The sequence below is a fragment of the Mesocricetus auratus genome, unplaced genomic scaffold (genome assembly GCF_017639785.1).
Source record: "Mesocricetus auratus isolate SY011 unplaced genomic scaffold, BCM_Maur_2.0 Super-Scaffold_100009, whole genome shotgun sequence".
Taxonomy (NCBI): Eukaryota; Metazoa; Chordata; class Mammalia; order Rodentia; family Cricetidae; genus Mesocricetus; species Mesocricetus auratus.
Genome location: NW_024429193.1, coordinates 54,636,464 through 54,708,552, shown reverse-complemented (window position 1 = coordinate 54,708,552; position 72,089 = coordinate 54,636,464). Strand labels below are relative to the sequence as shown.

General features: G+C 43.1%; 1 protein-coding gene across 3 annotated transcripts; it reads right to left on the bottom strand.

Annotated features, from left to right (window-relative positions):
• Positions 1-16,442: 16,442 nt before the first annotated feature.
• Positions 16,443-71,647, bottom strand: Slc22a15 (solute carrier family 22 member 15). 3 transcript variants are annotated; one of them, XR_001196857.3, is made up of 12 exons: positions 71,168-71,647; positions 59,776-59,988; positions 50,528-50,660; positions 49,725-49,889; positions 43,494-43,623; positions 39,614-39,829; positions 37,596-37,736; positions 35,272-35,357; positions 22,385-22,505; positions 20,618-20,694; positions 18,552-18,740; positions 16,443-18,034 (listed from the first exon to the last, which is right to left on the bottom strand). XR_001196857.3 is itself a non-coding variant. In XM_040752143.1 (12 exons), exons 1-12 carry the CDS (start codon positions 71,252-71,254, stop codon positions 17,945-17,947), a joined length of 1,641 nt encoding a protein of 546 aa, XP_040608077.1. In that variant the 5' UTR covers positions 71,255-71,641; the 3' UTR covers positions 16,443-17,944. The 3 variants fall into 3 exon arrangements, 2 of the variants coding, with proteins under 2 accessions (XP_040608077.1, XP_005076581.1); XM_040752143.1 differs by having other exon boundaries at positions 18,552-18,737; positions 20,622-20,694; positions 71,168-71,641; XM_005076524.4 differs by having other exon boundaries at positions 20,622-20,694; positions 71,168-71,639.
• Positions 71,648-72,089: the final 442 nt, after the last annotated feature.

Below are 72,089 nucleotides of genomic sequence, written 5' to 3'. Positions count from 1 at the left end.
CAGTGAGACCTTATCTTAAAAAACAAAACAACAACAAAAAAGCCACCTAGCAAACAAATTCAACAAATGATGGTGACTATTAAAAACCCCAGCTAAGAAGTTTGTTAATGAAAAGCTGGAACCTCCGGGGGCAGAACTGGTGTGTCCACTTTCACCACTTCTACTCCAAATTATTCTCCAGTCTATGCGTGGTAATTGGGTAATTAGTCTATCTATGGTAACTAAGTAATTAGTCTATTCATGGTAACTAGGCAACGTAAAGAAATGAATGACACCTGGATTGTGAAGGAAGGGTAACACTTTTATTTGCACAACCTGCATACAGACAATCTTAAGGAATATACACACACACACACACACACACACACACACACACACAAACCCTATTAGTGGCCGGGCTTTGGTGGCACAGGCCTTTAATCCCAGCACTTGGGAGGCAGAGGCAGGGGGATCTCTGTGAGTTCGAGACCAGTATGGTCTACAAGAGCTAGTTCTAGGACAGCCTCCAAAGCCACAGAGAAACCCTGTCTCGAAAAACCAAAACAACAACAACAAAACAAAAAAAAATCCAAAAAACAACAACAAAAAAACTATCACTTTCAATAGACACATCCAGCAGCTAAATTGAGCAATATAGCTATCAAAAGAAAGTCAAGTCAGTTTTGTTAGTGTCTGCTAACAATGAGCAATCTGAAAATGGAATTCAGGAAACAATTCCATTTGTGATAGTGTCAAAGATAATAAAATAGATAGGAAAGGTTCAATTACAAAACATATTCAATTAAAACATAAAAAAATACAAATGTATCCCATGCTTTTTATGGACTGTAAGATTGACTTTATATTGTTATGCTTTACATTGTTATCCACATATATACATATATAACAATACTCCCCACACAGTATTTCTTTAAAGCTGGAAGACAAAATTATTAACATGTGTGTCTAGAAAGAAATTCATCTGATGGCAGGAAAAAAAAATCAGAACAGAGACACGAAGGTGAGAGGCCAGAGAATGACCACAGGCTTTCAATTAAAAGGACATGTAGGCATTAGAATCTTCCTTTTCCTGCCCCCAGGCCATCTGAAATGACCAATGGGAAAATAAGTACATTTTGGGTTTTATTCATGTGGAAACCAAGGGGTGATGTCACCAAATGCCTAAGTGCCTTCCCGTCATCAAAAGTGAGTGTGGGAAGCTAGTGACTCAGTAAGTGTGACTTCTGCCAGAGCCAACAAAAAGACAGGGAGGGACCCAGTGGGGGACTCCACGCATCTCCACTCACGGTTGTGGCAGGGGTCTCAGAAGCAGCAGCTAAGGGGGCAGAACCCAGACAGCAGTCATAACTTGTTGAGAATAAACTAGTAAGAATCTGACATTGTCCACCAAACCCTGGCAGAGCAGTCAGACCAAATAAGAAAGTAAACGTGGCAAACTGCACTTGGTTCCGATGATTCTCCAAGCCCAAAGGCAACAAACAGCCTCGTGGACAGGGTCCCCTTTTAGAGCACCGGCTTGGTGGAGAACATTTTTATTAGCTGCCTCCCTGAGTTAAAGAGCAGGGAGTAAAATTCTAAACTTCCAGGTAAGGCAAGCATTTGGAAAGCATTAGGACCAAACCTATCTTTTTTAGATTATAGATGAGTGGAAAATGAACATATGACTCAAAACATTGAGGAAAACCTTGACTCAAGAGGTAAAATAGACTCCTTTTGTATGTGTGTGTTGCGGGGGGGGGCAGTTTGCAGGGTGGTCCCTGCTGCGTCCTTAGGGAAAGGGAGGGTCTCAGCTCTCCAGAGCTGACTCTGACTTTGCAAAGAAAACTGCTTGAAAACTAAAGACAATGAGTAAACCCGCCCCGTCGTCGTGCCCCTCCCCCACCCCCACATCCCCACATGGCAAGAAGTGGGCCTGAGGATGTTTCTGAAGGATTTTCTCTGTGGACATGTAGGAGCGTCTGTTTCGTGGAGCGTATATAATGATGAAAACAGAACTGATTACATAAAAGGTGGATGACAACATTCTATGAGAATGCTAGAAAGTGAATTAGAATTAAAAACAAGAAGAGAATGTGTACAGCTAGAGTCGTGTGGAAATCAAAGGAGCAAGGCCCGAATAGTAACATCTTGGTAATGGGGACTATACAGCACGAACGGATGTAATCAATGGAACCAATGAGGAAAAGGCCCTGGCTCTACGGAATGAAGCAGTGTGCACCAACTACATAAGCAGGGAGACGATGTCCTTAATATCATCTCTTTACGTGATAAGCAAAGATCTACGAGAACCTTAAAAAAATAAGCGAACACACTGATGTAAACAAGTAAAAGAAGAAAACGACAGTACGCACACAGGAGTGAGAACAAGAAACAGTTGTGGAGGGCTTCGTCTCTTCAGAAAGTGGTGGGCTGATTCTTTTTGCTGACGGTTCTTTTAAACTTTCAGGAAGTGTATAATTTGTAAGTATGTATAATTCATGTGCACATGTATGTATTCTTTAACAAAGCACCAGAGAAACACAGGAAATACGCCCAGGCTATATCATGCCAGAGTCTATACATGGAAGCATCTATAATTTTTGCTGTTGACTTTTTTTTCCTAGAAAGTATGACAGACAAACTGGTCCTCATGGGGCTGAAGTCTCCTGCCTCCTCTCTCTTGCAATCCATTTCCTTTTACCCCTACCCTTCTGTCCAAGTTGCTACAAGCATCCAAGAGTTCTGCATCCCTAAGGCCTGAGTTTGGGGTGTTTTTCTCTATTGTGACCAAACACAGGACCTAGATATCTCTAGGTGAACTCTGCCTACTGAGCTCTAAGCCCTGTGTAGCTTATTTAATTGATGGAGGCAAAATGAATGATGAGCAACCGGGAGAAAGAAAAATGCTCAACACATTCAGAAAAAATGTTATTCCAGACCATCATATCTCCCTGCTCCATATATAAAAATAAACTCCAATAAACCAAGAAGTTAAACATAACACTGGAACTAAAGAAAAACTGAACTCACATACATGAAGAACTATTGTGGAAGACACTGGAAACTTTTGTTAAAAACTTAACACTTCAAAATTAGAAACCATAAACATGAAGAAGCAATCCTCAAAGGAAGAAATAGAAATGCTTGCCAGGCATTGGTGGCGCACGCCTTTAATCCCAGCCCTCGGGAGGCAGAGGCAGGCGGATCTTTGTGAGTTTGAGGCCAGCCTGGTCTACAGAGCAAGCTCCAGGACAGCCTCCAAAACAATACAAAGAAACCCTGTCTTGAAAAAAAAAGAAAGAAAAATGCTTAATAAACATAGAGAGGGCCATATCTCTAGCTACCAATAATGTGCGGAGTAAGCCCTGACAATAAGACAGCCCCTTGTCCACCCAACAGACACCCCCATCGCAGTTGATAATTTGACAAAAACAGGGAAAAGGTCCCAGTGATCAAGGGATTGTGAGAATCCAGCCTTCATGTATTACGAATAGCAGTATAATCTATAAATGTTTTCACTAAAACTTTTTAAATTGTGCCCATTGACCCATTAAGCTATCAGAAGGAAAAACAGGAAGGGTGCTCTCTGCGTGCCTCATTTATGTAGAGGGCAATTAGACAGGAGCCGAGTAAGCAGCAACTGGATGCTGGCTAAGTAAACTACACAACAACGTAAAACTCTGCAGCCTAAGAAAAAGACAACACAGCATCAGAAGGTGTTCGTGAGAAACATCGCAAACGTGACCCACACACGCACAAAAGCTTGCAAGTGGTATCTCTAGCTGGTAAGGTTGTACTTAATTGTTCTGTTGTTTTGGGATGGGGTCTCCCTTTAAGCTGAATGGTGAATGGTCTTAAATCGGCGGTTTTCAACCTGTGGGTCACAACCCCCACAGAAGTCACATATCAGATATACTGTATATCAGATGTGTATATTACAATTCATAACAGTAGCAAAATTAGTCATAAAGTAGCAACAAAATAATTTTATGATTGGGGGTCGCCACAACATGAGAAACTATACTAAAGGGTCACAGCTTTATAGGACGGTTGAGAACCTCTGTCTTAAACTTTAAGTATCCCAGGCTGGGCTTGAACTTGCCACCTGCCTGCCTCGTCTCTTTGGAGGTAGGATTAGTGGTTTATATCACCATGCCTCACTAGTGTTTTCAATGTTAGCTTTTCTTGTATTACCCAACATATTCGTATAACCAATAATTAATCACTTTAAGAAAAAAAGAATATTACAAATCACAGAACTCAATAGTCCAAGATGAGAGTATATAAAGTAGAGAGAAAAGAGCACATAAGAGAGATAGCATATATGAACTAGCTGTAGCAACCTGCCAATAAACTTTGACGTGGTCTGCCCATCCACCCTAAAAGTGATATCCGTAGCATGCAAGAACATTTGTCTCCTGCTCATCTCCTAAGGCTCTCTTGGGCTCCCAAAATTTGAACAAGGACAGCACTCTTCCTGGCCGCATGTGGGCAGAAAGAACCTTTGCCACCTTTCCCTCTGCAGAGCAGGCCTCAGCCAGTGTGCCCAGTTTCCTCCTCTACTGAACATGTGCTCACATGCATCCATGGGTGCACAGATGAATGAGTACACGAACGTTCACACACACACACACACACACACACACACACACACACACACACACACACACACACAGGAACCCTCTGTCACCCACACTTACCCCTTCAATCAGCTTCTGAAGACACAGAGAGATCTACTGTCCATTGCCTCAGGAAGTGTTTTTTGTGTTACCTCCACTCCTCCCACAGGGAGGCTGCTGCCTCCTCCCTAGGCCCAGGATTCCTCAGAAAAGTGGGAGGAGAAGTCATCTCGCCCCAGGGGAAGGTGGTTTTACAGACATTCCTCCACAGAAAATGACAGGTCTTCTAGGACCATAAAGAAAATGGAAATGGCCTCGTAAATACCAGTTTTTTCAGTTACATTATTAGTTGGCAAACGAAGGGGTTCCAATCACAGTAAGAGGCCACTTTAGGAAGAAATCCTTATAAAACCACAGAAGCTTTCTTTTAGGAGTTCTGGGACGGACTCCAGGGCCTCTCCCATATGCTAAGCACAGAATCTGTCACCCAGCCACACCCTAAGTCTTTTTAATTTTGTTCTATTTTATTTTATTGAGGATGGCTTACAGCTGCTAGATACAACTGACATCAGGTTTCAGCTTTTCCAATTAACTGCCATTGTAGGCATGAACTGCTGGTCAAAATGAAAAAAAAAAATGTACTCAAAAGCTATCGCTTAAGAAACTGTATGCCAAACCCTCTTGAAAAGCTCTTTGAAGCTGGACGCAGTGGCACTTACCTTTGATCCCAGCACTTGGGAGGCAAAGGCAGGTAGATCTCTGTGAGTTCGAGACTAGTCTGGTCTACGAGAGTGAATTCCAGGACAGCCTCCAAAGCCACAGAGAAACACAGTCTCAAAACCCACCCCAAAATAAAAGAAAAGCTCTTTGACCTGCCCAAGCCACAAACCTTATTGTAAGCTGTACTATGTGAGGTTTTAATTAGCAATTAGTAACCATCAAAGCAAATTTGCAACATAGGCTACTAACATTTTATGCTGCAGATGAGGAAAGGGAGGTGCCATTGTTTATACCAGACCAGTTACAAAGGCTTCAGGAGACACTAAAGTGTCCCTAGAAAATATTTCAACTATTCCAAGGCTAAAAGATACTGACCACAAAATAAATGGATTTCCTGTAGAATATGAAAGAAAATGTGATGGTATTTGGCAGGCCCGATTGTCTGCCCTGGGTGACTAAGGGTGCTGGGGAGAGGAGAGACCTTTCTAGAGGAACTGTTTCTACCCTTTTACTCATGTTTCTTCTCCACAGGACAGCATTTTTACTTATGATTAATATTCTAAGGGATGGGTGATTAGAAGTTAGATTTTTTTCAGAATTCTAGCCAAAATTTCCAAGATCTCATTTCTCAAGACATTCATCCTCCTTAGAAAGCAAATACCGGTGTTATGCGTTACTAGCCCATTGTCCAGACTCAACTATCTGAGCTCTCCCCAAAATTTCACCTTAGCCTTTCCCTCTTGAAATACTACAGATCCTTCTGCAGTCTTCCCCACCCCCTTACCACACAGTCAGGTCAAAACTGGGAAGGCTCACAGGTTGACACACCTGCCTCACTGATCTTTGACCATCCCGAGCCCACTACAATGGCCTAGTCCTCAGATTTCTCGAGTGGACTCTAATGCAATGCAAGTTAAGTGTCCCCAAAGCAACCCTTAGAGACCCGAAAGTCTGCCATTAAAATTGCGATGTCTCACCTGCCATGAAAACACAGGTTCTGATGGCCCGAATCATTGAATGACAAATGTCTCCCTCCACTGATTTAATACTGGAGAGGAAAAACTCCGCATGTTTTCCACAAACACGGGAATCCTTAACTGATCTGAATCCTATGTGCCTGCTCTGCTCAGCTGCCTCCCCATCTAAGAGCCTGGGACAAGGTGGGGATGGTGCTAACAGTCTTTCAAACAGCATGGCTCCCTCTTTAAATCTCTCCCTTCCCCGGGAGGCAGGAGAGGCACTAGGGTCACTGTCCCTGTTCTCCATGTTTCCATCCACTTAATAGTTCTGAGAATAATATGGCAGAACCTGAATATTCTTGACATGGTGGCATGGAGCTCAGGACCCTCTGAACAGAAGTGACAGTGTGTCAGAACTCTTAGCTAAACAAAGTCCAAGGAAAAATGAGTTCAAGGGAAACACAAATACATATTACCTGGCAAATCCAGCACCTTCTAAGGAGACCTGGGATACAGCGGCTGCTCCCTAAGTCACTGAGTAAATGTAACTCCTCCTGAAAGTGCTTGTGTTCTAGAAGCAACTTGGATCTTCTGAACATGTACACACGTTCACACAGGAATAAGATTCCAGCTCCACGAGGCAGGCTGGAATGTTTTGGAAGGAGATATACAACCCCTGGATTGCTCCCTTACTGCTCACAGGAGAGCATCATGGGATGCCTGTGCCAGCTGAATTTACTAACCAGTCCCTTAGCCGAGGAACCTGCTCTACTTATTCTATGTGACCCAAACAGTGACCCTTGCCCTCCCTCCCTAGTTTTGTCCTCCCGCATGCCTGAGGGTGGCTGCTGCCTCAGGCCCCACCTTGCCCTCCAGCTGACTCTGGGTCCAGCCCCTCCCTGCCCTGTAGAATGGCTGAGATAATAAATTCCTTCCCTGTGAAAGTGAGTCTGAGGAGCTGTGTGTCTCTGCTAGGAAATGGCCATGTCAGCAGTGTAGAATTCCACAGCACAGCAGAATATGGACGTGATTTTTTGTCTCTGAGAAGTTCTGGGGCCCCTGGGTCTATCTAGATGGAGAAATAAATGCCAGCTGTCCTCCCAGGCCTCAATTCCAGCTGTTTTCAGAGATTATCTGTATTTAACTTTTAACCTGTGAAAGCCAGCATTTGAGACCTAACAAAGAAATCTGAAGACTGATTTAAGGTGATTGTTTTTTTAATGTATTGATCTTCAAATGTCTGCAGCCAAACTGACAGCTTTCTTGAGTTTCTGATGTGCTGTTTCTATTTAAGAGACATGAACATTTCAACATTGATGGTGAGACCCAAAATTCCTCCAAAGAACACTTTCACAGTGCAGTGATGGCCTCTGAGGACAGAAGATGATCAGTTTACTACACATACGTGTACACGCACACACACACACATATCACATACACACAACCATACATACTTCCCAACCTCCCAAACATCATACATAGACCACATATACATATATCACACACACACATTCACACACACACTACACCTCCACACCACACATATACAAACATATGCACTACACACATCCCATACACATATAACATACATACATATACTACAGGCCCATGCAACCTCCATACACCATACATACACAGACACATGTAGACAAACATACATATAATACAAATCCCTGTACACACATCATATACACCATACTCTTATACTCACATATATACCACATTCCCACACCCCCCACATCACACATTGACCACAGACACACCATATAACACACACAGAGACATAACATACACACACCACATACAGAAACACACATACATCACATAGATCACATATAGACACACAAACACACCCCACCCACCACAAATTCATTCAATCTGCACTCAGTAGGCCACATGGTTTCTTGGTAATAAGTTTGAGACCACATACACAAAATAATTGAGCGACCGATCTTTCACTCACTTTTGTTCTCAAGGTCCTACTCCCTTGCACAAAATTCCAGGCAAGGTCAAGGTGGAGTGGGTGCCTTTGCAGTTACCTATGAGTAGCATCTCCAGAGACAAATTATCCACAGACACGCCCTCAAATTGATTTAGGTGAAGAGTATCCCTCTTCAGTACTGACTCGATAAACCACTTAACCAGCTGACATCTCTACATCCATTCACCCCCAAATCAAGAAAATGTCTGCAGCGTTACTAAGGTAACTAAAATAGTTCATTCTTGCCCTTGAATTCAGTGTGATATTAGTTAGAGTTTTAGGAAAGAGTGTCAAGAGACTGGTTCATTCCTTCAAAAATATTTGCAAATCTATCCAACACTGGGCTGGATTCTCTGGACTAGACTGTGGTGAGAAAGAGGAAGATATGGACTCCATCTCCACAGAGTGTGTGGCTTAGTAATGCAGACATCGTCTTTTATTAAATTGTCAAGTTAGTGCTAGCATGGAAAGGTATATGCTGCTTTGAGAGAACCTAAGAAAACACAGCAAACAACAGAACTGACCCTGCTATGGCAACTGCTGGGCGTTAAGAGACAAGCAGAGCAGCTGGGGGCTGGGATGGGGGTGTTCATTCAGTGGTAGAACATATGCTTGGCATGCCAGAGGCACCGAGTTTAAGTCCCTGCACAGACACAAAAAAGTAAGGTAAATGAAACTCCGTAGTCCAGACTTTTTAGCTACAAAGGTTTCTGTAAGCAAGTCGGCTTATTCTCTCAAACAATGGCCACAGTAGTTCTCAGAGGGGACCCTGGCTTAGGGATGTCACCCAGGGTCTGTGTCTGTGTCTGTCTTCCCTGGCCAATTAATAATTCCATTGAATTTGCGATATATTGAGCTACGAGATTGATATTAGTTGATCCACAGATTCTGTCTGCTTAATGTCTTAATGACACCTCAAGAGCTGATAGGCTGGATGAATGGCTTAGTCATTCACATTCCAATCTCCAGAACCCCAGAACGTTATCATTGAAGCTGATACTCCTGGGGTGTGATTAGGGTTAAGACCTTCAGATGGGCCGATTAGATTGAATTCCCTGGTGGACTGATGGTGATATGCAGATTAGATTGAATTCCCTGGTGGACTGATGGTGATATGCAGATTAGATTGAATTCCCTGGTGGACTGATGGTGATATGCAGATTAGATTGAATTCCCTGGTGGACTGATGGTGATATGCAGATTAGATTGAATTCCCTGGTGGACTGATGGTGATTTGCAGATTAGATTGAATTCCCTGGTGGACTGATGGTGATATGCAGGAGCCCATCTTTGAGGGAGGCAGGAGATCTAAGAAGAAAGGGGCACTTCATTGAACAGGAGTGATGACATCAGGCCAAGGAATGCTGCCACCTCGGGAAGCAGCCAGAGCACAGGGAAGGAATGGATTTTTCTCTGGAGAATCTGACCAGCAGTTCTGGGAACAGACACCTTCATTTTGAAGGAGTTTTAAGACTCATTTTGCATTTTTACCTCTAAAACCCTCATGTCCAAACTCAGTGTGTGTGTGTGGTAATTAGTTCCAGTAGCAATGGGAAATGAACACTACCACACCACCTCCTGCCCCCCTCCCCCCCAACCCCCACACACCTTCACATCCCTCCTGAACCTTTGGATGCAATCTTCGTGAAGAAGCTGGCTTGATGGGCACTTCCTAACCATTGGGTCTTTTCTGCACCATGGCCTCTCCTTGACCATAGTCTCCACCCCAGTAAACTATAGTGGCAGTGCTGATTTCCTGAGTAATAAGAACACCATTGGGAGGCAAACTGCTGCTGTTCTTCTCCGGGAAGACCAGAATTAAAGTTTCTGTTCTAACTGCTGCATCAGAACAAGCATATTGTAGACATACCAATCCATTTCAGGGCACTTTCTTGCTATTTTGTATTCTCAAGGAAGTGGGGGGTGGCATGTGAGGGTTTAAAGCAGTTGCTGACCAAGATTAATCCTTTTTTTCTTTCCAGAAACATCTTCAGGGTGGTGCAATGAGACCTTGATGACAACCTCAGAGCATTAGGATGTTGCGGAAGGGGTGGGGAGGTTGTCTGGCAGATGGCACTCCAGTTGTAGGCGGTGTTGAACACCTGTTCTTGTAGCTTCAGGTACATGGGCCTGATACCTACCACGCAGTGGAGGCATGCAAGCATCCAACTCATGCTAAAATGCATCTATAATAATGAAATGACTCTAGGAAGCAATGGGAATCTGCTGTGAATGTAGCCACCAAGAACGGCCCAGTTTCAGCCCTTCTGAAGCCCTCCTCTTCTGAGGGGACGCACAGTTTCAGCCCTTCTGAAGCCCTCCTCTTCTGAGGGGACGCACAGTTTCAGCCCTTCTGAAGCCCTCCTCTTCTGAGGGGACGCAGTTTCAGCCCTTCTGAAGCCCTCCTCTTCTGAGGGGACGCACAGTTTCAGCCCTTCTGAAGCCCTCCTCTTCTGAGGGAACGCACAGTTTCAGCCCTTCTGAAGCCCTCCTCTTCTGAGGGGACGCACAGTTTCAGCCCTTCTGAAGCCCTCCTCTTCTGAGGGAACGCACAGTTTCAGCCCTTCTGAAGCCCTCCTCTTCTGAGGGGACACACAGTTTCAGCCCTTCTGAAGCCCTCCTCTTCTGAGGGGACGCACAGTTTCAGCCCTTCTGAAGCCCTCCTCTTCTGAGGGGACGCACAGTTTCAGCCCTTCTGAAGCCCTCCTCTTCTGAGGGGACAGTTACTCACTGACTTCTGAGTGTCTGGAAAGGCATCTTTACACACGTAAGGTATCTTTGCGCGTGTCAGTCTGGATGCTGCTCCCTGAGGTGAGCCTCACAGGCTCTGCATGGTGTCTCCTCACTGCCCTTTCCACTCCTCTGCTCTTTCATTGGAAACTTTTATTAAACTCTTCTCTAAGATGAGCATAGATGTTTGTGCTTGCACATCATACACAACCATTTAACTCCATTTTAAACTTGTTATTATTCCATCGTGTGCATATAAAATTGAGTATATGCCCTCTCTGAACTGTCCATGTACATATGTATGTAAATATACAAACTCATTGCTTTACAATAACTAATAATAGCACAACGGGACTTCTTTAAGTGCATCTCCTTGCATGTATGTGCACTAGGCACAAACTACAGCAGAAAAGTGTAGGCACAGTTTTCCTGTCCTGCAGCTACTCTCAAATAAACACACTGAGGCTTATATTAATTACAAATGCCATGCCAATAGCTCAGGCTTATTACTAACTAGCTCTTCCATTTTAACTTAACCCATATTCCTTACTTACACTCTGCCACATGGTGGCTCCCTTATTAATATGGCACATCCATCTCCTGTTCCCTCTGCATCTGACTGGCAACTCCGGACTCTGCCCTTCTTCCTCCCAGCATTCTCCTGTTCTGGCTCTCCTCCTAAACTTACCCTGTTCAGCTCTTGGCCAGTCAGTTTCTTTATTAAAAATGAGAGCAATGTGTATTTACAGTGTCCAAAGATTGTGTCACAGCAGAGAAGGATGGCACATCTTACTCTCTACAGCTGTGTGCTATGACTTCATGTATTGTCAATCATCAATCATCTCAGAATCATTACCAGTGTTTTCTGATTTTAATGGTGAAACAGAAAGTAGATATGGAGGGTAATTTTTATAAAAGTATATTTGTATGTATATTCAAACATGCACTGTGCAAAAATTATATTTCTTACAATGATGTATGTTGTAACAGCCCTAACAGTTCTGGAACTCTCTCTTTAGACCAGGCTGGCCTCTCTTCTATTCTGTTGGTAATGCTTGTATCGGTAGTACCTGACCATTTGCCCAGCTTTTCTATTTCCTGCCTTTCTTCAGATTGTGTTTTTTTTTTATTATCTCTATTTCAGTTTTCAACTCTTGCAGTATTTGCATTGTTTCTTGCAATTTTCAGTTTATCTTTTAGTCCATTTGTTCCCTTTTATGAATTTTTTGGTTTGTTCTTTCTTCCATTTCTTGCATTTTTGATTTGTTCTTTCTTCCATTTCTCTCATTTTTTTATTTGTTTTTTTCTTCCATTTCTTGCATTTTTTGCTTTGTTTCTTCTTCCATTTCCTGCCTTTTTTGGTTTGTTTTTTCTTCCATTTCTTGCATTTTTTGGTTTGTTTTTTTCTTCCATTTCTTGCATTTTTTGCTTTGTTTTTTCTTCCATTTCTTTGAGGGATTTTCCTATATCCTCTTTTAGGGCCGCTACCATTTTCATTTGAACTCACAAGGATCTGCCTGCCTGTGCCTCCTGAGTGCTGGGATTAAAGGGGTAACACCACCACTGCCTAGCAAATAGAATGTACACACTTTCAACCTTGACTTTCTTTTTTTTCTTTTTTCCCCCCCTAGATAGGGTTTCTCTGTAGCTTTAGAGGTTGTTCTGGAACTAACAGAGATCCTTCTGCCTCTGCCTCCCCAGTGTTGGGATTAAAGGTGTGAGTTACCACTGCCCTCAACCTGACATTCTAAATGTTCCTATTATGATGTTAGTAAATGTGATGCTAGTGAATTTCGTTTTCTTCAGTTTCAATATTTGGCTAATTGTGTGTGTGTGTGTGTGTGTGTGTGTGTGTGTGTGTGTGTGTGTGTACTACTAGTCCTTTTCTTCTTCTTCTTCTTCTTCTTCTTCTTCTTCTTCTTCTTCTTCTTCTTCTTCTTCTTCTTCTTCTTCTTCTTCTTCTTCTTCTTCTTCTTCTTCTTCTTCTTCTTCTTCTTCTTCTTCTTCTTCTTCTTCTTCTTCTTCTTCTTCTTCTTCTTCTTCTTCTTCTTCTTCTTCTTCTTCTTCTTCTTCTTCTTCTTCTTCTTCTTTTTGGTTTTGCCAGACAGGGTTTCTCTGTGGCTTTGGAGACTGTCCTGGAACTAGCTTTTGTAGACCAGGCTAGTCTTGAACTCACAAAGATCCGCCTACTTTTGCCTCCCGAGCGCTGGGATTAAAGGCGTGTGCCACCAATGTCTGGCTGCTACTAGTCTTCTTTGACAAAGATTACCATTCATATTTTGATAACTGGGAAGTCTGGCTATTTACTGTTGTTTCTTTTTTAAGGATTTTTATCTTTGTTGTGAATTCTGACATTATTTCAAGTCCATATGAAAATATTTTAATTATCATTGCCACTGATTATCAACATCTCTGCTAATACTGCCTGAAAGAAATCAAATGGTTCCACCCCTATGAAGCCCAGACATAAAAAGCAGATCTTTACCTCACTTCCATATTTTAAATTCTGTGTTTGATTGGCTGAATCTAAAATGCATCAAGAAGCATAGCTGCAAGTGAGTCCAGGCAGTGTACATTTTTAGTCTTAAAGCTTCTGCAATACAAGGAGAATAGTGTTTTTCAAACAGGGTTACAACTTATTAATGCATCATGAAATTGACTTATGTCACAAATGTCAAAACAATGAAACAAAGCCATTGATGAATTATATTTTATAAAAGCTATACACACACTTATTTTCTATTTTATGCACATTTATATATCTTTAAGGAGAGAGAATATATAAAAGCATTTCTTAATCTGGGCCGATAGCTCAATGTATAAATTGCCTACTATGCAAATATGAGGACCTGAATTAGGATCCCAAACATCCACAGAAAAGCTGAATGCAGCAACATGCATTTGTAGCCCTGGCACTCAGGATTGGAAACAGGTGGGTCCCGGAGCCTCACTGACCAGTCAGTCTAGCCAGAATGGTGAGCTCCAAATTCAGTGAGAGACTCTGTCTGAAAAAGTTACGCGATGAATGATAGAGGAAGAATCTCAACGTCAACCTCTGGTCTCCACACACAGATGCACACAAATGTGTGTACATTTACACACACAAACACATGCATATATGTATTTTTAATTGTGCATGTGGTGAGTATGCATGTGTATGTGTGTGTGTGATGTACGTGTGCAGGCGTGTGCATACCACAACATATGTGTGGAGATCAGAAGACAACTTTATGGAGTCAGTTCTTTCCTTCCACTTGTTTTTCTTTTTTTTTATTACTTTAATTTTAAATAGCTTGCTTCACATGTCAATCCCAGTTCCCTCCCCCTCCCCTCCTCCCGTACTCCCCATCATCCCCCCAGCCTCCCACTCTATCCCCACTTCCTTCCACAAAGGTGATATCTAGAGTCTGCCGTTTCACTCAGGGCAGGGTCCAGGCACTCCCCTAAGAGTCCAGGGGGGAGAGCATCCCTCTATGTGTTACGGACACACGGAGTCTGTTTGTATGCCAGGGATAAACACTGATCTACTGCCCAGGGCCCCATAGGTTGCCCAGGCCGCCTCACTGACTCTCACACTCAGGGGGTCTGGATCAGTCCCATGCTGGCCTCCCAGCTGTCGGTCTGGGGTCCAAGAGCTCTCCCCTGTTCAGATCAGCTGTCTCTGCTAGTTTTGCCAGCCCATTCTTTGCCAATTTGCCCATTGCTCCTCTCTCTCTGTCACTGGGTTCCATGGGTTCAGTTCAGTGTTTAACTGTGGGTGTTTGCCTCTGCTTCCATCAGTCATTGGAGGAAGGTTCTACGATGGTTATAGACATCAAGTTCATTACCAGGAATGGCATTTAAGGTGGTCTCTCCACTATTGCTTAGCTTGCTAGTTAGTGTCATCCCTTTAGATTACTAGAGGTCTCACTGGTGCCAGATCTGTCGTCTAGCCAGTTGTGGTGGTGCACGCAGGTAGGATTTGCTGAAAGAGGCAGAGGCAGGACGATCACGAGTTCAAGGCCAGCTTGGGCTTTCCTTCCACTTTTATGTGGGTTCTGGGGACCAAAGTAAGGCACTAGGGTTGTCACTGAGCCATCCTGTTGGCCCCATACGTTTTTATTGTGCCTTGGGATCAAGAAAGTATGAATATGATATATCAAGGAGATGCAGATGCTGTGTGCCACTCACCACATCTACTACAATATCCTTTATTCTGCTAAGGGGCTTTCTGTATCTTTTTAAACTTTACACGCTCTTCTTTGTGCGTCTATGTGTGACTGTGCACGTGTGGCAGTCCTAAGACAGCCTGCACAAACCAGTTCTCTGCTTCCTTTTGATGGGTGTCAGACACTGAACTGAAGCTCAGGCTGAGCCCATCTTGCCATGTTTCCTATATTCTTAGTCTGTTGATAGCTCTAATTTGGAATACGTATTGAATGCTGTACCTACTGAAGCGGCCACGAGTCTTCTTCCTCTGATATACTAATCCAAGGATTTTCCACAATGCATCATCCTTGTATTCTTTAACACTGTTCTCCTGGGCTCTCTTTTAAGCCCCTGACTTGTTTTTTACAATCCATCTCATACAGCACTCATGATTTCTAGTAGGTTCTGTGCTTCTCAAAGTTGCTACTGTATTCCCAATGCACTCTGTCTGAACAAAAGCCTGTATTCTGTGATCCTTTATTAAATTCACAAGAGGCAGACACTAGTACCTCCCCTTCCATAGCCTTATAACAGCCAGGGTGTGAGTTGATGTTTGTGGCCCCTGTTGCCACTGAGGGCCATGTGGATGCCTGGGTTATGGTTAGCCCACTGAGACCGTGTTGTTGTCAGAAGGCCATGCTGCACTGGGACCAAATTCATCTGGATAGCCTGTGCTGCCAGCCGGGGCCATGGTGACAGTCAAGAACCAAGCAGCACTACATATGTGCAATACAAAGACTATTTGTGTATATTTATATAATGACCTACATGTATTATAGGTATTATAAGTAGATAGTTAATAGTATGATTCCTTATGACTTTTTCAGACACCTTCACTATTATTTTAAAGTTGCTTTTAATGGGCTATCTATACAAACAAAACCTATTACCTACCAAGTAAGATTTCTAGTAATTTAATCAATGCACATGTGCAATTCTGTTCCATTAATATTTATTAACAGCTAATAGGGAATAAAATCCATCTTTATAAAGACAGTGGAAATAATTATAAACTATGCTAGAGGACTATCCAGGGAGAAGAAAGAAAATAACAATATACTTAACAAGACCAGCCAACAGCCAACCTGGCCTTATTACACAACACTGGGCTCTTCCTTCTACCTCCTAAACCAAACACAGCACCAGAATTACAGGTTCTCTACTTAACCAGAAGATCAGGGACCTCAGTGGCAACAGAGATTGGAAAAATCAAGTTTTCAAAATAGGTAATATTATTCTTATAAAGAGAGATCAAGCCAGTCAAAATTTTATATGTATATATATTAAGTTACTTCTTTATTTTAAACACTTTATTTGACAAGAACCAAGTATTTCTCGAAGATCTTTTCTTCCTTTCCTAAGGAGAGCCATCTCCATTTCCCAGAGAGGAGCAGGACTCCACAGTCTGGGGTACCGGGCACACTTCGCTGAGATTTGTAGATACGATGCTGCAGGGAGTTCCATAGCCTTCCTGACAGCTAGAAACCTACAAGGTCTTCACCACATCACAGCCACCCTTCTCTACAGTGGTAGAAATGGCTCCCTCATCAAGGACATAAAGGAAAACAATGTTTTAACAAAGGAACAGGTGGGTACAGACAACACGGAGGAGGTGACACGATGCAGGTCTCTGTGATGTCCAGAAACATCCTCAGGATGCCTTTCTTTCCTATTTGTGCGTTTTCTCTTCCCAAGAGATTAGCATAAACAGACATTCTAGACGCAAGCAATTTCCCTGGTTGGGAAAGTGATCAATTGCCACACGTGGACTCTTGGTTTATATGCCTCTTTGAGAGTGTTCAAGTTTTGTGAGAAACAGATATTTAATATGATTTTGATTTATTTGGAAATCAATGGAAGCATTTAATTAAAATTCAACATTTTCTTTAAAAATCGCTGGGCCTTTTGAATAAATAAGTAGGGGCTCATGTAGGGCAGAGTTCAAGCCCTGATATACTGTCCAAATCCCTCATTGCACACCGAAGACAGCAAACACTGTGAAAGAAAATCCTCACTTTCATTTAAGTCACATTTAAAAAATGCTCAGCACATCATTTGTTGACTTTCCCCAGCTTATAGAGTTTCTTTATCAACTGTGCATGATTTTGAAGTTATTGCTGACACTTGAATCTCACAAAGAAAAATTTCCCAAGTGTTTCCAAGTAAGAACTGGGAACATTGCACAAAACAAGTGTCAAAGGGAACTACCGAGCCACAGCCAGTCCTCTGATGACAGCAAACTCCTCTGTTGATGCTGGCTTTTACTAGTAAATGATCTCAGATTAAAGGCACAAGCTGCATTGCCAGTCAATGGGTAGGAACCAGCTGAGTGAAAGCTGGGCACTCTGAGCACATCACCCTGCACCAGAAGATTCCTAGTGGGGAGCAGCAAGTGACAGGGGCAGACATCAAATTTACTAGGAAGATGAAATCTTGGGGAAAGGTGTGGCTAATCCTAGTAAAACTGTGAGCAGTTTCACAATCTGCTTTTAGGTCCCGAGAAAGGGAAGCAGCATGAGGCACAAGTCAGTCACCTAGACAGTGGATCTGAGCTGTGTGGCCAGAGGCATGGTGCTGAGCTCAGCCTCAGTTCTGAACCAATTAGGAATGATTCTCTCAATGTGCCAAGGTTCTCCCTTTTGGAACTTTTCCCGCATCCTCTTCTGTGTCTAGAAAGCATCAGCGGGCTGAGTCATCACTGGTGTTTAAGTGAACCCGGGGCATTCATGATAATGATACTTTGCTTCTGGGCAGGGATGTGAGGCTCTTCACTTGATCATCTGTGTCTCCTCATCTGCATCATAGAACTCCTCCTCCTCCTCGCTTTCGCTCCCCAAGGTGCTGGCCTTGTCCAGGGCCTGAAATGGCAAAGGAGAACTTGTAGAGGCAGTAAAATGATGTCATGACACGCCTAAGTGAGGATTATCATTCCTTACCACATGACAATTTTCTTGTTGTTGTTTGCAGACAGGGTCTTACATAGACCAAGTTAGCCTCCAGTTTGCTATGTAGCTGAGATCAAATCCTGATCTTTCTGCCTCTACCTCCCAAGTGCTGGATTTACAGAGGTGTACCACCACTCCCAGCTTTAGCTTGTTCTGGGGATCAAATCCCAGAGCACCTCATGCATTTAACACAAAAACTGCCAGCCCCACAAATGTATCTTTATGACATCTGTTTTCCTAACAAATTGCCCATAGAGTGTTCTAAGAAAGTTAATAAATCCATTACTATCTTTATTTTGCTGTAAATCATCTGTTGTTCAATTCAACTTTGTTTTCCATTCTATTTTCAATCTGAACATTATGTTTTGTTTTCAAAATCTCTTTTAGCCCTCATGGAAGACATGGATAGTTACAGCAAGTGTCTCTATACCTGTGGAGGATCCAAGGTCTGAAGAGACAAGGCTTCTTCCCCTAACCTCCTATAGGAGTACATCTGAAGGTCAGAAAACGTCTCTAGTAAAGGGCGGTTCAGAGTCTCTGGCAACAGCAGGCTCAGGAGGCCTGAGGCAAGGCCGGTAGCTCCAAACACGATGAAGGGCAGAGACCACTGCACATCCTTCTGTGGGCATAGAAAGGGCGATGAAAACAAAGAAACCTATCAGTTTCCTAGCAGGTGATATCAGCAGTCTTGTGACCCAAAACTTCCGTGTTTACTGTCTAGTCAGCACCTTCCCACTAGACTACACCATACACCATGTTTTTGTTTATTTCTGCTCCAAAACAATTATCCTGGGAAGTCACAGAATGTTTCCTTAGGCATGAAGAGATGGATGTAAGTGAGTGAAAGGGCTGAAAAGAATATGGACTAGATTCCTTGGACCAGCCATGGCTATCTGTGAGCTCAGGAGACTCACACAGGCAGAGTTCACAGAAACTCTGAGTCCAGCTTCCGCCTGAACGAGAAGTCTGTTCCACAGTAAGCTCCACATTCTCTTCATTGAAAGGATATCCTGAACTATTTGCTGCTAATAAACTTGGAAGTTGTCAAATGTGTTATAACATTACCACTGACCGACCCAATATTAAAGGAGTAGAGACTGAGAGAAAAAAATCATCTGATACACAGAGTTTTAAGCTATTTGAGTTGAATAAGATGCAACTGGCAATGGCTTCAAAGATTCAAAAGTATTTAGGGTAAGCCAATGATTTCTTTCAAAGCACAGACTCCCAGCTATTTATTCTCAAGAACCTCTAGAAAAGTCCTCAAAGGTTGTGTCAAAACCACAGTGTAAATAATATTCTAATGATATTTTACTATTTAATAACATATTGTGATATAATATTTAAAGACTATTTCAGGACTTTTAATTATGTGTATGTGAGTAAGTGCATGGATGTGCTGGTACCCATGGCAGTGTTGGATACCCTAAAGTTATAGGAGGTTGGGAACTGCCTGACACGGGTGCAGGGATCAAACCAAGATGTGTTTTAAACCATCGAGTCATCTCTCCAGTCTCTTTTAAAAAGGTTTTAGAATTCAGTGTTTTTGTTAGTGTAAATGGGGAAATTCCCTGAACCTTTAGTTGTTGATGTAGCAGCCCCAAGGATATTTAATACGGAAGAGGCATTCTGACCTCAGAAGACATAATACCATGATGCAGCGTAGTGTTCTTAGTTACCACATGTCTGACTCCTTCCTGAGACAGCTCAAGGTCCCATGATTGATCTCATGACTGTCTATCACTTAAAACATTTATTGTCCCAGGGTTAAGACAGTCTGTTATTTTAAGAACAGCCTTTATCATGAAGCTGTCTTCTATAATAGCTTGTCAGGCTTAACAAACAGAGCTTAGGCTATCTGTAGGACCCCTTTTCCCAGCTCCACTGCTTATATCTATCCTCTATCTAGCAAAAATCAAGAAGAGACCTGCATGGGTCCCAGGGCTTTCACAGAACCTGAGCATTTTAAGGCTTCAAGGATTTTAAAGTGGTCACTGGTTCTCCTGATCCCAAAATGCCAAAGAAGACAGGGCCCACATGCTGCAAGGTGTGTTTCTCCTCCAGTTTCCTTTCCCGGTGGTGAGCACATACTCAACCTGCTTCTAGAGCACTTCTCTTTAGAGCAGATGACAAGGCCTGCCTCTCACAGCTGCTGTGAAGGTTACATGTAGAAACTTATGTAAAGTCTTTAGCATAGAACCCAGCCCACCACAGAATATCATAAATATTAATTAATTGACTTCTGAATGTCTATGGGGAGGGGCTTGCTGGTATTATCAGACCCTAAAGTGAGTCTAGATGAACAAAAAGCCAGACCACTGGAGAAAACCCCCAGTTCAAGCACCTGACAGAATCCTGGGCTCTTCATCAGAAAGGCCCATGATTCACATTGTGCAGCTGCTCTTGGTTGGACCTGTTCATTACCTCTTTCTACACAAAAGCACCCATGAGTTCCAAAGCAGGGAACCAGGAAGAACAGAACCAGGAGGTACAAACCAACCAGTGAGGGTATGAACGGGGCAATGATCCCGCCAACTCGAGAGAACATGGAACATGCTCCAAGGCCAACATTCCTGGAAGGCATGAGGAAAAACAAAATTACTAATTAAATAAAATCTTTAAGTTTTGGGGGTGGACAGTTTAAATATTCTGGATTGGAAGAATACAATGAACTCAAAATGGTAAATAATTCCTAAATAGAAGGTACAGAGCTACCTACTAGACCTTTCTGTGAGGCCAAAGAGCTCTGGAATCATCACCATATAGGAAGTCACTAGACGCAAGAGGCTTCTCAGTCCTTGAAACGTGATTCATGAGGATAATGAAGTGAATTTTTACTGTTGTGGTGACCCTGGCTGGTCTTGAATTGTGGCAATTCTCTTGTCTCTGCCTCCTACTCTTGGAATTCAAGACATGAACCACATACTCAGTGGAAACTGATTGACTTTTTAAAGATTTATATTTATTTTTGTGTGTATGATTATTTGACTATACATATGTGCACCATGTGAGTGCCTGGTACCCTTGGCAGTTAGAAGAAAGTGTTGGATCCCCTGGAACTGGACTTACAGACAGTGGTGAGCTGTCATGTGGGTGATGGGGATTGAACCTGGGTCCTCTGAAAGAGCAGTCAGTGTTCTTTTTTTATGTATTTTTTGAAGATTAATTTATTTCTTACATATACACTGTTCTGCCTACATGCTAGAAGAGGGCACCAGACTGAATTGCAGATGGCTGTGAGCCACCATGTGGTTGCTGGGAATTGAACTCAGGACCCCTGGAAGAGCAGTCAGTGCTCTTAACCTCTGAGCCATCTCTCCACCCCACAGTCAGTGTTCTTAATGTTGCCCCTGATTTCTGCAATTTTAATGAACTTAAATAGTCACATGAGGATAATGATAGCCATATTAGACAGAGGAGGAAACAGAATGAGCATCTGAGCGTGTCTCCTGAAAACTAGTGACTTTAGCTCTACCAGTTAACACAGCCAGAGAACTAGAGCTTTGTGATCCAAAACATTTTTCCATTTTCAAAAAATTCAGCTAACTATTAAAAGCCAGGTGTGTAAACAGGGAAAAATGTGGGCACTCTGTCAGGCAACCCAGAACATCATGAACAGTCTAGAGAGAAGGAAGGGAAGGAGCAGGGAATGGAACTGTTTCCAGATAGGATGGCCATCCAGTTCCTTCTCAGCCCTACTGTCAGTCAGCATGAAGTGTCCCTGTGTGGATGGCATGGCAGTGACAGACAGGTTGCAGAAACAACCAAGGATGAGCAGACAACTTCAGACCCAGCTGTTTTTGGAAGGAGACTTCAGGCCAACAGGTAGAAAGCACCTGTAGGGCTCTGGCAAGAGGAGTCAGAAGGGGATAATTCAAATGATCTCTTAGGAGACTGGCACAGGGGTGGCATAGGGAAGACTGTCCCAGGGCACTGGGATCAGAGATGAGGTTGCAGCCCCATCTTGAATCTGGGACATTGGGATAGAAGATGTTCTTTCTTATATAAGCATGTACTTCTCATCTAAAACAAATGACCTTCTGAAACTGTAAGATAGCCCCAAGTAAATGTTTTCTTTTGTAACAGTTGCCTTGGTCATAGTGTCTCTCACAGTGATAGAATAGTAATTACAACAATGGGTGATTAAATGCTCTTATGGCTGACAAGTGACCATGCAAAGGTAGGGAAGGCCATCTCTACTCACAGAAGCAGTCAGGAAAGTTCAGATGGCATGAATGTGACGCAGCACCATGAGCCCCATACCTGATGACAGTGGGGTACAGCTCAGAGGTGTAGATGTAAACAATGTTGAAGGCAGCACTGATTGTCAGCTTCCCCAGCAAGGACAAGGAATGGCTGTTGACCACTGCAAACACACCTGTGTCTGAGGAGGACAGATAACACTTGTGAAGACGACAGTTAGAACAGGTCTTTCAAATGACACATCCCACTGTGAAGGAGCAAGAAACATTCACACTCATCTCCACAAGCATACCACACTCAGATTTTGCCCAACACTCACACACACGCATGAGAGAGAGAGCGCGCGCGCGCGCGCGCGTGCACACACACACACACACACACACACAAGCTCAACATCTTGGCTCTCCCCATGGTTTGGCACACTTCCTGTCATTCAGGAGCATGTGCCCTTCACTCATTCACGAGAAGCCCTGAATACTTCTATGCTGACAGGAAGTAAGCATGCTTGCCACAGGTGCCATTGTCTCTATTCTCCCTGATCTCCTCCTCAGGAAGGGAAGACTGAGAGCCTTTATCCATAGTTCTTTTACCAAGCTATTTGTGTTTGCTAGCTTTCCTTCATTGCACTAACTAGCTGGAAAAATCAACTTAAGGGGGTGTTATTTGGGCTCAAGATTCTAGGGGTTTCTCCAAGGCTGGTTGGTCTTGTTGCTTTAATCCTGAGGTGAGGCAAAAGCATCATGGTGAAAATGCATGATGGGACAATCTGTTCACCTCATCATGTCCAGGAAGCAAGAGAGGAAAAGGAGGGTGGGGTCTTCATATTCCCTTCAGGGATATGTTTCCCAATGACCCATCAGTCCTCACCTCCTAACCCTATACTTAGAGACCAAGCTGTGAACACATGGGTTTCTTGTGGGACATTTAAAATCTAAAATACAGAAGAATTCCATTGAGGTGAGGACTAATCTCATTAATTTTTTGAGAGAAGACATGGCAATGTTCTGTAGAGAACAAAAGATGAAAAGAAATTCGGAAAAACTTCTCAGTTTTTTTTCCTTGATTTCTTGCTTGAGTTATTAATTGGTAATTAGATTCGAATTTCTTAATCTATTTACATAAAATGCAAAACTATTCCAGTTTCACTTCCTTATTGAAATATTGTCGATTATCCTGGATTCTGTCCTTTATTAACTGGGATTCTATAGTTGTTGCCTGTAAAATACTCTGAATGTCTCCTCTTCAAAACATCACACACCTCTGCCTTCAAAACAGCAATTTTCTCCTTGTAAGAAGAGAGCAGTTCTCATATTCTTTTTTTTTTTTTTTTTTTTTTTTTTTTGGTTTTTCGAGGCAGGGTTTACTCTGTGGCTTTGGAGGCTGTCCTGGAACTAGCTATTGTAGACTAGGCTGGTCTCGAACTCACAGAGATCCGCCTGCCTCTGCCTCCCGAGTGCTGGGATTAAAGGCGTGTGCCACCAAGGCCCGGCAGTTCTCATATTCTTTGTGCCTCCTCCCGTCACTGCTAAGCTTGCTGGTGCACTTCCTCCATAACTCCCAGCATTCCTGCCCACTGCCTTCCTCTCCCCAAAGTCTCTATTCTGAAGGTCAGCAGCACTGCCCTAACCACCAATGCAATTGCCTCTCTCTTCTTGCTTGACATTTCTGCCAAACAGAAGACCTTGTCCCTTCCTGGGGACTAAGTGGTTCATGTGGGCCCCTCTTCCCTTAACATTTCATTCAATGAAATGGCCACTCCTCCTGTGCCTGCCACTGCCTCTACTTTCCAGCCCATCCACCCACATGCCTCGGGCACTCTCTTGTTGTTACTCACTTTCCATCTGGTTTGCCAAAAAGATATTTCACAGTATTTCATGCTAAGGTTGCTGTCTTACTTATACCCCTCACGGAATTCCCTGTAGAATAGGGCACATGGTTGGTTAACAAGTATCTATTGAGCTAAAAGGCACTGGGACTCCAACTGGCATGAATGTGGTGGCAATAGTTTGTGTTCACGCTGCCTCAGCTGCCAGCAAGGAGGGCATATCACACACCTCATTCAAAACCATGTTTCCATCCTGCTTTATGGTGGGACCAAGCTTCATCTACTTTAACATGTGTGGTGTCATTAGACCACGACCATGTATCTTAACCATGCTGCCAGGATATGTGGGGAGATCTTTACTAGTGTAAGCAGTATATACTTAAGCTACAAGGTCTTTCTAGAAAGACAAGCCATGACTCCCAGTATTTGTTCCAAGGTATGTTCCTAGGATTCTGAGATGACTAGATCTCACTGGTAACAATTTAATGAGATTATTCACTTCTCCACTTAAACCAATAATGGGAATACATGAGCCTCATCACTATTGTCTAGAAAACCGAGTCAGAAAAAGGTACTGATAGCATTGACAAAAACAAAAATGTTTAATTGTTTGTGTAAACTGAAGTTCCCAGAAAACAAGCAAGCAAAACATCCATGCTGAACACTCTTCACTTTGGGAACAATGGGCTAGACCTTTGTAATTGTGGTGAGTTAGAACGACACAGATGCACAGACCTATCAGGCTTTCTTCAGTGCCCCTACCAGTCACTCATTCCCCACTCTGTGTTTGATCTAACAATTCTTGACTGTAAAGAAAAGCCTTTGAAATGTACTCTAGTGAACCAATATCTTGCATGTGAGCATGCAAGAGAGCATGTGAAATCTGTAACAGAACTGTTGCTGTTGTTTTAATCCCCTTGCTATAACCCATCTGCCTGTGGTCCCCACAAATGTAAACAGCAAGTGTATTTATTACTTCTTTCATTCTGTGATCAGTAAAAGTCTACTGTTTCCTTAATGGAACATGTTATCCTGAGCACCCTGAATCTATGTGGGTTCTTGGACTGTGGTCATTTATATTTGGCTCAAGAACAAAGTATCTCTTATTCCTCCAGAAGTGTGTTGACTTTGAACTGCAAATGGTTTTTGGTAGGGATGGATTTCCCTCACACCCTGCCGCATGCTCAGTGACACCCTTAAAAACCACACGGGGCGCCTTACATCTTTACTAACAGGACCAAAGATTGCCATCTGGAAATTTAAATTCACACGGAGGACAGACACAGGGACTGTCATCTAACCCCCACGGGGTCCAAAGCTGCAAGCGAATTCCCAGGCGAGGTGGAAGACACCTCCAGCCATAGCTCATCTGGGAAGACTGGCCCTGGCCACAGGCCAAGGCAACCCCATCTGCTGCTTGAACCTTCTCTCCTCTGGTCCTGCCAATACACCTGCAGTCACCTCCTGGGGGAGTTCACCTCTCCCCCAAGACGGTTTATGTCAACAGCAGACAGCTTTCTTTGTTAAGATTCCTGCTTGTGCAGCTGCTGGGCTGCTGGCTTTGTTCCCGAAGGCTCTGCAGCCACTGAGCTAGTCCCCCTGCCTTCCTGACCTATATTACCAGTCATTGCCAATGAATGGTCCAAGTGTTGTTGGGGGACGACGACTGAGTGATTTAAAGGGAAAATTAAATTGAAATTATGGTCTTTAAAAAGTGCATTTACAGAACACTTGTATCTTTCCATGTACTGAACTCCATGCAGTCACAACTTATTTCCAGCAATGCAACTTTGAAGGACTGCATTTTCAGGATTTTTAGAAACCATTTTGTTGCCATCAGAATAAATGTTCTTTTGTCCATTTATTATTGAGTTGTAAAATCCCATTCTCTACTTTTGATTCAATCTTCCATCATGTATATATTTTATGAATATTTTCTTCTAATCAGTGCCTTCCTTTTTTTCCTTAAGGGTATTCATGTTCCCTCAGTTGCCCAGGTTGGCTGTGAACTCCTAGCTCAAGTGGTAGTCTGTTGGTTGCAAATACAAACCATCAGCTCTGTCATTCTCTTCTTTCACTGAATGACCATAGTTTTGTTTGGCTACAGTTAGCCCAGACTGTCCTTGAACTTGCTGTGTAGCCAAGGTTGGCCTGGTGGTCTCCCCACTTCCTCCTGAGTACTGGGATTGTGGGCGATTGTGGGCATACACAGATACATCCAGTTCTCTACTTGTAGATTTTTTTGACCGTTCATGTTTATAAACAGTAAGACAGCTACATGTCCTGTAGTCTGAAACAGGCAGACAAAACTCCTTTGCTTTTTCTGGTTCTTAATACTGAACCCAGGGTCTCAGGAATGCACTCTACTATAAAGTCACACGGCAAGTCCGTTTGTTTTTTATTACTTTTATTTATGTGTGTGTGTGTGTGTGTGTGTGTGTGTGTGTGTGTGTGTGTGTACGTACAAGTGCCTGGACATGTGTGGAAGTTGGAGGACAACTTTCAGGAGTTGGTAGTCTCCTTCTACAATGTGAGTCATGGGAACAGAACTTGGAGTTGTTACCAGGTTCTTTGGTTAATTTACCTGTTGAGCTATTTTGCTAGCCTCAATTTGTTTCTAAACAAACAAAAAACCCAGACAAACAAAAAACCAGAACAAAACATAATTCTGTCACCACAGACTCACCTTTTGTAGAATTCTACCTGAATGAACTAACATTGTAGACTTTCATGTCTGATTTCTTTCACTTAGCGTAATGAGAACATCTCATGTTGTATAGGTCCCAGGTCATGGAATCGCTGAGTAATACGCTGTGTGAGTGGATAACAGTTGTCTATCTGGCCATCAGTTGGTGGGCATTTGGGTTCCTTCCTGCGGGGATCCAGTGTCAGTCTCATCGTGAGCACCTGCCACAGCCTTGCTTTCCCATGCTTCACTTTAAGCAAGTGTCTGTGGCACTGTCCAAGGCAGTTTGAGTTTGTTGCCAGCAGCACTCACTATGGTCAGGTGTTCCATTTATTTTTTTCTGATTTGTGTATTGGTGTCTCGGCACAGATTTGTCTTTTTCCTGATGTCTGATGAGTTTAAACATCTCACTCTATACTCATTTGCCATTCTAACAACCTTATGCATAATTATTTGCTTAAATATTTTGTCATTGTTGTTAATTTTATTACTGAGTTTTAAGATTCCTTTCTCTATTTTGGATTTGATCCTTAATCCTGTATTATTTTAAAAGCATTTTCTCTTGGCCTGTGAATTATTACTTTTCATCTCTTTGATGATGCTTTCGCTTTGTTTGAAGACACTTGTCTCCCTATGTTGCCTTAATTAGCCCTGAACTCCTCAGCCTCTAATAACTATGACTAGGGGCATACACCATTATACCTGGCAACAGAAACTTTCTGTTGTTATTTGTTCATTTTGTTTGTTTGTGACAAGATTTCACATATTCCAGGGCTAACCTTGAGCTTACTATATAGCTGACTTCTGTTCCTCCTGCCTTTACCTCCTAAGTGCTGGATTACAGGTGTGTGCCCACACTTGGTTTTTATGTGGTGTTGTGTATTGGAGAGGTTTTTGTGTAGAAAAGCAAGCATTCTATCAATTGAGCTTTATCCCTGGCCCAATAGAGTCTCTGTTTGTTTTCAAGACAGGGTCTCACCATGTAGCTCTGGCTGCCCTGGGACTCACTCTGTAGGCCAGGCTGGTCTAAAACACAGAGATATGCCTGCCTCGCCTCCTGAGGGCTGGGATTAAAGGAATGTGCCACCATCACTGGTCAGAATATTTTATAAAACCAAAGACTGTGTTTTCATCAGTCTAGGTTATATTTCTTTTAGTGCTTTTCGTTTTTGGGGGGGACGGGTTTCAAGACAGGGTTTCTCTGTGGCTTTGGAGGCTGTCCTGGATCTAGCTCTTGTAGACCAGGCTGGTCTTGAACTCACATCAATCTGCCTGCTTCTGCCTCCTGAGTGCTGGGATTAAAGGCATGGGCCACCAACGCCCAGCTCTTTTAGTGTTTTTTAAGTACTAGTTAATAAATCTTTGCCTGACTGGAGAGGTGGCTCAACAGTTATGAGTACTGGTTGCTATTCCAGGGGACCCAGGTTCAATTCCCAGCACCACCTGGTAGCTCACAACAGTTTGTAATTCCAGTCCCAAGGAATTCAAAAATCTGTTGGTGGTCTCCTTGGGCACTAGACATTCACATGGTACACATACATTCATAAAACATCCATACACATAAAATAGGTAAATCAATTCATTTTTAAAATTACTAAAAACTGTTTTTAAAGGAAAAGAAATTTTGACTATCCCAATCACTATACTCTTTTGTCTATTCTTTAAGAAGTTACGTAGTTTCTGCATTGGCATCCATTTCAAGCTTATTACTGCATATATGACTTATATTGTAAGGTTTAACTAAAAAAATCTCTTAGCAATGGGTTTGTAGGATAGTGTTGCGGAGGTTTCTTTTTGTCCCACAGGCCCTGCTGCTTCAGCCCCAAATGAACACACAAATACTTACATTATTTATTAAACTGTTGGTCGATGGCTAGGGCTTCTTATTAACTAGCTCTGTTTTAATTATTGACTCATAATTACTAATCTATGTATTTCTACATGGCCTTAACTTACCAGAGAAACCTGGCACATCCTATCTTCCCAGTTCCTCCATGGTTTCTCTTCCCTGTCTCTCTCTGTCTACCTTTCTCAGAATTCTCTAGTCCTGCCTATCTTCCTGCCTCCATTGGCCAAACAGTGTTTTATTCATCAACCAATAAGAGAAACACATATACAGAGGGACATCCCCCATTAGGATAGGGATGTAGCTTTGTGGTAGTGTACTTCCCTAGCATGCAGAGATTACAGAGGCCATTTTTTTCAATTAAAACAATGCCTCTCATACATATCCATCCTCTTGGCATCAGGACACAAATTGTCATCTACAAGCTCATGCTTGATACAATGCAGTTGCCAATAAATAAATAAACTTCCTAAAAACTTCAAAAAAACCAAAACAAAATATCTTCTAGCTTCCTTTGTTATTTTATTTGACCTGTGTGTTTTTAAGAGTATTGTTTAGCATTCAAATGTTTGAGGATTTCCAGATATCTTTTTGTTATTAATTTTTAGTTTAACTACATTTTGATGAAGTAATACTTTTAGGAATTTTGAATCCTCTTAATTCTATTTTTCATGTGTCATGGCGCATACTGCAGAATTTCACTATAGTCGTTCTGTGACTCTCTGCATGGAAGTCACGTTCCCTTGCAATAGAGTAAGGTGTGGATAAATCAGCTGGGTCATGCTGGTTGAGTCTCGATTTTCTCCTTTTTCAATCAATCACTGCAGCAGCTATTGAAGGATAAGTCTGGTTCTGCATGGTTTTGCTTTGGGTACTCTGAATGTTTTATGAGAGGTACACACATTTGAGATACATACTTACATGGCCATTAACTGGCCACTCTGATCATACGTTTAAAGTTTTATCAATTTATGAAACTTTTAGTCATCATTTATGAAAATAATATTTTTCCTTGAGAACATAGTTACATGTCAGGCCTCCTGATGTTTTCCCAGTTTTTATTCAGTTCGTTTGAATTTGCAATTTATTTCATGGCGAACCATTTCTTTTGCTATGTCTGCAATTCATGGCTCTCTTCTTCCTTGCTATCCAGTCTGCTGTTGGTGCCATCACCATTGCTTTTGCATGCTGCATGTTTCCTCTTTAGATTTTCTTCTCATGCTTTCTTTATGGTCCCATTTTTCTGCTCATTCCAAGCATACTTTTTTCTACATGGAACATAGTTCTAGTAGTTGCTTGGACTTGTATACTTAAACACATAGGACAGAATTACAGTAGCTGTTTAGACTTCTGGTGACTTAGGCTCATGGAACATAGTTATAGCAGCTGCTTGGATATTCTGGCCTCCTAGCTCTATCATCTGTATGCTTACTTCTGGGCTGTTTCTGTTGATGTCTCTCCCTGTGTAGAGGCTTTATCCCAATTCTATGTGTGTCTGGGAATTCTGGCTGAAAGCCATGTGTGACTGTTCCCTGGCTGGGTACTGAGCTCTATTAGTGTCTTCTAAACGCTACTTTGACTTTGCTCTGTGATACACCTCAGTTACTGAGAACCAGTTGACTCTGCAGTGTTTGTACTGAGCACTTTTAGGGTGATCAGCCTTTCACTTAGGGCTATTGTAGTCCAGGTTATCTCCTCTAATGCTTAATGTCTAGCTAAAAAATGCGCCAAGCATGGATGGCCCTGGGTTCTAGGCATGCTCTGCTTACTGTTGTCTGATGGTTCCCTGCTCCTACCTGATGGGCCTTCCCACCGTTGTTTCGTTGTCCTCCTTACTCCTGTCTGGTGATCCTCCCCAGTCCATGGTCATGATCTCCCTCACTCTTGTCTAGTGATCCTCCCTAGTTCTATCTCTTGATCTTCCCCACTCCTGTCTGGTGATCCTCCCCACTCAGGCTTAGTAGTCTTCCAAATCCTGTCTTTCGGTCCTCCCTGCCCCTGGGTAGGTGGATCCTACCCAGTCCTATCTCACGGCCCTCCTCACTCACACTGGGTGATCCTCCACTCTCCTCTCTGGTCTGGTGATCCTGACCCTCCTCACTTCTATCTGTCAGTCCTCCCACTTTTGTCTGGCAGTCCTTCCCACTTTAGTCTAGTAGTTTTTTCCTGTCCTCAGGAGTGTCCTCCATTGCCTACATAGAGCATGGAAGATTTTTCTGAAGATCTCTGAAAGTCTTCCTCCATGTGTTTTACTTCTCAATACTTTTGCCCAGCAACTTTTAGCCATCTTAATATCTATTTCTTCTAGCCACTGTAATATCTATCTCTCAATATTGTTGCCCAGCAACTTCTAGCCATGATTAATATCTTTCTTTGATTCAGTGAGTTGCCAATATTTGCTGCACCTCCTCTCTGCCCTGTGTCCTGGAGATCCTGAGCAAGGACTGTCTTGGAGCTAACCTTTGCCAGTCTCCCTGTCTCAGGGTCATTGTCATGTGCAGCCTGCTGTCTGATGGTTGAACATGAACATTTTAATGTGCATTTCACAGTTTTCATAGGATTTTTAGTTCAGAGTGGGAAGATAGCTGTTCTATTACTATCACGACTGAAAGGTCAAGCACTTGCCAGTTCTCCTGAGGTGCTGTTGTTTGTTACTCTTGGATTACTAAGTGCCCTCACTCGATTTCAAGCTGTCCGAGGCTAGGAAGTGGGCCTGGGTCACAGACAGGATCTTGTATCCACAGATGCTGGAGAAGTTAGGACAGAAATGGGAAGACCAGTTTGAGGAAGACGCAACCCGCTGGCCACTCTGGGGAGCTGAGCTCATACTTCCCAAGTGCGAGGCTGTTGATCTGGCACACACTCAGATCTTCAGAGAGACCACAGCTGCTGTGAGCCTTACCTACAGGTGCTCAGTGCTCCCCTAAAATCAGTCTTTTAAAGTTTGGTTAATCTCCACCAGATCTGCCACAGCAGAGTCAAGAGCTGGCCCTAGTCACAATGTCAATGCTCAGACACCACAGCCTCCCCATCTGTAACCACGCTGGTCAGTGCATCTCCATGAGTGCACTCGCTGCGGCTGTGGGTTAGGAAGGCCTGGAATTCCAGCCCCTTGATATAAAGCTGGACACGATATTGGACCTGTCTCAACTTTAGTTTCCTTATGTGATAAGTGATACACAATGACCTTCTGCATATGGAGATCCAGCACTTAGTCAACACTTCATAAATGGCAACTAATACTATAAGATATAAGATTAATTAGAACCCTCCTCTAAGCAAGAATATAGCCCAAGTAAATGCCTGCTGACCAATCTGTGTAAAAGTGTAAGTGGCCCCTGCTAACATTCCTCGGGGAGAGTTTTACCAGGAGGCTAACCAGTGAGAGAACACACACTGACAGGAAGCATCTCTCTAACACAGGCTGAGGGGCCTTGTGATCAAGCACTTGGTCCAGATGTGTTCTGGTTTGGGGATCTGGGAGTATTTGCACATCCATAGTGAAGCGTCTTGAGGACCCAAGCTTAAGCAGGAGAGTTATTTGTGATTTATGAACAGTGTGCACACATAACCATGGCAATGTCATACAATACTTTCAGTGCACTTGTACTGTGACTCATTACATGAGGTCAAGTGTGGGATCTTCCAAGTGGGACATCATGTTTGTTAGTGCGCAAAATTCTCAGTGTTGAACGTTTTTGGATTTTGGAACATTTTAGATTTCAGCTTTTTGGATTAGGGACAGTCAATTTATAATTATAAGCCTCGGGCTGCAAGGCACTAACCATTTGGTCTTTAGCTTATTTTCTGTGTCTCCTAGAGAAATCACAGTGCCCCAGAAACTGACAGCCACAATCATATGCAGATGCTAAAGAGAAGCCAGTGGGTGATGGGCACCTGAGCTGGCAGAAAGCAGAGAATGCAGGTGTGGAATGCTTACTCAGGGAGACTCGGGGGATGAACAGGAGCACAGGGGAGAAGAGAGTGGTCTTCAAGCTCATATGAGCTGCTAAGAGAAACACCCAGGTCTTCCTCTTAATACATACTTATCAGAGCTTTCATAACCTATAGTGTAAAACTCTGAAAAACAGATTAAAAAGAAACTTAACAAAACATTTTAAACGGCAAATATGAATAGTTTCAAGATTTTTTTAAGCTCAGAGAGGATTCCAGAAAGAACAGCAAGAATTATGGCCATCTGTTCTCTGTTTCTAGTGATGAATCAAATGAAAGGAAATGGGCCCAGCCATCACGGGAGAGGATCCTTCTAGCAGCCATGGTTGTTAACAGAAATCACTAACTAAGGGATATTACAGAATTTATTTCCAAGGAAATCTTGAAAAATTGACAGGCTGTCCACGTTTTCTAAGCATAACATCTGTGTTATACTCCCTGAGCCTGTGGAAAACACCACTTCACTGTGTCCAAGCCATGTCCACCAAGGGGCATAGGCCATAGAGGGGTCCAGCAGTCAGGGCAGATGGAGATGAAGATGGATGGTTAATCTGGATAGGGGATCACTCATGTGTGTTAGGAAGGGTCATGAGCAGAGTCCTAGAGGTGGGCTACCTGAACGTACAAAGAATTAAGGGGGGGGTTATGCCTTAGCCTGGCTTCCAGAGGTGGGATGAGACAGCAATATCTATGGTAACAGACCAAACTTTGCTCTCTGAGGCGATGCATAAACTATGACTGTTTTGGTAGAAAACTACATTCCCAAGTTGCCTATACAAACAAGGTCTGTTGAACAGAAAGCGACCTCAATTGGAAGCCCTTTATCTTTTGCCCTAAACAAACATCATGAGGGTGGTGTGGTGGTGGAGGATAAGAAATAGGCGAATTTCTGAATTCTCTAGTTTCCCTGAGTTGATAAAGCTACCTGTGGCACAGTCATGGCCTGAATCACTATTAAGAAGAGGAGCAGTGTGTTTCACAGCACAGAACTTCAGGTGGCCGCTGACCATGGGACAGACACACTGGAGGGTCAGGAAGTAAGTATGGGCAACCTGGAAGGCTCCAGAGAAGGCCCAGGAAAAACTGAACCTCAAGGGGTAGCAACTTGCAGAGGGGCACTTAACATGCAGGCTGCTCTGATGCGTTCTAGAAGTTACCAAACTTTATGCCTATCTCCATGATTTTCACCCAGAGGACAAGAGCCACTTGACAGCAATCACAATTCTAAAACAAAGCTCAGGGTGTTACTTGCCTGTGTGTCCTCACCGAAAACCACATCTCCCTGTGCAGGAACTCTCATGCTGCCAATGTACAAGTACCAAAAAAGGAACACGAAACAAAGAAGGCTTGGAGAGTCACAAGTACCTACATATCTACAGACTCCCTTCTTTCTTATTGTTGAGAAGAGTATCTTGCTATGTATCCCAGGCCTGCCCCTAATTTGCTACATAAGCCCAGTTTGGCCTTTAACGTATGGTCCTACTGCTTCAGTCTCTTGAGTGCTGGGACTACTAGCATGCACTGCCTTATCTGGCTTTACAGAATTCCTATACAGGGGTAACAATGGTACATGGGATGACAAAGAGATATTTATTTTTAGATAGGGTCTCATGTGTCCCAGGCTGACCTCAAACTTGTTATGTAGCCAAAAATGGTCTTGCACTTCTGATGCTCCTGCCTTCATCTCCTGAGTTCTGCAATAACAGATTTGCTATCACGTCTAAATTTTATATGGTCCTGAAGATTGAACCTAGGGTTTCATGCAGTCTAGACAAGCACCCTACCAACTGAGCTATATTACCACCCAAAGGAACATCTTCTGAAGCTGTGTTGTGTAGAAAAGTTAAAGAATTATAGAAACTACGAAAGCTTCCTACACATATACTTTATTTGCACTTTATTTTTTAAATTATATCCATCCATTTCTCTCTCTCTCTCTCTCTCTCTCTCTCTCTCTCTGTGTGTGTGTGTGTGTGTGTGTATGTGTATACCACAGCATATGTGTGTAAGTCAGAGGACAACTTGTGGGCATTGTTCTCAACTCCATTATATCTGTCCTAGTGGTCATAAGGCTTGGTGGCAAGGGCCTTTACCAGCTGGGTCATCTCAGCAGCCCTTATTCACACTTTAAAATGGCCATGAGCACAACCATTGTGATGGACAGTGAATGCTGTGCTTATGGTGCTGCTGCTACTATTATTAGCCATGGGGTCCCAGATGGAGACATTAGAGGTTCCAAAGCTACCTTTTCAAACCAGTGTCCAATCTCCAGTCTTGAGATTGGCTAGAGTGTGGAGTTTCATTTGCAGCTTAGTAGGAATTTCTTTCAGTGCAAAAGAGGCCTTGGTCTCCCCATCATCAAGTAAGCAACTCTAACATCACCAGCACTGAATCCCAGACACCCCAGATGGTAGCTTAATAGCCTGAAAGAATTAATAGCACACCTCCGAGCACATTATTCACCCAGAGAATGGTACAGGCAATGCAAAGAATCTGGCCCATTATAGCCCACACAATTGCTAAATAATATGCAATCACAGAAATGTAGCATGGCATATGGTAATCCCTTTACTATATTGAGATTCATTGTAATAAAAGTGCTGTTCAAAGTCCTCGTGGAAATTTGAAAGGCATACCTTTTTTTTCTGGAAGAAACATCACAATAAGACAGGCCAGTCCTCCAAGACACAGAAATGCTGCTAGTGTTCGCTTCCGACCAAACCTAAATAATAGAAGGAAATCACGTTTCTCTAAAGAATCTTAGAAAGTCATCTTTCCTTTCCTCTGACTTTCCTATTTAAGTGTCCTTGATTTAATTATTTTTTTGAGTGGGTAGAGAATGTAGCTGGTCAGGAGATAGATCAGGATGTACATAAGCATGAATAGGGAATCCACCAGATGGCAGGATCAGATCATGTACACAGACAGGGACAGAATCAGGATATTTCCTAGAGTGTGCCCTGCAGCAGGACTGTCTTAAATGCATGCCACCTGCTACCTCACTCAGCCCTAATGATAACATGTAGCATGTGCTGTTGCACTCTCCATCTTTTAGAGACAGAATCTAGTAAAGAGAATGGGGTCCTATAGTTTGTTTTATTCTCTGGTTACCTGACTCTTTTGGGGTCGGAAGTTTTAAATACAGGGTTCGGTAGGCCTTTTAGTTTATTTGTCTTTGTCTCAATCTTTTAGAAATATAAACAGGAAAAAATATTGTTAGTAGTTTCTATTTAAGGAAAATGTACTACATACTTTAATTTCCAAATAAGAGGTCCAGGCTTAGAAGAAAGATGCTACATTAATATCCATTCTCCAAGGGACAGCAACAGGCCAGATCCTCTGCTGAGAACTTCAGTATTTACTTGTAATTCCAATAACTAATTTGTCAGGGCGATTTTATAATGGTTGATTTTAGAATAATTATAAATGGAAGCTTAGTGGGGGGACTTACTGAAGTCAGAAAGCTAACACATGGCTCAGACTAGAATGAAAACCAAGGCTCCTTGACCCCAAAGGCACTGACCTTCTCCGTCAGATTCCAGCCCTGCCTTGAGGCAGTAGCTGCTGGGAAGGAGGAAAGATCTGTTGTCTTTCTGACAGCTATTTCTGGGCTATTTTTAACATCTAGCATTGAATGGTTTTTGAGCGACTTTGACCGTGATAAGCAGGCCCTAGGCAAAGGCTACTTCTGTGAATAGTTTCCTGGTGATGTTAAAAGTGCCCATCAGAGGCACACACAGGAACCTGTAGCTGCAAAGAAGTGGATGTGCTCTCACAGGGATGCTGAGTGTGATGGCTGGCCTGCTTCTGGGACCATGATGAGAGTAAGTGATGGTCACGTGCAGAAGACTCAGACAAGGCAACTGCAATGCTGCCCCCGGAGAAAACCTCCAGCTGAACAGGACTCTGAGCCAAAGCATGCTGGCCGGTGTGGCAGGAGTTGGGCTATTATAGCTCATGGCCCAGTGCTTTCCTGGCTTTTTCCTTCTGGTCACTAGCCCACTCCTATGCTCAGCAATGCTTTTGTTTTTTTAAAAATAAAAATAAGCAAGAACCTGGAACAGGTTGGCCTGGCACTTAATATTTGTTTCTTGATCCTTCTCTTCATCTCTCCTTCGGATACCAGCCAAAGGCTAAGCACATTCTCCTTGGCACTCAGGCTAGCACTGCTTCCCTATCCTCAAAAGGCATGCATTCTCTGTATTTCCCTCTGCCTGAATTTCCATCCTGCTTGCCCTGTTATTCTTCTTTCAAACTCTAAGAAAATTGTCCTAAAGCTTCCTTCCAAGTCTGTTCCTAAATTCTTTTATGAATGAGTCTAAATAACCCCAAATTAACCTTGGTTTCCTGATTAATAGTATCGGGATGTGCAATGTTATAGTTTGGGTTGAAATGATAATGTCTAGACAGTAGGAAATGGCACAACTCAACTGGTTCCTAGCTCACCATAACAAGAGGGATAAGCAGACCAGGATGCAGATCTCCAGAATAAAACACTTGAAATGTTACTCCCTTTCACAAGCAGCAAAAGCAGGGTATACTCTGCCCCTTTTAAGTAGTTCTTAGCAGTAGGAAGTCTTTCTAGTTCTGTCTGGTTTTGTCTTCCTGCTTATAAGACCTCTGAACTCTGAGTTGATGGGATTCTATCTCTGTGGAGTTAACAACAACATTGTTCAGGTCTATGAATCTGCATAGATTACTCAACACCCCTCAGACAGTAGCTATTACCTTTTATGCTGAGTTAAAGCCCACGTAAGCATTCACATACACAAAACTCAAGAACTACGCTAATAAAAAGTGAGCTTAGCTGCATTTAGCCTGAGAGAAACTCTGATGGACAGTGCTGGCCATATATTGACTGACACCAAAGAGCATAACAGTTAGGCATGTGCATATGAGAAGAATGTGTGTGCTCCAATGCATAGCCTCTATGGCATGCTTCATTGTCATCCATACTCACCATCTTTGGTTAATCAGGTAGATGCAGAGAGGGTAGGATGGAATCTCTATGAGGCCAGATAAGGCCAGGTTGGCATAAATACTGCCCCCTAGGTCACCTGCACTCAGGGTGAGGCCGTAGTACACCAAGCTGCACACAAACCTGCATCGGGGATCAAAGGCCTGAGAGGTGAGAGAAAAGTCCATAGGGCAGAAACCAGATTTGCAGTAGAGATTAAACAGTACCAGTTCAACATAAACCCTCTGCTGCCAGTAATGAGTTTTACTCTCCCACTGAGCTTTCTATCTTAATCTAAACTTTCATCCTATTAAGAAACAAAGGCATAATGGGGCTTTGGGAGTGATTTATGTCTATGTGTTACATAAAGCAAATGAATGGGTAGTCCCTGCTTGAGGAAAGACATTGTTCTTGCCTCCTCAAGCATTTTTTGCACTGAAGTGAAAACAATGGCCCTATTCTTACTTTATTGGGTTCAACAATCTAAGGAACACTGGCCTGTGGTATTTTTGATATTATCAGAAGGTCTGGACTAAGCCTCCTATGGGGAAAGCCCACAGGGGGTGACTAGAGAATGGGATGGATCCTCAGGTGGGCCATCAGCAGGCCACAGATGCCAGGGGCTCCATATCCCTAGGACCCCAGTCATTTCCTGTCCAAGGTCTTCAGCAGGCACACATACTGTAGAGACAAGACTAGGGAAGAAAAGGCCAGGGTCACAGCAGAGCAGGACCTTCTGGGAAGATCAACAGGGAGGGAGGCTCTTGAGTGACATTAACTATTTCTGCACACTGTCACTGCAATTTACACTTAGGGGAGCACCTCATAGCTCTGGTATTGGATCAGACACATGCCTGTCTCCTGCAGTGGGGAATGATGCACCAAGGAGCTCAATTCAATTGAGTGCCAACCAGAAGTTCCAAATCACAGTGAAGTAGTAAGAGGCACATCAGTGTCTGGCAAGCTGCTATGCTAAATCACAACTCAGAACAGAACCACGAGGCTGGCCTTTACTAGCATATGAAGACAGCTGACAAACCACAAGTTCCTACCCAAGCAATAGATTACCTGGACTTTCCAATGCCACTAGTTCATCTTTTGCTATTGACCATGGCCAGTGCTTGTTAAAGACATTCCTCGTTTGTTTCTGTTTTGTTTTCCCTGGAAAAAGTCTGGCACGTTGTAGCTGCACTGGGGTCAAATGGCAAAGGGAACACTTTATTTTTTCCCTCTGCCAAAAAAAACATAGCAGTGGGCCAAGTGTTCTAGGCTATGAATGACAGGCTATAGTGGGCTGTGGATATAGCTCAGAGACAAGTGGTAGGCCATTTGGCCAACCACATATAATACCCTAGGCTCACTTCCTTATACCACAAAAAGTAGCATTACAAGTAGGTGCTTTCTCCAAAGCAGCTGATGGACCACGTGATGAGAAAACTCAGAAGAGGCTTAAACTCTGGGTTCCTGTGCACTCAGGATCTGCTTCTAACTAGTAAGAACTTCAATGAGCAGATCTGCACTGCATTCCGGGTTTGTTTTCAGAGGTTCTCGTAGCCTCCATGTTTGACATTCACTGTGCACTTATCACACCCTGGGACATGAGCCGCCTCATCAACTGTCTCCCTGAAACTTCATTCTTTAAAAGGAGTCACCTAGAATCCTGGATGCATCTTATATAACTCCGGAGCATTCTGAGAGGCAGGCTGGAATACACCAAGCAACTGAGTATCAGGCGCAGAGTGCTAACCCTTCATCTACTGACTTGATTTGTGGTTTTGTCCATTCCTTCATCCTCCTGGGAACCTATCGGTACCAGAGAGAACATTCCAAAGAGAGCAGGGGATTGCACACAGAAAGCACTGAGGGACAGGGCCGGGGGTGGGGGGTTGTGTGGCTTTGTTTTTAACAAGACAACCGCATGCTGACACTAGGTCAGTCTCTCTGCAGCCGTGTGGAAGGAGCAGGCTATCAAGAGACCTTTAGCACTCAAACTGAAGATCCCCAACACCTCTCAGAGTTACCAGATGAACATCAGGATCAGAGTGTGTCCTAGGAGGACGCGGTAACGGAACAGATCCAGGAAGCTCCCAGTTTCCCTGCAGCTCCTGCTGGCCGGGTGTGTGAGTGAGAATGCGCACTTGAGCTTGCGGTTCCTCTTGGCGATGAGGTACAGAGCCTCTTCTGCCTCACTCAGTCGACCCTGGGAGTATAACCAACGAGGTGATTCAGGAATGGATCTGAAAGAGACGTCATTAAAGGCTGGATATTCATACAGGTGCACATGCAGAGGAAGGAGACAATCACCCCCTCTGTAGGTGGCTTCCCTCAGCATAGCTCAGTTCCATCACAAGCCTAATGTGTGACTTCCCCAGTGACACAGGAGAGGGGACAAAGGGGCTACCCTGAACACTGTGGCTATGGTAAGTGGTGGCCCATCTTATTATTGGAACTGAGAACCTACATTTCAAATATTGTTTTGATAAAGGAAAATAGTTTCCATCTCTTCTTAAAGAAGTTTCAGTACGTGAATGGCAAATCTATCATGCTGAAGCAAGCACATTGCTCACATAGCACAGGTCAGGCACAGTTCTGAATCCCCACTAAGAGGTTGGTAGACAACATAGCTGTGGGCACAGCCTCACTTTATGTTTCTGTCTTTTTCTTTCTCCAAGACAGGGTCTCACTATGTAGAACAGGTTGACCTTAAACTTGCTACATAGCCCAGGATAGTCCTGAACTTAACATTACAGAGTGCTGAGATTATAGACATGCACCACCATGCCTAATCAACTGGGTTATTAAACTCTGGAAAAGTCACACACTGAGATAGAAGTCTTTATTATCTAATCAAACAAATCATTTCAAAGGTATTTTTAACATAATGAACCACTTTGTGGCATGCCAGTAGAGTCTTCAGTTTCAAAACTTGGATACTATGTAGATTTTGCATCATTATTCTGCCTAAATTTAAAGAGGTTTTGTCCCAAAGACAAAACCATGATAGACTGGAAACCTTTTTAAAAAATTGTGTGTGTGTGTGTGTGTGTGTGTGTGTGTGTGTGTGTGTGTGTGTGTGCGCGCGCATGCTCATGTGTGCAGGTTAATGTACTGTATTCTTACAGGCCAGAGGAGGGTGTCAGGCTCTCTAATCTATTCACTCTTTGCCTTATTCCTTTAAGACAGAGTCTCCCACTGAATCAGGAACTAGACCAGTTCCTCCTTTCTCTGCTTTCCACAGTGCTAGATTACTGGAGCATGAGACCATATTCAGCTTTTTATGTGGGCACTAGGATTTGAACTCATCTTTTAAGTTTGCAAAGTAAGCACTCTTATCAACTGAGCCATATTTCCAGCCTGGAAATCTTTCTTCTTCACTAAACACAAAATCACAGTACTTTATTTTTAAAAGTCTCATCTGACACTCTTGCCCTCAAGTGAAGATCTGATGAATAAAACTGGTGTTTTCTCAAATTCCTGATACTTCTGAAGCAGGACAGTGAGCAATAAGCACTCCGGGATCCAGAGGCAGTGGTTCTGTCAATAACCATTCATGGGGCATTTCCATTTTTACAGAGCAGTACAATGGGTGCTGAGAGGAAAGATGCTGGGACAAAAAGGAATTTTCATAGAACTTACCCACTGGGGACAAGGACACTCATACACAACACTGGACTGTCAACCAAAGTCATATATAATGTCTTGGAACCTCTAGTCACCTCCTTATTATCATTTGATTATTGTTATTGACTAGTAAGTAAACAACCAAGTCAATACTGTTCTGTTGGAAGATACTGTGTGCAATATAGAGGTACTGTGTATAACATAGAGATATTGTGTGCAACATAGAGCCACTGTGTAAACACAGAGCTATTGTGTATAACATAGAGCTACTGTGCACTACACAGAACTACTGTGCACAACACAGAGCTACCGTGCACAACATAGAGCTACTGTGTACAATATAGAGCTACTGTGCACAGTATAGAGCTACTGTGTATAACTAGAGCTACTATGTACAATATAGAGCTACTGTGCACAGTATAGAGCTACTGCACACAGTATAGAGCTACTGTGCATAATATAGAGCTATTGTGTACAACAGGGAGCTACTGATTACCATATAGAGCTATTGTGTATAACACAGAGCTACTGTGTACAGCAAAGAGTTACTGTGTACAATATAGAACTACTGTGTACAACAACAAGCTACTGAGTACAATGATTTGATTAAGTCTTAATATAAATCAAAAGAATTTGAAGAAGACAGCGGACCTGCCTATATGCAGAAAACATGAAAATAAAATTTAAATAGGGTGGGGTTAGAAGGAATGAAAAAGAACCAGTAGGAAGCATATGAAAATCCTAACATGATTGTCTGTGGTTAACAGTGGTCACATACTCCCGGCCTTTGTGTTTTCAGGATTGTAAATTAACAATAAAAACCCAAGACTTCATCGATCATATCGAAGATGATATTTGAGAGTGAGACTACTTTTAGACCCCAGGGATCCTTCCCCTCTGCTTTCTATTGTTCATGTCCTGAATTCATCTCCCAGTGAGAACATTTCCTCATCTAGCAGTAAACAGTAACTAACTCAGGCTCAGAAAAAGAAAGACGTAATAGCTTACATCGTTCATTGAATTTGCCTGCACTGAAGGAGAGATGAGAGCAGAAGTATGAGCTTTGTTAAATATTTGACAAGAAAACTCATTTACTCACCAATATTTACATGACTGCTTATTTACTCCATGCACTATATGAGACATGCTTCTATTATTTTAAAAATGTACAATGTACAAACTACTAAATTTTTGTTATTTCCCTTTATAATAATAAAATTACCTTACCACAGTTCACACAGCTCAATCCTTTAATGACGTTTGTTTTTTCTTTAATACAGGTTAACTATTCTGCTACGTTCATTTCTGCATTTGACAACTCTCTTGTTTTCAAAGACACCGAGGAAGCAAACTTCAGTTCAGATCCCACCAAGTCTCAACTTAGAAACTGAACAAATAACTACTAAAACAAGAGCAACTGAAATTAGGATACTGCCACGGGTCTGTCTTGTGTATATCACAAAAGAAACCCCAGATACCACCGGGTGAAATTCTTGTTTACACAAAAAATTTTAAGTCTGATACCTTTGGGAAGAAACAGCTTTCATTGGCCAAATTGCAGTAGGTTAAGTGGGCTGAAGTTGGTGGCTAACCACCAAGATGTGACAGACTTAGGTGATTGTTTATGGAGCCCATCCTGGCTTGGGAATTTTTCTGTACTGCTCTTAGCACTCCTGTAGATAAGATATCTCGTGTGGACTTTGCGCTCAGAGGCCTTGAACTGAGACTCCTATGCAAGAGGAACAGCTGTTACTATGTGTTCCGCACTTCCACTTGGCTCCACAGTATCAGACCTTAGCCACACACCTAGTCCATGGCCAGATCCAGCTTGAAGACCTTTAAGATTAACGTACTGGGTTAAAAATAACAACAACAACAACAAAAAAAAAAAACAAAAAACAAAACCAAAAAAAAAAAAACGGAGGGAGGAAGGGAGGGGGAATGGAGGGAGAGGAAGAGGGGGAAGGAAGGAAGGAAGGAATAAAGGAAGAAGGAAGGAAGGAAGGAAGGAAGGAAGAAGGAAGGAAGGAATTCCCAAATACCTGAAGGCTTTGCAAATGCAATTTACTCTAAACATGAGATACTGTCATTCTGAGCTAGTTAACTAGCCTCTCTCTCTTCCAAGGAACTGACAAGAATTGAGAATTTGCAGTTTAGCTCTTCCCAGAATTCATGCAGGCAAGCTCTTTAAAGGAGTGATGCTGCTCACTTACTCGCTCACATTTTTCTAAGATACTCCTGTTTATGGAACAAAAATTCCAAGGAGAAAAGTCTACTTACAAAGATAAGAGAAAGACTACTGTTCCTTGAAGGTTGACCAGAACAGCTAGGGTCCTCCAGGAGCGGATGAAGTATCCTAACAGGGCATATTGTGCAATGCCAACAGCAAAGAACAGACCGCCGATGGATCCTAATGCAGGGAAAGAGAACTGTCACTGGGGAAGACCACCCACAGCATCCTTTGCAATCCTCATCAGTGCACAGGTAGGTTCTCCTTGTGGGGCATCAGCTCTGCGCTACTAAGTGTGAGTGGCAGAGCACAGGGGAAGACTATGCAAGCGCCCAGCTTCCTATTTATACCATTAAGAGGGGGATGGAAGCAAGGCAGCTGGAATCATGCCGCGCGCGCGTGGGGACAAGATGAAGTTCAAAGCTCTGTCAGATGCCATCTGTACTGGTTGCTGCACTGACTTCTGCCTGCACCTGTGGCTGAAGCTGGAGATATTTTTCAATGTGGGTGGTGTGACTTTCAAGCCATGCAGTTCCAGCAATGCCAGTCCTAATCTTTTTTAAAGGTTTTATTCTATATTTATTTTGTACGTGTGTCTCAAAAAAAAAAACAGTGCACTTAAGAAGACAACTTGTGGTAGCTGGCTCCTTCCTTCCATCATGTGATTCCACAGTTCAAACTCTGATAGTCAGAGCAAGCAATAGAACAGTTTGAGGGCTAGGGGAGGTGTCTACAACAGTGTAATGGATACGTCAAAGCCTGGCCTGTACAAGGTCCACTGGCGTTCTGAGGCACTCCCATCTCCTTTCCCGCTTCTATGAAAGGCAGTTTTAGATGGATTTTGCTTGTCTTATTCTTTTTTCTTTTCAGAAAGTGTGTTAATCCACTGAGGGATCTTGTCATCCCTTGGGTCTTAATCTTTATCTTGGAGACTACTCATAAAAATATTATCTTAGGCCACTCCCAATTCCTCCCATCACCTTTCTCTACTTAATTTATCACCATCAGATGTATGACACTTTACATTTTCTTGTTTCTCACCTGACTCTCCCAAGTAGAACATAAGCCTTTTGAAGCACAGATTTTTGTCAAAATGCTAATGGAAAAATATCAACCACAGAACTGGAAAGAAACCTATGTTTTTTAAAATAAGTGTTGAGATGGGGGATTAAATGCATCAGCTTGCCTGCCATTCTTGCAAATTCTATATCTCTGACACACTTTCTGTAACAGCTATTATCACTGTGGGCAGGTTATTGAGACATCTGTTGAGAATACCATATTGTGTGTGCTGTTTTATGAAACAGGTACCGTTATTAAACGCACACTGAAGCAATAAGATAGCTTGAGGGTTAGGGGAAGGTGTCTACGACACCCAGTGTGCTGTATATGGCAGAGCCAGCCCTGTACAAGGTTCACGGGCATTCTGAGCCACTTCATCTCTTACTTCTATGGAAAGGCAGTTTTCAGTTGGGCCTTGCTTGTCTTAGTCTTAATTTTTCTATGATAATCTAGAAACAATGTTTTCTTTGATCACTGTTCAGAACTTACCACTTTATGACAAAACATGATGACTAATATATGTTTGCTCTATCTAGGAGAGTCAAAGGTGTGTGTGTGTGTGTGTGTGTGTGTGTGTGTGTGTGTGTGTGTGTGTTCAGCATTCTGAGAACATGATTCAGCAAGTAAGGGAATAGAGACAGTATGGAGTCCCATGGAAATTTAAGACAATCAGTAGGTGTTTGGATTCATTATGCTGCATCAAATAGCACCTGGCTAGCTTCCAAGGATGAGGCTTCCCTGTCATGTAGTATTCACCTATGATGACACACAAAAAGAACACAGTCATGGGACAAGATAGGCTGAGGGCTCATGTTTAAACCTGAGTTTTACCAAATACTACTGCAGTAGTTCTCAACCTATAGATCACCACCCCTTTGGGGTCAAATGACCCTTTCACAGGGGTCATGTATCAGATATCCTGAATTACCAGATATTCACATTATAACTCATAGGAGTAGCAAAATCATAGTCATGAAGCATCAATGAAAACAATTTTATGATTGGGGTCACCACAACACAAGGAACTATATAAAAAGGTCACAGCATGAGGAAGGGTGAGAACCACTATGTTACAGCCTGATTTTGAACAAGTTACTGTCTTCATAAACTTCCATCTTCTCACCATTGAAACAGAAACAATATTGATCTCAAAAGGTAGTTTTCATTGTTAATATTTCCCCTAAATAATGCTTGTTATACAAGGGTTATATTTGTGATCGCTCTGCTTTTCTGCTCACTGTGGTGAAATGTCTGACAGAAAGTGGCAAGGGTGGGAGGGTTTATTTTGGCTTACACTCTGAGAAGGTTGGAGTCTGTCATGTGGAGAACCGTGGCAGTGGGAGTGTGCAGCTGCTTGTTCACATCTGGGCAGCACAGGAAGCAGAGAGATGAATCTGGCGCTTGTTTCTTTTTCCTTTCCCTAACCCTCAGCCCAAGGGATGGTGCTACCTTCTTCAGGGCGCATCTCTCCTCCTCAGTCTCTGGAAACTCTACCACAGATGTGCCCCAAAGTGTGCTCACTAAAGTCAGCTACCACAGCATCCTATTATAATCTGGGTTTGGGTTTACAAGCTCTCATCCATTCATCGGGGCAGGGGGAGGGCAGGGAGGACATCTGGAAGTCTCTGGTTATGAATGTCAACTTCAGGAGATTTTTTTTTTTGCCTTACTTTCCTTTCTAATTTCTAGAACTTCTCAGCCACGCTATCCTGGAGAACTGACTGTGTAGCTCAAGGGAACCAATCACAGTTCCCTTAGCTGAAAGAGTAACCTTTGCTTGACCAATCAGAACTTGTAATTCTAAAACCTGCTTTTGGAGCTTCTGGGTCTCATCTCTGGCTGAGAACGTTTTCAAAGAGGGTGGACAGCAGAGATGAGAAGCACCTGACTTCCACGGTTCAGAGACCCAGCTGCCCTGTCACAAGATGTTGAGCAAATGATTTACCTCTCTGTCTACACTCCTAGGAGTTGAGCTCTGTCACAGTTAACAAAAGACGGCACCAAATGGACGTGGTGGACAAGAGGAGATGGCTCAAACACATGCTGTAGCTTGGTGACCTTACACACTGTGATGACAATAGAAGGCAGGGGTCCAGATGATGATGTCAACTGGGTGGAAAGAAAGAAGTGCCGAATCTGACAGTCACAGCTGAAGTCCAGCAAGAAGTCACACACACATGCTGGTAACCACAGCAGGCACAGGGACAAGAGCTGCACATGTGATGTAATGTGCCTGCCTCCTGTGATATTTGGATGAACCCATTAAAACTTTGAGTGTTTCAAGTCCCTTTATCATCATAACTCTGGACCACCACGTGTGGTTTACTTAATGTCTATGCACCTCAGGGTCTTTATGCTTTCGTTCACTTTGGCTTGTCACCTATTTCTTGCACATTTCAAGTCTCCTGTCCCTGTTCAGTTAGAACATGGCTAAATGTTGGAAGATTAGAAAATACTGTTCAATTCTGACTTTATTTTGTAAAAGATGCCAGTGACTGACCCAGTTTTTCAGACCTAAGTCTGAAGTCTCCCTTATGCCTCTCTGTCCCTCTCTCTGCTGACTCCTCTCCAGGTCATGGCCACTGAAATTGAACTCAGTTTTCCTCTTCTCCTCTGCTACGGCTCCTACCTTGTCTGAACCACAGCCAACTACGCAGGCTCCTGACAGACCCTCAGTGTTTGCTTCTCTTCTCTGCTGTCATATACCCATAGGAACAACCTTTCTGTATGAGGTCTTTCCTCTGTGTAACATAAGCCCAAGACCTTCCTGTGCATTTTGAACAAAAATCCAACATATATATGTATATATACATATGTGAATACAATAATAATTAATAAACAGAGGGCATACATTTGAAGAAGGGTAGGAAGGGGCACATGAGAGGGTTTGGAGGAAGTCAACGGAAAGAAGAATGTAATAATAATCTCAAAAAATTATTTTTGGTTTTTCAAGACAGGGTTTCTCTGTGTAGCAGCTCTGGTTGTCCTGGAACTCACACTATAGACTGGGCTGGCCTTGAACTCAGAGATCTGCCTACCTCTGCTTCCCTAATGCTGAGAATAAAGGAATGTGCCACTACCACCTGACTCAATTTTTTTATGTTAGTGGTAGTTTATTACAGCAACAACCAGACACAATTCACTCTGGAAACGTATAGAATCTAATAAACTGAACCATGGAGGAAAGTATTCCCCAAACCTATGCAGGAGGTGACATATTCAATATATATAATTTTTTAATTAGTGAGTTAGTTCCAAAGAGTAACAATGTCATTCTCTGATGATATTGTCATTTAGATACATTTTTATCAATCATAAGGCCATTTTATTCCCTTATTGGTACAATAATTGTCAAGTCAATAAAAGTTTTTAAAAAAAATCTCAAAAAGTTATCAGTGAAAATCTATAATCTAAAACGTAGAGGTTTAGACAAGCACTCTCCTAAGACAATATTTGAAGTCATATAACGTGTGTGTGGATGCATGCATGTGGGGGGGGTATAGGGATGTGTGTTCAAGTGCATGTGCCCGTGCATGTGGAGGCCAGAGTCTGATATGTGTCTTCCTCTATTGCTCTCCACATTATAGCTTGAAATAGGGTCTCTCACTGAACAAGGACCTTGGCATTTCAGTTAGTCTAGCTGGTCAGCAGACCTTAGGGACAGACTTATTCCCACTTCCCCAGCAGAGGTGACACACACACTGTCATGCCTAGCTTTCAATATGAGTGCTGGGGAGTCTGAATTCAGCAAACATTTTACTCAATGAGTCATCTTCCCAGTCCCCAACCTTTATGCTGCCTAGTTTTACATCAACAACGTAAGTTAGAGTCATTTTGAAAGAGGGAAGCTTCAATTAAGAAAATATCCCCACAAGACTGGCCTATGGGCCAGCCTGTGATGCATTTTCCTGACTGATTATTGATGTGAGGAGTCCCAGCTCATTGTGGGAAGTAACACCCCTCTCCAGGCTGGTGGTCTTGGGTGACATAATCAAGCAGCTTAAGCTAGCCATGCAAAGCAAACCAGTAAGCAGCATCTTCCATGGTCTCAGCATCAGTTCCTGCCTCCAGGTTCCTGCCCCGACTTCCCTAGATGATAGACTACAAGGAGTAAGGTGAAATAAACCCTTGCCTCCCCAAGTTGATTTTAGCCATGGTGTTTTATCATAGCAATAGAAACCTCACCTAATTACTGGGCCAGTGAGATGGCTTGCTGTCAAAACTGATGATTTCAGTTCAATCCCCAGGTCTCACATGGTAGAAGCAAAGAACTGACCCCTGTAAGTTGTTCTCTGATCCTGTGCATACGAGCATATGTGCTCACATAAGTGTGTGAACACATATATGTGTATGTGTGTGAACACATGTACACATGCAAAATACATAAATGTAAAAAATTAAAAATAATTCTTTTTACTATATGTGTGGTGTTGAGAATATACTAGACTTATTAGAGATAACATAGAATATGACCTCAATTTAGAAATTTAGCATCAGTAAGAAATGCTACAATAATGCCCTCTAGTGACTGGAGAGAAGAGTAAAAATGAGGAAATCCATGCAACAACAAAAGGATACAGGAAAGGCCTCGAGTTTATGCCCTTGCACTATTCCCAGGGTAAAGGAGAAAAAGACACATGCTATTCTGTGCAACTGGGACACTCACCACGGTCATCTGCAGGAAGACCATGAGATGAGGGGCCACCTCACTGTCTGTGAGGCAGGCCCAGGGAAGACATATACCGGGCAATGTGAACAACATGATCTCTGACCTCCTGAAGAACACGCTGGAGAAAGCAAGGCTGAGCGGGCTGAGCATCCCTAATACGAAAACCCCAAATTCCAAATGTCCTGCACTCTGAAAGCTTGTGAGAGTCAATACAATCTCTCAAATGGAAAAGCCCATACTTTACCTTGGCTGTGATGGTTTGAACCCAAAATAGAGGCACTGAAACTGCTGCATGATAGTACCTTGGGGCTGTGCTTGTAAAGCATCTATGAAATGTAAATGCGGTTTGTGTTTAGAATTGGGCCACATCTCCAAGGTATCTCATTATGCATAAAATTTGGAATCTGGGATATTTCTGGTCCTCAGCATTAGGGTAAGGAATACTTGGCCTGTAGATACGACATGCCTCAAGTCCTAGTGTGTTTTGGGTAAGCTGGTTCCCAGCAAGGCTTTCCACTCACATCCAGAGCAGCACAAAGTAAAGCAGTACCTGCAAGTGCCCAGTAGGCGGTGCCCACGCATTCGTTTAGCAGGACAAAGGCCACCAGGGACATTCCTCCATTCATCACGCCCACCAAGAAGCGAGTTACTGCAAAGAATTCATATGAGGGGGAAAACCCATTTGCGATAGCAAATAAGATGTCAAGAGCAAAACCTGGGAAGAGAGGAATAATATTCAATGACCCAGAAGCAAAATAGCATTTGAAGAAAATAATAAATTATATTCATCAGTTTGCGAAGTAAACCTTTGTAAAGTTAAATGTCCTGAGCTATGGTTTTCATTTTTTTCTGATAATTTGCCCTGAAAACTATGAAGAAACCCCAAGGCTTGCTTTCTTTGTTTTACAATTTCTGTCAATCACACACCATTTGCAGTTATTCATAATAATGCTAGAAATTGAAAATCCTCACTCATACTCAGCCAAGTCCTATAGAGCTCATTTGAAATAAATCACACAGAGAGATACAGGGAAAAGGGTGGGAAGGCTGTGGTAATCTTCTACTGCTCTGAATAGAAGCAGGGCAGTGATTACAATTTGGGGGTTGTAGAAAGCACAGTCAGAAAAAAGTATTTTTAGCAGAAATAGCTGGCCTTAGCAGGGTGAGCTCGTTCCCCAAAACCACTCAGCAGAGTCCTGGCTAGCAGCAGTGTGGCCTCTTGCCAGTGCACTAAACAGAAGCTCTCTCCACCTGTGGACTCAGAACTTTAAGAAAACAACCCCCTTATTATTTTCCTAAGACTCTTAGGGACATAAAGCCTCTACTCAGTGTATGAACATGGTGACAGAGTACCTGTGAGATAGACTTTTTTCCTCCCGAAGCGATCCGAAAGCTGACCAAAGGAGATAACGCCAACAAACACGCCACTGAAGAAGAAGGAGCTGGCCGCACTGACTTTGTAAGATCGGTTGGCAATTAAAAACCACTAGAAGAAAACAAAACAAGCAAACAAACAAAAACATGAGGGGGACAATCTGGGTCACAGAGCAATATATACACTGAACTAACAAAGCCTCGTGTACAACACAGACACTGGTACTTCACTGCATCAATCGCCATTAGCCAGAATCTGCTGGAATATTCATCGAAGACAACATCCAAGGAGACAGTTAGCTTCAGAAACACTGGGAACCATTGCTGCTATGATATGCTTCCAGAGTATTCTTCATATACTCCTAGCAGAACTGAACACACCATGCAAGCACTAATTACATATGCAATTGCTGACTATGACCTTCTCCTGAGTCCTTGACAGTTTCTGGAGAGGAGAAGTCTTGTTCTATTTACAATTCTCTGATGGCTACACAGCACATGACACCTATGAAGTAATCAATTAATAAATCTTTTGTTTAGCAAATTAGTATGTTTAAAATTCCTTAAACACATTCCTCAAGAAAATAAAATGGGAGGGGGTGGAGAGATGACTCAGAGGTTGAAGAGCACTTGGTTACTCTTCCAGAGGATGGGGCTTTGATTCCAAGCAAGCACATGGTGGCTCCAGTTCCAGGGAATCCAATGCTGTCTTTTGCTTCTGAGGGCACTACTTAGACATACATAAAGGAAAAACACTCAGGCACATAAAATAATACAAAATTAAAATAGAAAATCATATGATCCTGCAATTTCTCTTCTGGGTGTATATCCATGAGCAGCAAATTCCAAATTCAGGTTCTCTGTCAACACCCAGGTTAACACACTACATTCCCAATACTCAAAGTAACCTGTGTCAATCAACAGATCAGTTGAGAAGTAGAATGCCATACTCATGTACAATGGAATATTACTCAACCTTTGAAGCTAATCCAGTCTGATTCATGCTACAGCCTAGATGAACTTTAGACATTATAGAAACAAGCCAGGCAAGAAGGGATGACTCTAGTCATATTCAGTACCTGAAGGGGTAGCCTCACAGAGACAGAAAGAATACTTGTCACAGGGATGAGGGGAAGTGGGACAAGAGAGTGAATTGTCTCATGAGAACAGACTTTCCATGTCAAATGATGGAAACATTCTGGAGACAGACAGTGGTGATGGTTGCAGAATATAAACATAGTAATTCCCCAGAATTATACACTTAACACCAAGATGTTAACCTTTGTGCCATGCATAGTTAGCATGACAAAAACTTCCTAGCTATGGTCTCCTTCAGGACAATTATGAACGCAAACAGAAGGCAATCTCATTCTGCTAAGCATCATCTTCTGAATTCCTATGGCTATCAGTGAAGAGCAGTAAAGCATGTCACAGAGGTACATCCTCAGAGGACACAAAGATATGTCTTTCCTCCTCCTGGCCCCCTTGCAGAGCCACCCAAGAGCCCTTCTCTCTGAGAACTCTCAAAGTGGCTCTTTTCTGGGTTTCCTGTCTTTGTTTTTTGGTGTTACCATTTCCCCATGCTATAACTCACTAGGGCCCCAGAAACACATCTAATCTCTCTCCTTGCTCTGTATCTCCTATAAGCCTAGATTGATGAAGGTCTTGACAAGTCAGATCATGACAGACAGGGTTATAATATGTGTTAGAATTTCATACAAGACAGATGAAGAGACCTCTGGCATTTGAAAAAAATTCTGTTTTGTGAAAAGCTAATTCGTTTTGGATACACTGGTAGTCCTGTAGAATAATGTTCAACTCAGGAGGAATGACTATGGTGACACACTCTGAAATGGAAAAATGAGATGTCAGGCGCCATGTTGTCCTAGAGGAGCCAGCTCAGTATCCATCACAGGGACAGTCCTGCTCCTGTGATAGACGAAACAGGACCAAATGGAATTGTTCTTAACTACAATTAATGTCTTAATTCAAACACTTGTTATATTCATCATGTTTTTAGTGCTCATGTTTACATGCTCTTAAAGGCTGGCTTGCAACTTTAGCCATATTTCTCTGTGCTTTAGGAATTCCAGTCTGTTTACATGGTCAAGATGCTCAGGTGGACAGTGAGCTGGGTCAGGAGGAAATGACTAGTCTGTTGACTATATTTACCAAATTTCTCATATCCACTAAAAAAGGCTACAGTGCCATCCCTCAGCAACTGAATAGCTGTCAATTTGGACAATGATTTTAGGAAGAAATGACCCAAGGGATGGTTAAACAGCAAATTCCAAATCCTGATTCTCAGACTGCCAGTTCCAAGTGTCAAAGTAATTTCTACTAATTTTTCTTCAAGTCAATGTTGGTTAGGCTAATGCACCCCCATTTCTCCTGGAATGTATTCAAGAACAGATAGAAATTTGAAAAGCAGATTTTTGAAAAGCTAATTAGAGAACAGCTATCTAGAATCTGGGGTCTCTCCTTCAGCAGGGCTCCATGAATTGAGAGCGCTGAGGCATGGGTGACAAGTATTTATCAAAGTCAGCTGACAGAAAGATTTCCACAACCCTATCCTGACTCTCCTTTACATGTTTTTGTTTTTAAACTCCTCTAAAGCATCATTTAAACTCTTATTACTTAGCTACCATGTGATCAAGAGGGTTTTACTTGGTTCAAACTCAACTAAAAATTAGTAAGACATGATCCCTGTATCTAAATACAGATTCTTATATCTTTAAAACAAATGTGTAGAGTGGCTTGGAAGACTAGATCAGTAGCTAGCTCATTTTCTTACCCTGTGGTTATTATTTAGTGCCCAGGTAAAATCCAAACCAGGAAATTGGCAGGACATAAGAAATTAAACTATAGCCGGGCGTTGGTGGTGCACGCCTTTAATCCCAGCACTTGGGAGGCAGAAGCAGGTGGATCTCTGTGAGTTCGAGACCAGCCTGGTCTACAGAGCTAGTTCCAGGATAGCCTCCAAAACAATACAGAGAAACCCTGTCTCAAAAAAACCAAAAAAAAAGGAAAAGAAAAAGAAAAAAATTAAACTATAACAAATCACAATATAATGATCACTCTAAAAGTCTCAAGAAACATTTTCATGAATCTTTAGATTTTAAAACTCAAACTGTGGGAGTCATTCAAGTCCTTAATTGGCTAGCGATGACTAAAGTAGTGACTCTATTTTTTGTTCATTGCAGACCAAATTCTAAAGCAATTATAATGAATGTTCTTTTTATACTAATTCATTTCAAATTGAAAAATCACTTGCAAATCCAAAATGCAAAATCTCTCTTCCTCTCTTCATATATTAATAGGAAAGGAAGACTATAAAGACAAATATTTTTAGCCTCTCATGTTGATCTGACTAACTATGTTTATACATATGTTCTCTTTAATCACTAAATAGAATCTATGAGCATTTTCTGTATTCTATTCCAAAATGGACTGGCAGGGTCTAGCGGTTAAAAACAGGTATCATCGTTTACTCCTCCATACAAAATGGGCCTGAGAGGAAATCAGGCCCAGTGCAGGGCAGAACCACGAGCAGGTGCTTCTACCATAAAAGATGAAAGGAATATAAATAAGGCCGGCACAGGTGCAAGCCCAGCGCAGGTGCTCAGCAGAGCCTTCCAGCTCTCTCTTAAAGAGGATGGAAGGCGGAGTGGAGGCGAGGAGAATGAAGACAGACTGACTCTTGGCTGGGTAGCGGTGACATGTTTGGGTGAGGGTTTTGTGCAGACTTCAGTCTTACTTATTAAAAGACTGAGGATAAGTGGGATGTCCCAAGAAGGGACTGAAGTATGGGCACATGGAGGCAAACCTTCCCTGGCTGCAATACAAACTGTGGGATGGAGATGGCAAGCTGACAGTGGGAAGGCTAATCAAAGGCTACTAGTGAGCCAGGCTGGCCTGGGCAGAATGGGAGCTTGCAGAAGAGCGGAGACTCAAGTTAGGCATGGAGACCTGGTGCTCAGAGAGGCCGAGTCATCTCAGAACGGGAATGACTGATGCCTACTGGAATGGATTACACCAACCAAACACAGAGAAAAGCTTGGAGATGAGTTTTAAAGGAACTCATAAGATGTATCTTCAACATGTCTTGAATTCATCAAACCTTCAGCTTTATGGAGATGTCAAGTTGAATCAATGATTTCTCTGACAAGGCAGAAATATGATCATCTGAAAAAAATGTGCTTCCCTAAAATGGACTCCATGCTAAGGCACAATTCAAAAGCAAAGTTAGCAGCCAAGTAATGAAAAATACAGACATCAAAGAGCTGTCAAACAGGCAGGCAGCACACTTTACAGCTAGATAATTAACCAACCGACTTTTACACATTATTCTCCTCCTGTCCCCACAGCCACCCTTCATACAGAAATGACAATATACTGGGAAAAGACTTTCTATTTTTAGCCCTCTGCATTTGTTCCATTCAGGAAACATGCAGGAAAAACCAGCTATCAGAAGGAAGGAAAGTAGGGATAAGTAGATCTTGTAACTTAGAGCGGTAGCTCTCAAACTTCCTAACGCTGTAACCCTTTAATACAGTTCCTCCTGTTGTGGTGACCCCAACCACAAAATTATTTGGTTGCTACTTTGTAAGTATAATTTTGCTACTGTTACCAATTGTAATACAAATATCTGTGTTTTCTGATGGTCTTAGGCAACCCCTGGGAAAGGGTCAGTCAACTTCAAAGGGCCACGACCTGCAAGTTGAGAACCACTGACTTAGAGGGACAGAATGAGGTATTATAGGAAAGGAAGACAGAGAGATGGAAGTGATGCTCTGTGACTTCTGTGCTTAGAAAATAGAGGCTGATGGGAGGGAAAAGATGACAATGTTTTAAAGTCACCTTCCACAGTGTTTTTATTGTAATTGTTCATATTTGGCTAGTATCATGCCCCAGGTGTGCCTCATTCCATGCCGTATGTATCTTAAATACAAACGCCCAACAAAGTTTCTGGTTTTAAACTGGGTTTGTATCACTGATTTGCAGTCTGTGTACCATACTCAGGTTCCCACATGACACCAGCCCCAGAAGTCATTCTTTTCCTTCCACACTGCATATTGCTGGGCTGCCTCATCCTCCCTGCCTGCCCCAGAGCATGGACACTGCAGCACACACTCCTCAGATGAGCATAATGACTAGCGATCTGGGGGAGCCCCAGGACCTCTCTGCTGGCTTGGAGAACTGCAGTGTGTGCAGCCTAACTCTCAGCCACTCAGGAATGCCACAGATCTGCCAGCTGGTTCCCTTGTGGTCTAAATGGCCTACTCTCTTCTACTTATGCTTCTCCTCCTAGTTTATGGTGCCATTTCATGGACCAGTAGTTGAGAAATGTGATCTCAACACAGACCCCTCTTTTCAAAAGCAGCTGTAAACAGTAAGTAAAAGCCATGCACAGTGGGCTTTTACAAGCATTGGGTCATTTCCCTCCTCCAGAGAGGTCCGGCTCTCACTTGCTGTCCTTGTTTTGGCCCAGGGCAGGTGATGACTCTATCACCCACACATGAGTGATGCATGGTGTACCTTGCAGGAGCCCAGGAGAAGGCATGGCCATCCACAGGGAAGCAAACATTTCTATTTTTGCCAGGAAGCCTGACTCCTCTTGGAGACTGACCTTTCTTTGTATGTGGATAGGCCCCTGCCTCCCTCTCCCCAGCCAGCCCCCTCCTGCTGAACTTGTGTTCATTGTCTGTAACACATGCCCACACCTCAGCTTGATCTGACACTCCTCAGTGGAGTTGACCCTCTCTTCTCCCTGCCATATCATCCCACATTTTCTTCTGCATGATGCATAGTGAGCCATGTGTTTCCTTGTCTCCCCCAAATGATGTCCTGAGCTTCCTAAGGGCACATTTGTAACCCACGTGCTAATCTTACAGTGGCTGCCAACACTAATTAAACACTCACTGAATGATGTATGTAATGAGTGAATGCTTATAGTCTTACAGGCATCTTCACAAACAGTAGATTCTTGTTTCTTTCTGGCTGACCTTGAACCCACAGTACTCCTCCTGCCTCTGTCCTCTGGCTGCTGGGATTCTAACATGTGCTACCCTGCTTAACACCAACAACATCATGGTGCCATTACTTCAAGTCTTACCCTAGAGTTTGGAGTAGCCAGAGACTACATAACTGACCATCTCTACTTCAGAGCCATTGAGTGGCATTCTCTCAAACGAAGTAAGGGGGACATTTGGAATTCGTGAGGCTATCCTTTTGGCAGTCAACTTGACATCTAGAATACTTTAAGTGTAACTCAGAAAAGCATGTTCATTAGTGCACAAGTATTTCTACTAAGAACAATGCCCATGACCATGCAACAAGAGATGCTACAAGTGGTACACAGTGAATCAGTGACTCTGTGAGACAGGCAGTGACTCCAGCAGGCCAGAGAGCCACGTCACCCCTCACCGAAGAGGTGGACATACTGGGGGCCCAGTGTATTTCACAAGTACCACTTCAGCATTCCAAGAATTGGGGGTAGAACCATGGCTGTTCAGTCCACCAGGTCAAAATGCAAAGGAAGACAGAGGTAGCTCCCTGGTTGCTATGGCAGGCCACCTAAACATGGGCAAACAAGACTGGCCTCTGCCCACTGGTCCAGCTCCCTGCGACTTGAAGTCACACTTTGGGAAAATCAAGTTCCAACAACCACTTCTGTAGCCCACACTCCTGGCTTGTGGGTATTTCAAGACTGCAGTGCAGGAACAAACAGCAGCCTTCCAGTATCCCAAAGAATGACCTGAGGGCTCTACAGGACTTTGAGTGGTTGCTGATAACAACTCCACACAAACGTCATCACCAACCCTTTTGCCCTTGTCTTCTCCATAAAAATTATAAATGCTTTGTGCAGGCAACCTCACTCCGGGAGCAAATCAGGTAATGAGAGCTCCCGTGAGTGGAGAGTACTTGGACAGGGCATTTCCAGAGCAGTTTCATGGTGATTAACTAACTTGCTTCATTTCCATGTAGTTGTCACTCTGAATTACCACTTAATGGGTGAAGTGTGCAGGCGATAACAATCACTAGCACGGGCGTAAGGAAGCAAGACATTAAAAAAAATTAGCCTCTGCAGCAATTAATTGCAGTGAATTTTTCAAATAGTTTTAATACTCTGTCTTTTGACCCCAGGGTCTGGCTTGAGGAAAAATAGATTAATCTCAAGATAATAGTCAGTCAACTTCAGCTCTTCAATATCCACAATGATATTAAAGATTCCAACCTTGCGCTTTTTGGTTGCAAACATTAATTAAGCATGATAATTGTGTGTCTCCATGATATTTGGTGTTTTCTGTAGGAGTCAGAGCTCAGGGAATAATTTGAATACAGCAGATAGCAATTTGCTACATAAATCCACCCCAATGGCTATTAGCTCATTTGAGAATAGTCAAGACTCCTAGATTAGAGGATTTTTTAAAAATTAAATACCATGTTAACCACATAACCCTTTATTCACCCTTCCCAAATCCTTCATAAAATAGTTCTTCAAGATTAAGTACAATAAGATGTTTTTAGAAGCAATAAACTGTGGGTTTTAACACAATATCCTAGACTGTAGAGTTCTGTAAACACTATTTTGGTATATCTCTACACAGGCAAATGGAAGTTCTTATTTTATTTTATTTGCATTTATTTAGTGGGGTGGGGGACATGAATGCCATCATAGCACATTTGTCTAAGTCAGGCAACAATTTGCAGGACTTGGTTTTCTCATTCTACCATGTGTGTTCAGGTATCAAACTCAGGTCATCAGGCTTAGCAACAAGTACCTTTACCCTCTGAGTCATTATTATACTGGCCAAAGAACTTGCTTTTAAACTTTAATTTTTTAGAACAAACAATTTCAACAAGAGCCATGTCTTGAACTATGCATATACCACAGACCGTTTCAATACTGTCAACATGAAGACTTTGAAAACGGAAGGGGGAACTGATATGGAATCAGTTCTAAGAAGTGGAGTGGGGGTCAACTTGGAGCTGCATTTAACTGCAATGAAGACAAACCCAAGTTGGTGCATAGCCCTGTGAGTGCACACCATCAGCCTGTGCTCCCAGCCATGCTCCCATCCTTGCTCACCAGCTATTAATCTGCCCTGTCACTAGTTCTCAGATGAATGATGATTTGGGGGACAGAGAGGCTGGAAGTCACCTATCCCAACCACTTCAAACAACCCCAACAGACCTCTAAGGTGCTGGGCAGGAGTAGCCTGAGAACTCACATGTGGCTCATACACTCTGGATGAAGAGACAGCATACATCGGGCAGACACAGTGCTTGACCCTTCCAATAGAATAAGACTTGGAGAAAAATAAACGATGCCATGTTGAAAATGTAAGACAGAAGAGGCCTGTTATGTCTTCCTGAATCTCCACAAGAAGAGTTCTAAGAATAGAACCCAGGGCTTCAGATATGGATAGGCAAGCATATTGCTACTGCACTACATTCTCAGCTGTCAGTCTAAAATTATTCACAAGTAAGTACAAAAATATTTGGCTACTGTTGCCAGTCAAAAAGAACCTAAGAGATGTACACCCCAGTCTGGATGCAGACTGTATGCCCTTCTTGGAAACAGAATGAAGAGTACAGGCTTCTGAGTTAAGACAAATCTACAATCAAATACCAGCACTGTCCTTGTGAGTCAGGCTTGACCTCAGTCTTGGTTTCTACATCTGCCAAATGGAGAAAACAGCCTACACCATAAAATTACTCTGAGTAAATAAGACAAACCCACAAAAAGTCACAGTGCCTGGTCTATAGTGAACAATCAATGATGCTACTTGTCCTTTTAAGAGGCTAGTGGTGGGGCAGTTATCACTGTTGCCTCTGGGCCATGGAGACACAAAGACAATCAAAATATGACTTGTTAATGCCACCCTCGGCAAACTGTTCTCGGCTGCTTCATCTCTGCCTGGCTCTGCTGCACCAGTCTCTTGGTGAGCATGGGCCCCTCTAGCAGTGTTTCCTGCATATACTCGGGACATCATGTGTGTTATTCTATGCACCACGATGTCCTGTGTCTGCATACAGCACGTGACTGAAACAGGCGCTCTGAGAAGTGCAGCCAGGCTACTGGCAGTCCTCTTGCTTTACTCTGCTAACCTTTGTAGTAAGAGATGCAGGTTTTAATTCACCTTTAAAAGGGCTCCACAGTCAAAACAGGCTCCTTTGGAATGTACACCAATGCCACCTGGCTAGGTTGGTGGTCTGCTTACCTCAGAGGCAATAGAGGTGAAGCTGCTGCTGAAATGCACGTGCTTATGGATCTCGCTGCCATTGGCCGTCAGAAGCCAGGCCCCAAAGGCCTGGTCTTTGCCCTCTGACTGATTGCTGTGGCTCTGGTTGGGCAGGAGCTCGGCCATATCCCAGTGATACGACGGTGTAGCTCCAATTAGAGCAATGAGGATGGCTTCTGTGGCCACATAAAGCTGAAAGGAAACACACAGAATCAAATGCTGCAGACATGAGTGTGTATGTAGAAAACTTTGGAAGCCTGCAAACTTTGAAAGATATAGTGATTAGGCTATACAGGGGTAGCTCAGTTGGTTGAGTGCTTGCCTACCACTGCATAAACCGCTGGCACTTCTGTAATTCCAGTACTTAGGAGGTGGAGGCAGAAGGACCCTAAGTCCAAATTCATCCTCAGTTACACAGTGAGGTCAAGAAAGCCTGAAATACATGATACCCTAACTCAGGTAAAGTAAAGGAAGAAGACGGAGGAAGAGGGGGAAGGGCTCGAGAGATGGCTCAGCCGTTAAGAGCCCTGGTTCCTCTTCCTGAGGACCCAGATTTCATTCCCAGCACCCACGTGGTGGCTGAGAACCATCTACACCCCAGATCCAGGGAACCCTATGCCCTTTCCTGACTTCCACAGACCCCGGGCATGCATGTGGTACACATACATAAATGCAGGCAAAACATGCACAAACATAACGTAAAAATAAATCACTGAAAAAGATGAGGAGGAAGAGGGAGACGAGGAGGAAGGGGGGTCTTGCTTCTGTGTTTCGTTTTGTGTAGCCAGGAAGAAAAACGGGAAGAAGCAGCGTCCCATGCTGTGACGGGGCCATCAGCAGTCCCTTGTGGAGCACTTTGGGCTTCTTAGACAGTTCCCCCATACCTGGGACATGTCTGATGCTGTGTGATATCGTACTACAATGGCAACAAAGCCCAAGTCACTGGCTCTTGTTTAAAAGGCTGATACTCCAGGTATTTCCTTCTCAGCACAGTGTTTTCAGCTCAAATAATCAGTTACAAGGAATCAAGAGGCTCTTGGGTTTGGACACATAATCTAAACAGGACATTGTTCTAAAATGTGGCATGCAACTCGTAAAACTTCAAAAGATTCAGACTTGCAGGCATATTCAGACTACAACATGTAGCTTTATTTAATCTTGGTTTAATCTAACTATAACTGTCCACTAGCAAAAAAAAATACACTAATAATTCATTCAAGAAATATTTATTGAAGCATATGCCATTTGCCTATTGCTATAGTTCCGGTAACTTCTCGCAGTTGGGTTTGTGAGGTGTTGAGCCTTCTCAGGCTTTACTGATATGGATATCTGTTTATGTTAACTGTCACTACTGAATGATTATTTCAGATTTGAAATTCACTAAGAAAATACATAATTAGTCTGCAGGTTAAGACAATCTTATTTTAAGAAATTACAATCCCTGTTAACTTTGAATTTGGTCTTAAAGTACAACTAAACAGAGAGTGTCTGAAAAATACAAATCATGTGATTCCTATATGTATAAGTATATGACTGTGAGCCTACTTGCTCTAAGAGCTGACCCAGGCACATAAAGACAGGCAGTCTGTCAGAGGATTCCTGTTCAGTTCACCAAGAACTCTAGCTGGGGGCTCTTTCCATACCATTCTGCAGGGGCATGTTCGGCCCAGTAGATAAACAGAACAAGAGGCAACCATGGAGTCATTTATCAGTGGTAGACAATGGAATTGGTCAAGGAAAGAAAAGAGGGCATTTATCAGACGCTAATGCAAAACCTGGGTTGTTTTGCATTACCTGACTTCTCCCCTCTTGGTAAGGCTGAGGGGACACAAAGCAGTCCCAAACTATTTTGAGTGGATGGACTGTGGACCTTTTGGGAGAAGAGCAAAGCTACCATGGGTCTGTATGCTGTGAGATTATTATAAGGTGCAAAGGAAGATATGGTCCTGGGCTTCCATGCGTCCTGGGCCTTATTTGAATACTATTAAGGACATTTAGAAGAGGAGGCAATCATCTTATAAAAATAAAACCCTTAATAATCACAAGAACAAATAGATTACATATCTAGCAGTAGCTATAATTACAAAGCCACTTTCATCCATTTAGTAACTGCCCCTCTGATTACAATCTGCTGAAATTTAATTGATGGGTATAAAGAAATGGAAAACATGGGCCAAGGGAATGCAGGGGATGACTCACAGCACAGCCTTTCATCAGGCAAAACAAACTAGCCACGCCCTCTCTCTGACTGTGCCCCTTCTACTTCTGTGCACTCCACTTCTCTCCCTGGAGGACCATCTCCTGTCAGCAATGCTAGTATGCTTCTCATTCTCTGAAAGCCAGCCTCACCTTTCCTCGCCAACACAGCTTCCTCTTCAATGGCCCAGAAGTTATGCTCATGCATATGTGCTATGTCTTTCATATTTTAGCTTCCAAAGTCAATAACCCAGGGTCGCCACACTCAATAGGAGGATGAATAAAAGACCAGGAAGGATACTAGAACATGCTTCTATAATGCTAGCCATATGCCATTCCTAGTCTAGGTTTCTGCTGAATTTATATTAGCACATAATATTTTTATATAGATTGTTCTAAAATAAGCAATATTCTAGATAAAAGAAGACATGTTCTAGAGGCTCCTCTCATCTGAGGTGTGCCTCATTATGAAGGCCACTGGTCTAGATATATACTATAATTTGGGGAAAACAGTTCAAAATGAAGGGGTGCTATTATACGGCTTTCTTTGTGGGGAACAATGGAAAGCAGTTCATCAGCCTTGTATGTCTTAAGCAGTGAGAGCCCACTTCATTTCCTAGCTATCTGGAAGCAGAATAAGCATCGTCTATCCTCATCCTCTCTGCTCTCCTCCCACCTCTCACAAAGTCTTCTTGGCCCCCTTTATGAACAAGCCTGAGTGCGCGCGCGCGCACACACACACACACACACACACACACACACACACACACACACACACACACACATTCAAGGTCCTTAACATATGGGTGCATCGTTTTATGTTAACAGAGAGGCTAAAAATATGCAACTCTTCTATGCAGTGCCAGCCATGGCCATGCTTGGTTTAGTTACTCACCAGGGAGACACAGCAGACAGGTAGCATCCATGCTATGTGATAAACATTACACAAGGGCATCATAAGATCAGGTCAGAGAGATGAGGCTCAAAACCCATAGTTACATTAATGTCAGTCTTCCAAACTGAGGTACATCCTGGGGTTACATGATCCTAGGAAGTCAAAGATGACATAACCAGCCCTGAGATGTACCACCACACAGAACATGGGGATGCTTTCCCTTGGCTTGTCAGTTTTGACTGTGACACTTTCACACAGTTCACACATCCTATTCTGCCCCCCAGAGAACAAAAGCAGTCTCTCATTCTCTAGCATCACTCAGCCACTACCATGTGCACACTCAGCCACAGCTTTGTCTAATGAAATCACACCTATCAGCGGATGTGCTTTAGAACCACAGTAAGAAACCACCATCTATTCTCCTTCTGTGTGGGACTGACCACATCTCAGATAATTCATTATCTCCTCTGGCTCCAACTCCACGGAATAACAACTGCCACAGATGACTAGATTCCCCCAGACTACCCCTCACACCAATGTAATTACAATTACAAAAATGACTCAAGGGTATTAAAATTTTAAGTTTCTGAAAATGAAGGTTTCTAAAGTGATGCAATAGCAACACCATTATGGGCTTTCATAATACTTCTCAGGAAACCATCACAACCCTGCACTATGAAGTCATGGTTATGCCTGATGTCTCCTTTGTGAGTCAGAACAAGACACAGGGCAATTAAAAACCATTCAAGGTTTCCACTAACCACAAAACTGAGATGACAGTGGGTTCATCTCGGTTTTAGGGACAGATCTTTTCTAGGGGAACATAAATGACAAAAATCAAAGTTGATTTCATTGCCATCACTACTACTAGCTTTTTATGTACTTAGGACTCAGTTGTTTAACTGGTCAACCAGAAACACTGTGTGAATAAACCACTAATCAAGAAAGCAAGACCACATGCCCCAGTGTCTGGAGCAGAGACCATTATTAGATGCTCCTTGCTTAGGAGGATATATTTGAAGGTTTAAAGTGAGGGAATTCACACATTCTAAATCACTGGTGCCTCTCCTCGCCTCCCTAATCCATCTACACTGGATCATCTGCTCAGTTTTCCGAAACTCCTCAGCAAACTCTTCTGGTCAAATCATGTTAATGGGTGCAGGATTGTGTTCCTATAGCCCAGTTGCTAACTAGTCCACACAAGCTGTCTGCACTGGCCTACTCTCTTCCAGGTGTGACTTGCCATGTGCTGTGAGAGCACATAGGTCTTAACCTGAGGCTGAGGCTCAGCTACAGTCACACTCTCTAAACCTCCTGCTTTCTTGCAGTACCACTGTATCTTAATGGCATGTCTTGACTTATGCACTCCTATCTAACTAGCGTCCCTGGAGGGTCCAATGGGATACCTCTCTACTGAACAGCAAAGTTGTACTGCACTACGCAAGCATTGAGCTCCAGGACTTCCCAAACTTTAATCCACAGAGGCTTCCTGGATCAGTATGAGGAGACTGTTTCTTATCAGCTCCAAAACAGATTCTGTGCCACTTGTTTATTTGTTTTCATGGACTGTATGTATTCATTTGTCTGTTAATGTATGCCACACGATGAGTGCATGAGTGCGTGTGTGTGTCATGCATGTGTGTGTGTGCGCGTGGGCGCGCGCGCGCACATGTATGCCTGTGCTTGTTTAGGTGGAGACGAGAAGAGGGTGTGGGATCCCCTGAAGCTGGTTACAGGTAGTTGTAAGCTGCCTGATAATTGAACTCAGATCCAGCACTTGCAGGGACATCACATGACAGAGTTTGGAAGAAACTGAGTTAGCTCTAGGATATTTTCATAGAACCCTAAGAAGTGTGCTATCTGCTCTCCCTCCTCTGACTGGGCTATTGTCTTTGCCAAGAATCCCTTCCCCTAGGCTTTAACAAACTCCCCAGCAGCCCCCCCTGTACCTACCTATTCCAGTGTGACATACACAACTTTTTTCTGGAAGAATAGCAAAGCAAGGATTCTTAACTTCTAAGTCACCTCTCCAGCCCCATGCTGTATGCATTGCAGCGTAGGTATGAGGTACTCTCCACTTCCACAATGGCGTTTTTCCTTCTAAAATGACCTTCAAGTTTCTCTCTAAACCTAAGCTTCCTCCTTCAGAAGGCTGTAGTAAACCCCAGTCTCCTCCCTTACTGCTTAATGACTGTATGCATTACTTACTGAGGAAATGGTGTTTTGCATGACTATGTGTATAGATAGAGTTAACTCTAACATTTTAAAGAACTATAAAGAAAGTAACATTCATGAACATCTGTATCCCTCTAAACCCTCTGAGTACCACTGTTACAATAGCATATCATATGTATGTTCAGACTAATTCTTTACTGAATGGTATGGCAGAAAGTTAATCAAACTCAGTGATTCTGAGTCAGACGTGGTAGTGCATGCCTTTAATCACAACACTTGAGGGCAGAGGCAGGAGGATTTCTGTGAGTTTGAGGTCGGTCAGGGCTACATAGTGAGACCTTGTCTCAAAAATAAGTATACAAATAAACAAATAGGTTAACACAACAAAAACAAGCCAATAAAAATGTTCTGGCATCTGTTTTTTTGTTTGTTTGTTTGTTTTTAATCCTACTACGTACTAAGATTCTGGGGGAAATCCTTATATAGTTACCTGTTTCTCTTTTTCAAGTCAAATGAAGTTCATAAGAGCACAGAGAGGGTATTCAGGGCAAAGTATATGCCATACTGTGTAAGTGCTGCAGGGTGAGTTAAAGCTTAGGCAGTCAGAGGAGGTCATGTGATAACCCTGCAAGTGCCCTAGGTATGTTTTCTATGTGCTTTATTGGTGAGTTTCTTCTAAATCAATTCAATTCCTAAAATTTTATTATATTTATATTTATTATAGAGGGGAGGTGTGATTGTAGGGATCTGAGGGCAAGTTGTGGGACAATGTAGTTACTTCCTTCTACCATGTGGGTTCAGGGAATTGAACTCAGGTCTTCAGGCTTGGCACCAGCCACCTAACCTGGCTGATCTAGCTTACCAGCCCTTGGTTAAAATTTATTTTGCGGGCTGGAGAGATGGCTCAGTGGTTAAGAGCACTGGCTGCTCTTCCAGATGACCTGAATTCAATTCCCAGCACCCACATGGCAGCTCACAGCTGTCTGTAACTCCAGTTCCAGCAGATCTGGCATCCTCACACAGACATATACACAGGCAAAACATCAATGCACATAAAATAAAAACAAATAAATTATTTTTAAAAAATTTATTTTGCAAGCAATCAACAGAAAAGTACAATTTGTTATCAATACAGCTACCATTTGACAGATGGAACTAGCAAAGATACATACAATATTACAAAGTCAAGTTGTTGTCTAGGATGTTCTTGTCTAAGATACCATAGAAAGAGGTTACAGGCAAGACCTAGGGAGGAGGTATGAATGGGAAGGGCAGATATTTTTGGTTTTGTGCTAAAAACTGTTGGGGTGGGTGCTTTTGTGCTCCACATTGATTGCCATGTATTTGCTAGTTCAAATCATCAGTACAGCATCTCGGCCTGCAAACAATCTTTCATCTGGATCTGCCTGTACCTGCTCTGATTTCTTTCCAGGCAAATGTTTAAGTCTATGATCAGAGGCACCTTATGCACTGAGGTGCAGGCAGTGAGAATGGCATAGACTCCAGTCAGTTCTGATAGGCTTCTAACCACATCCTCCATTCCCAACAGCTTGCCCTGCCAAGTCTAAGCCCCAATATCACACATACCAGTTAATGTAACAATGCAAGGTCACATCTCAACAGTGAAGTTTTTCATTATTTATATATATAATCTCACATCCTAGGTGTTATTTGACCTGCCTTACAAGAGAAACTATAACACAATCTTAAACAAATATGGAAAAATATTAGTACTATTCAACCTGAAAGTAAGTACATGCATGTTTATGAATTATTCTCTACATTATTTGAAGTGCTTTAAACTTAAAATTTTAAAATAGAATGCATAACGAATACAGTGAAAGAAAAGAGTGTTATTAGATAATGTTTTCTCCCTGTTTGCAAAGAGGAATGTCAATCAACAGGCAAGAGGTGAAGTCCAGAACAAAGAAGGGTCCAGCACACAGGACTGACATTTTCTGAACTGAAAATGAGAAACTGACAACTTATGTTGCAGTTGTTAAAAATAAAATATGAAGCTGTTGATTTGTGACCATTGTAACAGGTCCCCAACCTTAGCACAATAAATGCCATGTTGAAAGCACTAGTCTGATCTTAGCACCCAGCACATAAGCCACAACAACCGCCAAAATAGGAACAAAGACCAAATCCATCAAAGACCTACTCCATAGTTTCAGGATCCAGTAAATTCCCTAAATATACTAACCTTGCTTTCTGGCTTCTGTAGTTTGACTTCTTGCTAACTGTTCTTGGTAACCAAAATATATCAACTAGGATTGATGTTTGTGCATAAAAGACAAAAAACAGTGAGGCTTCGCTGGGAGGTGGTGGCGCACACCTTTGATCCCAGCACTTGGGAAGCCGATGCAGGCGGATCTCTGTGAGTTAGAGACCAGCCTTGTCTACAAGAGCTAGCTCCAGGGCAGGCTCCAAAGCTACACAGAGAAACCCTGCCTTGAAAAACAAAAACAAAGAAACAAACAAAAAACAAAACAGTGAGGCTTCATGATTTGGGCAAGTTCCCTGTGCAATATGGCTACTGACTGGCTACAGACTTTCTGTTGGGCTTTAAGAATGTCTGTGTGTGTTCTATGGTGGAGTTACCTCTCAACACTAGCAAGGGAGCTAAAATTGCCAAGAGACAAAACTTGGTGGTAATATATATTTCTGCAAAACAAGGGTTATGTACATATTTTCTTTAAAATTCTGGTAGGATATACACCAAAATGTGACTCTAGTAGACATTCTGAAGAACTGTTTTGTTTTCCTTTCTTACTTTTTTCCCTTCCAATCATCAAATACTATCTGTGGCATGCCCATAATTCTCAAAAATGCAGAAATTGGTTTGTTTAAGCTTGGTCAATGAAGCCAGAGAGAAGATTACTACTCTGTGTGCCTTTCAGTTTGATTACGTATTGGTCATAAAATATCTTCCAACTGTGGTAGGACACAATCTAATGTTCTAAAAACCTCCATGTATGAGAACTATGCCAATTATTAGTACTAGGTGTGGGGCAACTGAAAGAAAGCCTTCAAACTGGAATACATAGGGAGAGCTAGGAATACTTCTTTAATCCATTCAGTCTATGCTGGACTCATAATTATGTTGATCAAATAAAGTATTGAATGTTAAAGACTAGGAAAAATCCGCTCTAAATTTGCAAAACAAACTTTCATGACGTGCCGTCTCCAAAGGCAGGGTGAGGTCTGAGGGTCACTTGTATAAGCTCACTTGACCATTTTGCAGCAGTGGTTGGGTGCCAGGGCCAGAGTTCTTTCTACTCTAGTCACACCATCTGCTTTCACATTAGTAATGACTTCTTTTGTGCTTCCTTGGAAGGTGACACCTGTCCTGTCAGGGCACTGTCAAAAAGCTGTGGGTGGCCTTGTCAGGCATGCTGTTGTTGGAAGCTGTGGAAGCATCAGACTAGATGCTTTCCAAACCACATTCCACTTCCTGAAATACCCCAGATGCTAAGAAGCCCTTTCTACTGCCTGGAGCCTCTTGTATCTTCACAGCTTCCCCAGGAGGAAAGCACCTGAGGGACTTGCAACTTTATCTCTGTTACACACATGGGGGGGGCAGTCCAAGGCAACCATTCCTGAGACTGTAACTGAGGCAAGTGTGTCTCAGGGCCATTGCCCACTTAAACTGGTGTAAGCAATAGGCTGCAAGCCCCCAGTTCATCACAACCCTCAGAAGGCCTGTGATGACTGTCCTTGGTTGTCAACTTGACTACATCTGGAATTAACTAAAACCCAAGTGGCTGGGTACACCAATGAGGGATTTCTTCTTAATTAAATCATTTGAAGTGAGAAGAGCCTCTTTTAAGCCAGATCTTTTGAGGTGGGAGGATGCACCTTTAGTCTTGGCCACACCTCCTGTTGGCAGACTGTAAAAAGGGAAGATCCACCTTTAGTCTTGGCTACACTTCCTGTTGGCAGCCTGTATAAAGGACTCGGAAGAAGGAAGCACTTGCTCTTTGCCTGCTTGCCCTTGCTTTTGCTGGTAAACTCATTCCTTCACTGGCATTAGAGTCTATTTCTTTGAGATTCTGATGACCAACTGCTAGATTCTTGGACCTTACATTTGTAGACAGCCATTGTTGAACTAGCTGGACCACAACCTGTAAGCCGTATGTATGTATGTATGTATGTATATTCGTATATACATATAAGTATGTATATTCATTCTATAAGTTCTGTTCCTCTAGAGAACTCAGACTAATACAAGGCTCAATCAAGCTCTAAGCCCGGGAGCAGCATAAAACTTACTCCAACTCAGAGAGAACCCTGGCAGCAAGCCATTATGTTTTGGAATCACCATTAGAAAGCTATTACTAAATACAAATAGGTTCTCTTCATGGCTGACCCATCTAGATATGAACAGATTCTCCTCATGGCTGAACCTCTGTGTTGCTGTGGGCTGGGCTTAGACTATGATACAGTAAGGTCTTCAGTAGTGCTTATGGTATGACCCTCATCACTTGCTTATAGCAGGAACTTCAGATGAACCAGCTGTTATCTCAGTGGATGAAAGGACATGGGGATAGAGGCAATCCACACCTACAAGACACACTATCACTCACTGCTAATAGCACTCTAAAACCTGACAAATACTGACTAGATGCCAATCAAGGGTTAGTGAGAAATCAAGATCATGGGCTTGGAACTCTTCCTCAACAAACTCCAATGAACTAGGTCGATCCTTAATAAAAGTATGGGAGTACTGGGGGCTGTACATCAGCAGTAAAGCTCTTGTATATAAAGCTCAAGGCTCTGGGGTTGGATCTCTAGCTGACAGTGGTAAGTAAAAAGAACAGGAAAGTTAACAGGTCCTGACTCAGAGCACTGTCTTTTCAGTACTACAGTCAAGAAAATTTCATTCTAAGTTGGTGGACACCTGTCTAAGCAAGTAAGACGATACTAGCACAGGAAATGGATAGTGAATAGAGAGGTAACGGAAAGGATTGCCGGGAGGCAGAGTGTATACTTGGAATTCCTGGTTAGACAGACAGTCAAAGACACCATTATACAAAGATCAGACATCACAGTTACAATTCTAGTTCTCTGCATTAACTAATTTTTATTCGGCTAAGAGAAGATTTTCCATATATCATCCGTCCATCACTAGAACCACTTTTCTGGCTGGTGGTGAAATCAACTGAATTTTTGAAGTTTTAATGGGAAAAGAGAATCGGATAAGTCAACTTTTACATCACTTCCCTACTTCCTGCAGCAGCAGCATTGCAACTTGAAGCAGCTTGTCGGTTCTGTTGATATCCATGTCCAGCCAGTACTTCCCTCGGAATAACACCAGCACACCTTAACTACTGGCGTAGCTGTCAGCCTGTCTCATCACATCCAACTTCATCCCAGGGATGCAAGCTTCCAGGGCAGGGAGCTAGCTTCACCTTCCGGCCCTGGCTGTAGCGAATCAAACCCAGAGCCTTGCACGCATTAGGTCTTTACCACTGACCTGCATCCCAGGGACTAAGTAGCTCAGTCTGGCCTTGAATATGCTTGAAAGGAGAGGCAGCCCTCTCCTGCCTCAGTTTCCTTAGTGCTGTGATTACAAGAGTGAGCCTCTAGGGCCCCATAGAATCAAGAGTTTTAGGTTGAGGTATGCAAATGGGGTCTGACAATTCTATACAATGAACCACACAATGTAGGTGGTATTATTTTTCCCTGTACCATCAGTCCAAAGCTGGCCTCAGTGCTGAATAACCCAGTAGAACTTTAAACCACAGAGAAACAGATCCCGCGCGTGGAAAGCCACCTTAATAGGAAGTCCCCTGGAGCTCAGAGAGGGCCTCCCATAAGCGATCTTTTGTGGATCTGCACCGCCTCTGTCTTAGACTACAAGGTGACAGAGCCACGGGTTAGAGTACCTACTCCCTTTCAATTGTTTTTCAGGTAATGGTTTTCATCCCTCAACTAGCTCTGGCGCTTAAGTGTCAGTGCCAGGCTCCTGGTGACAGCCTGGGAAAGCTCAGTGGCTGACCCGCCACCGCGCGGCGCCCGACCCCTCCTGCTGCCCGGTTCCACGCCAAACCTGGGGCCCGAGCTGAGAGCGCGGTGGGCCGTGGGGGGCCGGGGACTCACCTGCAGCAGCACGGCCAGCAGGAAGCATAAGTACATCTGGTAGAGGCCCATCTCGCCCACCGCCTGGAACGCCTCCTCCACCTCCATGGCGGACTCACGGCTGGGGACCCGGCCGCCACGGCGCCGGAGGACCGGTCGGCTGGGAGGGGGCCGAGGCCCGGGCCCGGCGGGGAGGGAGGACCGGGCTGACCGGGGCCGAGGCGGGGACTGAGGACCAGGCCGATCGGGATGGAGGACCCAGCGGGGCGGAACTGAGGCCCAGGCCCAGGGCCAGGCGGGACCCTGCGGCCCACCGCGTCCAGGGGCGCTGCGGACGGAGATGCGCGGCTGGTCGCTCCCGCGCGGCCTCCCAGCTTCCTGTTAGAAGTGACAGGAATTTTTGGGCGAGCGGTTGGCTGGCGCGCGGAAGGGAAAGAGGAAGTGGGTGCGGCGCGGGCGGCCACCGGGATTCACGGGAGGGGCCGGGAGCTCCACGCCGCGTCCCGCGGGGTTCACCCCTTTGCACGAAGCAGGGGAACGCAGGGGCACTCTGAGTTCTACAACCTTCGGAGGAGAGGGCTGGCCGGGAGGCATCTGTTCCCCTCCTCCGTTGACCTGATTTAGGTTACTAGAGAAGTGTCCTCAAGGCCCCCCTGACAAGAGGCAGGGCAGGGGGTCAACGGTTGCCAAGGTCTGCCAATGGCGTTTGACTGGAGAGGTGTGGAGACAGATCACCGGTGTTAGTCCCCTCATGCCCCTACTCCTAATCCTGTTTTGTTTTTAACAGTTGCTTACTGTTCTAAGTAACTAAGCAAGGCATTCTGAACCTGTGAGTCCCGACCCTTCAAGGGTTGAAGGGCCCTTTCACAAGGGTCACATATCAGATGTTTGCATTACAGTTTCATAACAACAGCAAAATGACAGTTGTGAAGTAGCATCGAAA

What these genes read in the sequence shown, in the direction of transcription:
- Slc22a15 (XM_005076524.4), bottom strand. Translation starts at nt 71,254, where the DNA reads ATGGAGGTGGAGGAGGCGTTCCAGGCGGTGGGCGAGATGGGCCTCTAC. An exon ending in TCACCTCTATTGCCTCTGAG is followed by an intron (nt 50,661 to 59,775) that starts GTAAGCAGACCA and finishes GTTTTCTTCTAG; the next exon opens with TGGTTTTTAATTGCCAACCG. An exon ending in CTGTACCCCACTGTCATCAG is followed by an intron (nt 20,695 to 22,384) that starts GTATGGGGCTCA and finishes CATGCCTTCCAG; the next exon opens with GAATGTTGGCCTTGGAGCAT.